This window comes from Thalia democratica, chromosome 2 (assembly GCF_965202585.1).
Source record: "Thalia democratica chromosome 2, ktThaDemo2.hap1.1, whole genome shotgun sequence".
Taxonomy (NCBI): Eukaryota; Metazoa; Chordata; class Thaliacea; order Salpida; family Salpidae; genus Thalia; species Thalia democratica.
The window spans coordinates 47,151,226-47,212,173 of NC_139166.1; the positions used below are offsets into that span (position 1 = coordinate 47,151,226).

General features: G+C 26.1%; 3 protein-coding genes across 3 annotated transcripts; 1 reads left to right on the forward strand and 2 right to left on the reverse strand.

Moving 5' to 3' along the window:
- Positions 1-4,916: 4,916 nt before the first annotated feature.
- LOC145830217 (pre-mRNA-processing factor 39-like) lies at positions 4,917-8,769 on the reverse strand. The gene is made up of 2 exons (XM_082938148.1): positions 5,728-8,769; positions 4,917-5,662 (listed from the first exon to the last, which is right to left on the reverse strand). The coding sequence occupies exon 1, from the start codon at positions 8,749-8,751 to the stop codon at positions 6,262-6,264; it is 2,490 nt and encodes an 829-aa protein (XP_082794274.1). The 5' UTR covers positions 8,752-8,769; the 3' UTR covers positions 4,917-5,662; positions 5,728-6,261.
- A 16,752-nt stretch (positions 8,770-25,521) lies between these two features.
- LOC145829932 (uncharacterized) lies at positions 25,522-33,573 on the reverse strand. The gene is made up of 5 exons (XM_082937819.1): positions 33,419-33,573; positions 27,721-27,925; positions 27,085-27,229; positions 26,330-26,495; positions 25,522-25,918 (listed from the first exon to the last, which is right to left on the reverse strand). Exons 1-5 carry the CDS (start codon positions 33,560-33,562, stop codon positions 25,763-25,765), a joined length of 816 nt encoding a protein of 271 aa, XP_082793945.1. The 5' UTR covers positions 33,563-33,573; the 3' UTR covers positions 25,522-25,762.
- An 8,382-nt stretch (positions 33,574-41,955) lies between these two features.
- Positions 41,956-60,696, forward strand: LOC145829516 (nucleolar protein 6-like). Its single transcript, XM_082937339.1, has 24 exons — positions 41,956-42,095; positions 42,205-42,321; positions 42,601-42,783; positions 43,119-43,290; positions 43,757-43,897; positions 46,370-46,554; positions 46,714-46,852; positions 47,099-47,259; positions 48,295-48,407; positions 49,147-49,348; positions 49,709-49,834; positions 49,988-50,148; positions 50,306-50,421; positions 52,543-52,667; positions 53,584-53,707; positions 53,788-53,972; positions 54,272-54,435; positions 55,115-55,267; positions 57,596-57,693; positions 58,308-58,485; positions 58,615-58,693; positions 58,942-59,139; positions 59,353-59,454; positions 60,280-60,696. Exons 1-24 carry the CDS (start codon positions 41,982-41,984, stop codon positions 60,409-60,411), a joined length of 3,468 nt encoding a protein of 1,155 aa, XP_082793465.1. The 5' UTR covers positions 41,956-41,981; the 3' UTR covers positions 60,412-60,696.
- Positions 60,697-60,948: the final 252 nt, after the last annotated feature.

The following is a 60,948-nucleotide window of genomic DNA, read 5'->3' on the forward strand; positions in this document are numbered from 1 at the left end:
AAGGTCTAGTTTATAAAGGACTTTGGTAGAAATGCTACTAAAAACAAAACATGGTTATATAACTTTATAACTTAATTATCTAGTTAACGCAGATATAAATTTGATCATTTAGCAATAAAAAGTTTAAACGTACAAATTTGGCTGGCAATTTACATACGAACACGTAAAAACCAAATATATAATTTATAACCTAATTTAATTCTTTTGGTTTTATTATTTTTTCTCTTGCTAAAACACCTTTAATAAAATATTTACAACAACAAGAGTGCAAAAGTGGATTTTTAATGTTTCAATTTAAGTTTTACCAAAAAATGTTTGTAAATAAAATTGTTAAATTAAACAATCCGGGAAAAAAATGTTTAGAATGGCTTAGAGATTATATTTAGGGCATACGGGTAAAAAAACAACATTTACTAAAGTTTAAATCAGCTTTTACATAAAAGATAAAACTTGAATTAACTTTTTATAGAATATAACATTTAAACTGATGGTAAAGATGTAGCCATTTTCGTTAACAGATTCCTATATAAACGGGACTCGTTCAAAATCCACCCAGTCAATTTCGAGAACCGCTTACCGATCGAGGGTAATAGTGAAAGTGAAAAATAGAAATAATGCAAAAAATATAAAGAATAAACTAAAAAAAAAAGTTGGGTGGATTTTGAACGCGGCTGGATTTTGATAGTATACCGATATAAACGTATGTAGTGCAATTTTTTCATAGTGAAAACAAAAGACTTCAATTTTTATGCAAACACTCCTTCTATATTTTTATTAGTGATCTAATAGATCTAGAATCGCCTTTTTTCGATAAAATATTAGTTTAAAAAGAGAGCCAGATTACTTCAAAAAAAAGATTAAAATTCTAGCTAAGATCTGATTGGATCCAATTAATCGAAAAAAGCAATACTCATATTTCAATTGAAGAAACGTCTTAATTTTCAAATAAATCACACTAAATTTAAAACATAAAGCTATTTGAAACGACATAAGTTAACCATCAAGCATAAAAAATTCACAGTACAAGTATTATTACAAACTTTAATTGATGTTTAATGAAGATTTACAAGTTTTTTTTTTTAAACTCTCGTTGCCATGAAAAATAGAAAAATGTTTAATTAAAAACGTAAGTATAGATTCACTACTTGCATTCTGTAGCCATAAACACTTATTCAGGGTTGCTACTGGTTTTCGACAAATTTCTTACAGGTTTTTTGAATTTCTTCCAGGTTTTTTAAATTACACATTTTTGGTTCATTTTTAGTTTAAATTTAGTTCAAGTTTAAAAACTGTGTTGAGTAGTTTAACAGTATTGAAAAGAAACTGTAAAGCTACTTTAAATGTGTTTTTCAATATAAAAAAGTTGATGATGACAGTTTTTTTATAAATATGATAGATTTTCGTATCAAATAAAAGTTTTTCTACTTGACATGTGAAAATTGTTTAAAATTTATAGTTTTTTCAGGTTTTCTAATGATTTTCATTCAAAAGTCAGGTTTTTTCAAGTTTTTTAGCCCAAATTGTCAAATTCCAAATTTTCCAGGACCCAGGGTTTTGTTGCAACTCTGACTTATGGATCACTAAAATCATAAGGATTAACCTAATCATGATTACTTTGCTTCATTTTTTCAATGATACATTTTCTATTTTGTTTTAAACAGAAAATGTCTTTAATCCTAATTTTTTTAATCTCCTTCAACTTTTAATAATAAAATTGAACAACTTCTATATTCGGTAGGCTGTATGTGATAGCATTTTTTGTAAGTAAGGACAGGATTTGTTCGACATAGACTTAAAGTTTTACGTCTGTAAACCTAAAAAAAATATAATGCTTTCTTTTTTTTAGAGATATTTGTTTTCTTGTAGTGTTTTATGGTCTAACTTAAAAATATTTGACTCTAAGTTAAGCATACACACGTAAGTATTATTTTACGTTTAGCAAATATAATTTTTTTAAAGGGGCGATTTAGGAAAAAGTTTGTTTACTAGTTTTTAGAATTGTTTGCCAATTTTTGTTTTCTAAAAAGGAACTAAACCTGCGATAAAAATATACAACTACTTTTTCATTTTATTTTTTTTATTACTACTATACTTAATTTGTTTGTATTCAAATGTAGTGTTTGGATTGCTTTTAATTTTTCCTGCTCGTTTGGCTCTATTGTTGTTTTTAAATTTTACTCAAAGAAAAAAAGCTTATATTCTTTTTCTCAGCTTTTTATTCATTTTGTCTAAACACATTTTAATAATTAAAAATCGTTCTTCTCAGTATGGGCCAAAGTTTTATTTGAGCAGGTAACCTTAATCACATAAATAAATACCAGATTAACATGTTATTTAGAGTTTTACATAATGAAAAGTATTTTCAATTTTCGAAATAATGATTTTTTACAAAGTTTAGGCATATATTTTTGATGGAAAAAAGTTAAAATTCTTAAATTTTAAACAACTAAAGACCAATATTAGTCAAGAATTCTTACTAGTAGTATATTTCTCTAAAAGTAGTTTCTTTTGAAAATTTTAAATAAAAAACCATCAAAATTGGTTACACAAGTGTGCCAATTTTGATTTTCAAATTTCCGAGTTTAAACCATAAAACAAAACAGAAGGAAAGCAAACTTGGTAACTGTGGAAAAAAGAACGATCTGCCAATAAAAAGTGCTTTAATATAAATAATCTTGTTTTTTAAGTTTTGTAAAGTTTACTATATGAGAACACTGTATGCATAACACTTCACGGTATACATAAAACTAATTTTGGGATGTAAAGTTAAAAACGTTTTTAAACACTAACATTAATTCAAAGTTTGTATTTAGCTCCACTAAATTACAAAAACATAATTACTAATTAGCTTTATAGTTTATTCTCAATTTAATTCGCATCATACTTGTATCTTTAAATTTATCATACAACTGTTTTCTAAATAAAAACTTAAATCAATTTAACAACTTAAATATTTAGTCACAGAATAGATTCTACCTGCAAACCGTATGTTGGCCAAACGTTTTTATAACATACTTAATTGCAGTGAAATTCAAAACCTGTAAGTTTTAAAAGCTAGAAGATACTCATAGGTTAGGAATTTTCAATGTACAGCACGTCCGCGTGTTACCAATCAGAATCTTCTTGTGTGGAACATATTTTATGGGTTGAAAAGTCTACTGAAAACAAATGACAGGAGTATTTTTATAAAAACTATGCAGTCAATTTGGTTTATGAGTAAACAGTAGTACTAAAAAAATTATTACACTTTACTAAAGTACAATTCTGCGTTTTAAAACTTGAAAAGAAACTTTTATTATCTTTAATTATGCGGTTTACGGAGACTTATTTTAAAATTTGTCCGACAAGGGCGCATACTATTCAAGTTCTTTATAAAATGCTTATAGAACTACTACTCAAGTAATGTACAGTTGTAAAAAAACGTATGTAAATCTTTTTAATTCCTACAAGCCATTTACTATTGCAAAACTTTTAACATTTTCTAAGATATGGATGACATAAGTTTTAAAATAGAAAAATAAGTAGTTTTTAGTAAGTTTTAAATATCTAAAATTTGCAAATAAGAAAAGGTGAATTACAGATTTTAATAAGAATTTCATACGTGTTTTTTTTTTCAAATACACGCCACTTTTTGAGGTAGACTCTCTTAAATATTTTTCAAGAACTTGAATTGTCAGATTTTGAACTGTCATGTAATCGTTCGACAGGGCTTTTCTAATGATTCTGGTCCGTAAACTTGAAAGTTTTACACTCATCTTGTTGATAATTAACAGATAACATCGAACTGTTAGTTATGATTAAAAAACTTAAGTTTACTGGATCCAACCAGTTTAAAGACTTATCCAGATCTGGTAGATTTTTAAACTTTAAAATGTGATAATTTCAAAAACATTGAAAATTAAAAAAAGTAGTTTTCAAAGTTGAAAAATCTTGATTAGAAGTATGTATTACTAACGTAATTACTGTAAAAACTTATTCTAAATGAAAAGATAGATTTTCGGTAAAATGGTCTTTTTTCATCTTCCATAAAACCTATTAAACTCATCAACTTTGATAGCATACATTTTAAAATTACTTTAAATTTTGTTGAGCAATAATAAAAGTGTGATAGCTAAGATAAAACTCATCAAAAAAGATCAACCTGTAAAAAAGTTTGACCCCTATATCCTTAATGAGCAAATATGTACTTAAAATGCAAGCTATAGACAGGATTGTTATATTATGCTAATACAACGAAAAAACTTACTCATAATTAGGATATTACACAAACAAATACTTGATTAACATGTTATATAAAGCTTTATAGCAAATTTTCAAAATGGAAACCTTTAAAATCCAGGTTTTAACATATAAATTATTTGATTTACCTTGAAAATTAATACAAGATATTCTAAAGATATATAAACTGGATATAGGTTGTCTCGAATACTGTTGTTGATGGTCTTGAGGTAATGTTAATTTTGGTTTATTGATGGCGCGAAGAATCTCAACTTTGTTGATGGTGACCGTAATAAATACTGCTTAAAAAAGATAGATAGACCAAAAGTTTAGAGTTATGGCATTTTTAAAACCAAGATTAAAAGTTTTCGGAACTTTTACCTAAGCTACCACTTGTTTGTAGAACACAAATTATAGTTACCATAACTTTATGGAACATTTGGAATTATTTTCTAAGTAATAACAGCCAAAAATTAATATTAATTACTAAGATAATATAAATATAAATAAACTAGACTTTTTGGTTTGTAAAACTTAGTTTAAACCGGTTATTAAATAAATAAGGAAGGTTTAGATTTAGGACTCTTAAAATATAAGATTTCTGAATATAAATATTGTACTTGAATACCATCACAATGACATAAATTGATAAAGCATAATTATAAGATTAAAACAATATTATAAAATCAAACTTCAATCAACTTTTTATTAAGCATTAGGCACAATATCTATTAAAACACTAATACCGTTAGCTTTATGCTTTAATAACTAAGAACATCATAAGAATACAAACTGCAACAATATATTCTAAAACATTAACTAATAAGTAAATTATCAACCAAAGTAAAACGAAAGCAAGGAATAACATTTAAACAAAAACTTCAAAAGTCATCAAATTTGGTAAAAACGTAAAACTTTGAATTTACTTGCAATTACTAACTAAGCAGTATTTGCCAAATATTTCAGTCTTCTACTATATATAATATCTTTACTTTGTACTCACTCAAACTTTTTAAAATAACAACTTTAAATGTATATAAAATTAAATATAATTTACAAAAGAGTAGTGCAGATAAATATAAATACATTTTTTACACCAATAAAACTTTGTAAAAATAGGAATCAAATTGTACTAATTACTACTTTTATTTACACATATATAACATTGGTAATTTTAAAATCTTGCTAGTAGAAAAAAGTGTAAAAATGACTTTAATTAAAAGTTAAAAAACACTTATAGTACTGAATTTACAAAGCAAATTTAAACTATTTAACAAAACAATTTCAATTTTAACATGTCAAATGGAAAAAAAAAACTTAAGTATAGGTGAAGAAGTTACCACGTACCAATTCTATTTCCAAAGATAGAAATTCTTTGAAGTAGGTGCACAAAATTCTTAGACGAGATTGGGAGGAAACTTCGACACCAACTTTTGAATTCACACTTAAAGAAAATCAAGTAATTTAAGAAAAAGTTAAGATTTAATTTACTCTTATTGCTATACTTACCATGGAGCAGAAAATTAAAAAGGTTTAAACTATATTTTAATTCCATTTACTTTGCATGAGTTCTCCAATAACCTGTAATAAAAATGTTAAAGCCCTAGGTGGTGTACCCAGAGAAAAAAAAAGGTGTTAAACTTTTAATTTTTCAAATAAAGAACAATATTTAAGAAGTAACGCAAGTTGTTAAAGTAAATAAAACCAAAAAAACCTGGGTACACCGAAAATAAATATATATTACACTTTGTTATAATACCAATTGCTATATATACCAATATCAATTTACACATGCTCAAAAGTCTAAGTTCTAAAAGAGTTTATAATGACAACATCTATTTTCAGATCTTGAAATAAGCAGTTTAAACAAATCCTTTAAAATGTTCTTCATAGTTTCAAAATTACAATTTGTTTAAGTAATTAAAGTTTATCAGACTTCACTTTAAATTCTCAATTATAACAAAATAGCAGTTCGAACAAAGTTAACAAAAAGTTCCACCAATCAGTCTACAATTAAGTGAACCTACTATATCCAAAAGCTATCTATCTAGATCCATAGTATTGCTGTTGCCCGGGCCATTGAGAATAGTAATTGGACCCAGCAGTTCTACCCTGTTGCTGCTGATAGTTATTCCATTGCTGGTAGTACTGGGCTGCAGCTGGATCACCAGAAGCATATTGTTGTTGGTATTGACCTTGTGCATATGACATAACTGGAGTAGTGCTAAGTCTTGCTCCGTTGGCAAGCGTTGTTGGAGCACCACTTTGGTAAGAAGCTGATTTTGATTTTTTAGACGGTGGCTGATCTGTTACAGCACTTGCCTCAGCTTGTCTTTTCTTCTGCTGTTTAACTAGCTTCTGGTGCTCGTCGTACGTCTTTCTTATGACTTTAACGTCTGATCCAAAGTCTTCCAAAAACTCAAGCTTTTTTTGGGAAAAACTAAACTTTTGATCTTCTGTTAGATCTTTATCAAGAATAAAATTAAAAGTCTTTAATGCTTTTTCTTCTTCTATTTTAGTCATACCCTTGCTTCCAGAATGCAATTGCATTTCAACAAGATCATTACATAACTTTACCTCAGTCGTATGCTTTGCAATCAAATCTTCTTGAATTTTACATGCTTCTTCTTTTTTTCCAACCATTTTATACAGAAACCAGACTAATTTTCGAGTATAAAATTTTTCTTCATGTGGTTTAATAGAAGATGAAACATACTCCCTTAACATCTTTTCAGCTACATCAAGATTTCCAGCTCTTCTAGCACAATTTACTCTTTTCATTTTGATGTATGCCATATTAGGAACAGCTTCATTTAGTTTTTCTAAAATCTCTGTGGCCTTTTCAGAATTTCCAGATATTTCTTCAAATGTTGCCCATTGGACATGTATCTGAGATCTATTTGGAAGATGTATACAGCAAGCTCTTTGGTAAATTCTTCTAGCTTTTTCAATATTGTGTTCTTCCATATATCTTGCATACTTCAACCAAAAATCTTCATACAAAGCACATGCAATAAGACATCGCTCAAATAACAAAACTATGTTTTGGTGATCACTATTTGCAATTTCATAGTCTAAATATTCACGCCAGTTTTTCAACTGTGCTCTTTCAAGCTGTTTCACATGAAAATAAGGTCTTTTGATACCCTCTTCAAACTTCCATATTTTTGTAACCTCCTGCTCAGTCTTAGCACTAATATCTTTACGTTTTTGAACAATTTCTTTTAGAATGAAATTGAGTTCTTCTTCATTTGGAGGTTTTTCATGATCTTCAACTCCTGGAGGAGCCTCATCTAAATCTTCTTCAGACTTTTCTTGAGAATCTGTTTTTTCTACACTTTTAGACAAAATTTCTCTTGCTTTGTTCAAAGCAGTAGTAAATTCATTTTCTTTAAGCAAAGTTTCAGGGTTTTGAGCCATTACAAACTCCTCAAACTCAACTGTAAAATTCTTATAATGGTGTGTTCTTTTAGCTAAGACTTGGTCATATATGTCTAATGCAGCGGCATACTGTTTGTTTTCTATTTCGTAATTTATATACTTTTTCCATAGTTTTTCAGACTTGAACTCATCTCCAGCTGCTTTAATAGCACGGTTAAAAACAGATCTCACTTTATCTTCACCAGCATCTGGTCCTTTATAATGCTTTATGTAAAAATCAGTAACATGTATCCAAAGATCAATGCTGAGTGGAATTGCACGAACACCTCTTTCTAAAATTTTTTGAGATCTATGTAGGTTTTCTTCTTTCCTTTCAAGCTCAGAAAACCTTTTCCAGTAGCCATAACACAACGGGTATCTTTTGAAAAAACTGTTATAGGACCTTCTTTTAAGTGACATGGGTTCAGAATCTACCAACTGTAATAGATAGGTCCAGGAAGAAAAGTCTTGTGGTGCATCAACAACTGTAGACCAATATCTTTTAAAGTTGTCTGATTCTTTTACATCCTCGTCTTCAGTATCAAATTCTGGATCCTCCTTAATTTCAATAGACATATCTTGATAATCATATTTAGTTTCCTCCATTTCCAATAACAGCTGTTTTCTTTGTGCCTTTTCTTCTAACTTTCTTGCTTTCTCTTGTAACTCTTCTTCTGAAGGTTCATTTTCCTTTACAGCAAGAGTGTCCTCTTCGTCACTTAAATCAAGAGTTATTTCACAAGTGTTATCAGATGACTCTTTGACTTTTTCTTCATCTTTTTTTTCATTACTTGTTTCAGTCTCATCGGTAGACATAGCTTCAGAATCGTTCTCCACAGACTTTAATGGTTGTTTAGAAGAATTATCAATTTCATTTGAGGCTTCATCATTGCAAATATTTTCATTAACTAAACTATCTTTAGTAACTGTTACAGAAACAGTTTGGTTGTCAAGTTTTTCAGATTCTTTATCAAAATCAAGGCCTTCCGTGTCAATTTCTTCACCAGTATCATCAGAAGAAGAATTTTCAGAGACCTGAGTTGCTTCAATATTTTTTTGTGACTGTTCAATGTCTTGTTTAGGGTCAGATTTTTCTTTTATTATTCCAGTCATAACTTAAATAGTTTTATTTAACCTAAATAGTTACAAATAACATATATTTTTAAAACAGTAATAGTTTAAGTATTTCTTGAAGTTTTTAAACATCAGTAGTGTTTAAAGATAATATTTCACTAAGCATAAGAAATTTTTTGAACACTATAGTTCTTACTATTTTACAATCTTTTTAATATTTAATATTATTATTAACAAATTTGTAACGTCTTCGCATAAAAAAAATCTATTTTCAAACAAAAATATGTTAAATCATCTAATTAGCACAGATTTTAGTTTTCAAACAACTTCAATGATACAAACATATTTACTAATACTGTGTTATATTTATTTAACTGTAATAACTCTGATTAAGTAAAATATTTCAAGTAAGAATATACAATAAAGTTATAGTATGCAACTAGACTATTTTAATGCAGGGTTGCTAAATATTTTATGTAAATTTATTCTATATTTTCTGAACTCCTTTCAGGTTTTTGAAAACAAGTTTTTTGGTATATTTTTAGTAGAAAACTTGGTATAGTTTTAGTAGAAAATTAAGGGCATAGGGGGTGAACACTTTTTTCACATTTTGATCTTATTTTATATAATTTTTACTAAGCTACAAGATGCTTTATACAGATTTTAAAAATTCAAAATAATTTTTGAGATATAGCCTGTCTAAGTCGGAGGCAACATTAGGTTCCTTATGGGAAGCGCAAACTAAAATGAAGAAAATAGGCTATTTCAACAAAAAATTATCTTCTCCTCTGTTTTTTAAGATAACTACCTCATAATTTCAGGAAGTTTTCCTTGATATATTTAGAAAATTCTGTTGGAATGAATTTTTTTTAATTTAAAATAAAAATTTTACAAAAAAATTATACAAAAAAATATTTATTTTTTATTTTTTGTGATATATATTTTTTTAATTTTGTTCCGACAAAATTTTCTAAAAATTGCAAGAAACATTTCCTAAAAAATAATTTAAAAAAAAAGGCTCCAGAAGTCATTTTTTAATTATTTAAAGATGGTCTTTGTTTTTATTTCTTTTAATTAAAAAATAAACGTTGGTTGGGTAACTGAAACTACATATGATTTAACACACTCTTATTTGATCTTATTTTAAATAGTTTTTACAAAGCTACAAGATGCTTTTTACAGAATTAAAAAATTCAAATTAATTTTTGAGATATAGCCGGTCAAAGTCAGAGGTAACAATAGGTTCCTTATGGGAGGCGCAAACTAAAAAAGCAAATAACTAGAAATCACTAAAAATCTATCTCCTCCTACGTTTTTTGAGATAACTACCTCAAATTTTCAGGAAATGTTCCTTGCAATATTTAAAAATTCTGTCGGAACAGAATTTAAATAAATTAAACTGTTTTTTTTGTTTATTTTTTATATAAAACTTTTATTTCTTAATTTTTTAAAAATTCATTCCGACAGAATTTTCTAAATATATCAAGGAACATGTCCTGAAAATTTGAGGTAGTTATCTCAAAAAACGTAGGAGAAGATAGATTTTTAGTGAAATAGTCTATTTTTGCTGTTTTAGTTTGCGCTTCCCATAAGGAACCTATTGTTGCCTCTGACTTTGACCGGCTATAAATAAAAAAATGTTTTGAATTTTTTAATCTGTAAAAAGCATCTTGTAGCTTAGTGAAAACTATATAAACTAAGATCAAAAACCAAAAAAGGGTGTTTACCCCCCCCCCCCCCTATGCCCTTAATATAGTCAAATTAACATCAAAAAATTTACATCTTTCAACTTTCTTCCAGAACTTTTTAAGTGTGCAAATACAATCTTTTTAGGGTCTTACAACTATTTTGTATATTGAATAATTTATGCCATTTTAAATATAAATAACTGTCAAATAAACAAAGAACTAAATAATAAATGCTCTATAACAGGGGCCCGCTGGCCACTTTGAATTTTTTTATATAGTTTTATATATTAATATTCTCAAAAAACAAAAAATAAAAATTAGTGTCATCTTTAAATAATCTATCGCCTAATTTTTTTTGTTTGAAAAAAAAATCTTTAAATATGTTTTTCAAAGCACATAAAAAATGTTCCTTTTTGACCTTCCGACCCTTGCTCTATGACTTAGGTGTCAATAATATTAAAAACAAGCCAGACTGGAAAAAATATTAGTAGAGCTTTGATAAATAAAACTTAAACTAAGCATATCATTTTTTTAAACATTAGTTTTAGATGGGCTAAAACTTAATTAATTTTTATTTAATTCTTAATTTAAGTTGAAGTTGATCACTAAAAGTAATTTTTTAAAGGAAGCTTTACAAGAACTTGAATGCAAGAAAAAAAAATTAAACTTTTTTGCTACCCTTTTTGAGATAAAAACACCGGTAATTAGCTAGCATGATGTTGCACCAATACCAAGATAAAATTATATTATAATTGATATCTTTTTTAAACCATAATTTTAGACTAAAAATCAATGCTTTTAGCCTAATATGTTTAGTCTAAAAAGATACTGTTTCATACAAGCTATATAAATAAAAAAAAAGAATAAATTCTATTTACTATAAATATATAAACTTAAATTAATTGCTTTAATTTTAAAATATCAAAATCAAAATTTAAAAATATATATGTTTAATAACAATTAATACAATTGAATGTTAGTTAATTATAACTATGTTTATTTATTAATAAATCATAGATATTAACCTAAAAATGTGGTTAAAAAAGTCATTAAATATAATGTAATTTCAGCTTGATATTGGTGCAACATTATACTAGGTAATTACCAAAAAGCCATCCTGTGTGATCAGATACTAGCCTGAGTTGATGAAATAAAATAATAATATTTAATTTGAGTTAAAAACTAAAAAGTTTATAATTTTTTGAAAAATTTAAAATTGACTAAATATTTTCATTAAATTTTTAGAATTATAGGAAATAATTAGCCTATTGTTAAGGAAAATTAGCTAGGTTTAAAATAAAATAAAGTAAAATATGTAGGTAAACAAAATTAAACAGCCTACGCTTGTCAAATATTTACAACTAGCCATAGTATGTGCAGGGTCGCTAAAATTTCTGTAACACTAGACCACAACTTACAGGGTTGCCACTTGTTTTTTCAAAAAATTTTCATGTTTTCTTCCAGGTTTTTAAAAGCACACACTTTTGAGTCTATTTTTAGTTTAAACTTAATTTTAAGGTAAGAAGCTGTGTTAATTGCATAAAAACATTGAAAATATACTGTAAAGCTACTTTTAATTTATTTTTTTAATTTTTGATGATGACAACCTTTTTTATCTAAATGATAGATTTTTTGAGTCAAATCAAAATTTTACTACTGAACATTAGGGTGCATCTTTTGCCCCAACCTTAGGATTTTGCTTAGTAAAATTTTTGACGTTAAGAAATTACAAAATAAACAGCACAAAAAAAATAGTTTTCTAGATATAAAAATTTTGTATAAACAAAGTTGAAAAAATTTTTTTTTCAATATTTAAAAATCTAAAAATAAATCTGAATGTTTTTTGTTATACTTGCATAATTTTTTTATTTTTTATTTAAATTTTGTTTATACAGAATTTTCTAAAAATGGCAAGGAACATTTCTCAATCGTTTTTGGTGAATATCTCAAAAAATGTAGGAGAAAAAAAAATTAGTGAAATAGTCTTTTTTCCACTTTTTTAAATATACCAATATACAGCAAAATTTTCAAAATTAATTTGCTCCAGCAGGCTTAAAGCTAGGAAGCTAATTTTTTGTGCTGTCTATTTATGTGATTTCCCAACATCAAAAAAAAAATTCAGCAAAATTCCAAAATTTCCATTTTTGAGGGACAACAGATGCACCCTACTGAACATATTAAAATTTATTGTTTTTCAAGGTTTTTTGTTCAAAATTCCAGGTTTTTACAGGCTTTTTTCAAAATTTACCAAATTTGGTTTTTTTTTTGTCTAAATTGTCACATTCCAGGTTTTTTCCAGGATTCCAGGTAAAGTGGCAACCCTGAACTTATGACCCAATACTTTAAGGAGTTTAGGCCATGCCTTGTTCTAGGTCTTTTGACTTTAAATTATTATTTTTTAAATGTCTTGTATTATGTAAACGAACCATACTTACTGGAGTAAAACAGCTTTGGTCAACCTCAAATCCTCTAAAAGCATTCAGCATTAACTTACAAACTTGCAAATTAAACACCTCATTAAATTTCATAATACCAGTTTTCACAAACAATGAATTTGTTGGAGTCAGTGCAGGCTTGCAACAAACATATCTTTAGGGGTAGGGAGTACAGCACATTTTTTTGGTCATATTATAAATAAAGTTCATATGAGTCCATATGATTTGGATGTGTTTTAGCTTCATTAAGAAGAAACTAAATAACATTAAAAAAATTTGCCCAAAAATCTTATTTCAACCCCAAAAATCACATATTTTTTGATTTATACAGTAATAAAATAGCTTATACATGTCTTAGACTAAAAGTCTATATCTTATATGAAAGCCTATACTTGTTGACATAAATTTAAAGACATATTAACTGCTTTTGATGTATTATGACGTCATAACCACCCTATATATGCAAATTTTGTCTATAAATTTGTGCTTTTTGGAAAATTAAAAAGATGGACCACCTCATGAGAGTTGGAGATGGAAATAATTTGAAATGGAAACACCCACCTAAGTGTGATTTGCTGAACTTTCATATAGATTCTATTTTTGACTGTAAAGTTGAAGGGAAATAGAATGTTACTAATGAAAGATCTTTTGCACTGAGAAACCATATCCAAATAGATCTTTTAGTAGAATACATGTCTTTTAGAAAAATTATATGATGGTTTTTTTAAATCTTTAAGAGTATTATGCTTAATTAATTATTTCAAACAGATAGTCCATTTGATTTTATCAATCATGTGAAAGCTTTTTTTATATCAAAATTTTTAAAAGTATCAGTCATTTTGCAGTAATGTTAAGTGTTAATACTAAATGATACAGTACAATGTTCTTTTTATTTTGCAATGTTCTTAATTTCTTTGTAAGTCTTTATTTTGCAATCATTAAGGGCATAGGGGGGGTAAACACCCCTTTTTTGGTTTTTTATCTTATTTTATGTAGTTTTTACTAAGCTACAAGATGCTTTTTACAGATTAAAAAAATTCAAAAAAATTTTTGAGATATAGCTGGTCAAAGTCGGAGGCAACAATAGGAACCTTATGGGAGGCGCAAACTAAAACGGCAAAAATAGACTATTTCACTAAAAATCTATCTCCTCCTACGTATTTTGAGATAACTACCTCAAATTTTCAGGAAATGTTCCTTGATAACGAAAAAACTAAAAAAAAATTGTTTTTTTTGTTTATTTTTTATATAAAACTTTTATTTTTTAATTTTTTCAAATTCTGTTCCAACAGAATTTTCTAAATATTGCAAGGAACATTTCCTGAAAATTTGAGGTAGTTACCTCAAAAAACGTAGGAGGAGATAGATTTTTGGTGATTCTAGTTATTTGCCGTTTTAGTTTGCGCTTCCCATAAGGTTCCTATTGTTGCCTCCAACTTTGACCGGCTATATCTCAAAAATTATTTTGAATTTTTTAAATCTGTAAAAAGCATCTTGTAGCTTAGTAAAAACTATATAAAATAAGATAAAAAACCAAAAAAGGGTGTTTACCCCCCCTATGCCCTTAACTTAATGTTTATTGCCATACAACATTATCTTGGCTATATCAAATCATAACTTTTTAATTTTTTGTTAATTTTTTGTAATGCTAATTGAATAATTATTTAAGGGTTTTTTAAACACTTAAAGCTATATACACTATGACATCAAACATCCTGCTAATGTACATACCACATCACTTAAATTTCTAATAGTTATAAGTAAGTATACTTTCAAAGTTTTGTTTACAATGTTTTTTTATTAAAATCACTAGCAAGCTATGCTTTTTAAATTTCCCAAAAGCATCGTTTTAAAGACAAAATTTGCATATATAGGGTGGTTATGACATCTTAATATAATCAAAAGCAGTTAATATGTCTTTAAATCTATGTCAATAAGTATAGGCTCTCATGTAAGATATAAATTATTAGTATAGGACATGTATAAGTGTTTTATTACTTTTCAAGTCAAAATATTAAAAAATATGTGATTTTTGGGGTTGAAATTAGTTTTTTGGGCAGGATACTTTTTTGTGGTAAATTATTTTATTGTTTTATTAAGATTCTTCTTAATAAAGCAAAAACACATCCAAATCATATGGACTCATAAGTCCAGCAAACATCACCCAAGTACTCCCTTCCCCTAATATATTCCCTTTTTTTAATTAAAAATAAAAAAAATAAAAAATTTAATTAAAAATTGTTGTGTAATACCACACCTAGGTATTAAATATTTTCATTCAGCTCGATCACTAAAGCATTTACCTTAACACTGAATACACTCTTCTATTAAACAGCAAAAACTTTGTCTTTGAATATTTTTTTTTTGATAATACTTGGTTTATAAATTAAAAGTTTATCAAGTTTTATAATAAATAGACAATCCATTTTTACATGGCAGTTTATCAATTTTCCTCAACTCTATATTTCTAACAGCATTAACATGGTCAATATCACAATGGTGATAACTCAGACAAGCATTGTCTGCAAACAATCCCAATTTAGTATTTGTGGCTGAGATATGTCATTTATATATACAAGAAAGAACAATGGACCAAAACAAGAACTCTGAGGTATCCCAACATTCATTGGCTCAACAAATTTCAAGCTCAGAAACAACATTATTTATAACAGTAGACTGACTTCTATCTTTTAAATAACTTTCTCTAAAATTTAACATTAAGCATTATGTATTATAAGATTTAAGTTTTGATACTAAAATGTAATGTATTAAAAGCTTAAGCAAGATCCAAACACACAGAACAATTTACTTTTTTTCACCATTCACCATATGATAGATTGTTTGTGTCAAATCAAAATTTTACTACATAATATATAAAAGTTGTTCAAAATTCTAAGATTTTTTAGTTATTTTGGTTCAAAATTCCAGGTTTTTTTTAATTCAATTTCTAGGTTTTTTTAGCCTATATTGTCAAATTCTAGGTGTTTTGGCAACCCCGGTATGTGGCAACTCTGTTTGAAGACTTCATTTAATTTTTGTTAACAATTTCACAACTGAACTTTTTCATTTCAATATCTATATTTATTTTATTGTAACTTACACATAATGTTTTTGAACATTTAGGCAAAGACAAAGCGCTAGGCCACATAAAAAGAAAGCCGTTTTGTTAGCCTACTGTAAAAGCAAACAAAACTATAACAAGTGGTAAGCTATGAGCGTTACTTTGGCTCGAATGCCATTTTTCGAATGTTTTTTGTTTAGTCAATATTTAAAACTTTTTGCTCTCGATTTATTTATTCTTAACTAAGAACTTATTTTTATTTTATAGAACGTTCTTAGCATTAAATTAGTATTAAACAAATTGAAAATAGTAGGTTTTAAATATTGGTTAAAAAAATGTACGAAAAATTCAATTCGAGCCAAAGTAACCGTTGCTTTTTCTTCTTCTATTTTAGTCATACCCTTGCTTCCAGAATGCAATTGCATTTCAACAAGATCATTACATAACTTTACCTCAGTCGTATGCTTTGCAATCAAATCTTCTTGAATTTTACATGCTTCTTCTTTTTTTCCAACCATTTTATACAGAAACCAGACTAATTTTCGAGTATAAAATTTTTCTTCATGTGGTTTAATAGAAGATGAAACATACTCCCTTAACATCTTTTCAGCTACATCAAGATTTCCAGCTCTTCTAGCACAATTTACTCTTTTCATTTTGATGTATGCCATATTAGGAACAGCTTCATTTAGTTTTTCTAAAATCTCTGTGGCCTTTTCAGAATTTCCAGATATTTCTTCAAATGTTGCCCATTGGACATGTATCTGAGATCTATTTGGAAGATGTATACAGCAAGCTCTTTGGTAAATTCTTCTAGCTTTTTCAATATTGTGTTCTTCCATATATCTTGCATACTTCAACCAAAAATCTTCATACAAAGCACATGCAATAAGACATCGCTCAAATAACAAAACTATGTTTTGGTGATCACTATTTGCAATTTCATAGTCTAAATATTCACGCCAGTTTTTCAACTGTGCTCTTTCAAGCTGTTTCACATGAAAATAAGGTCTTTTGATACCCTCTTCAAACTTCCATATTTTTGTAACCTCCTGCTCAGTCTTAGCACTAATATCTTTACGTTTTTGAACAATTTCTTTTAGAATGAAATTGAGTTCTTCTTCATTTGGAGGTTTTTCATGATCTTCAACTCCTGGAGGAGCCTCATCTAAATCTTCTTCAGACTTTTCTTGAGAATCTGTTTTTTCTACACTTTTAGACAAAATTTCTAAAATTTTTAAAAAATTGTCTACAAAAAATACAAATTTAATAAAAGTAAGCACTAACCTTAAAACGCTCTAAGAATAGGCAAGTTTTTAAAATTAAAATTAAATTAAGTTGTGCAGAAATGTTACGTCATAATAAATTTTACAAATTGGTCAATAATTTATGCAGCTTAAAAACATGAAGTATTAAATTTGCAAAAGTTTGTGATTGTGAATGTGAGTGTTGTGAAATAAATTAGTACATAAGTAGACAGAGTTATTTAAAGTAGAATCGTCGGTTGTGGGGACAAATATTTGATAAATCTTGCCGCTTATTCAGAAGTAGGTCTTTATCTTCTGCTGCAATTACTGCTCTTTCTGTATTGCAAGTTGGCCAAATTCTACTTACTCCGTTGGATGCATGTTTGATCTTCGAAACAATACTCCACTCCATGTTTGGCCTTTTACAGTACCTGTGAAAAAAGCTCCAGACATAATCCGATAAACGCGAGCTTTGTTTTTTATTTATATTTTCAAAAGTATGTTTATGGTTAGCATATCTATCTTTGAAACTACCTGCTGTACTTCCGATATAAATTTTATCTGGGCCCTTACTTTCAACTTTAACTTTATAAATTACGTTTTTAATTAAACAATTACCTTTTAATGGGCAGTTATCTTTGTTTAATTTACGGCAATTACATGTTTAAGGCATATTACTTAACTTATTACTATTAGGGTTAGTTGGTTTTAAATATTTATTTATAGTTTTATTGTTATGCATTTTGCTTATACTTTTAGCGCTATTATCACTTACTTGTTCTAAGTTATCTTTAATCATTTTAGAAATACTTCTAGTTATACGTTGATTATTATAATCTACACTATTATTAGTACTATTGATATAAATATTTTCATTATCATTAATATTAAAGTTATCATTACAGCTTATATCTTTAATGTTTAAAGTTCTAATATGTTTTACATTATTGTTACCATAACTAAAACTATTACTATTAGGATTATTATCATTACTACTTTTATTATCACTACTATTAGAATTATTATTTCTATTATTACTGTTATTATTAATATGATTAGTATAATTAGAAATATTATACATATCTACGTTATTACTAACTTTATTACTAGAATTATTATTTTTATTAACTTTGATATGTCTATTTTCAAAGTTTGAAATTACTGTTTTGTTGTGCGATTGTATTAAAGTTTTAACATTACTCATGCAACTACAAGAAATTTTAACTGTCTTTCTATTAAAAATTTTATTATAAAAGTGGCTATCGGGGAAGTGTTTATCGACTAGCTTTAAAAATTCTTTACCAAAATTTATATTAACTGAAGAGCAATATGAAGGATTATACCACATTATATGATAGGTTACGCGGTTTTTTGCGTTTTTTATCTACATCTAGTTTTTCATACTTTAATTTACATTTAAAACCTCGATTTTTTAATTCAGTTTCGTACGGTGCTTTTATTTCGTTAAATATCTTTTCATTCGAAGAGAGGGTATATAAACGTTTTTGTGTTATTACCGGGAGGCATTTTTTTACATGATAAGGGTGGTCAGAATTAATATTAATAAAGTTTAATAAAGAATTCAGTTTACGGTACGGACGGTAAGTACTATTAGATAAATTTAAAGTAACATCTAAAAAATTCGTTATTTGCGCTCCTATTTCTAAAGTTATTTTAAAACCGATATCAGACATCAATCTAAACGTTGACTTTTTAATTTTTTCGTAAACAAGAGGTTTTGAAAGATCAATGACACCGAGTCCATCATCTCTTTACAATCCACAATTATCAAAAATACTTTTGAGTTTACCTAGAATGTATAACCCTACAAGATCGCATACTTCCGCTCCATGAAAACTACCCATTTGTATATCAAAAAAACTATCGGTATAATTTTTCTTCCATACATCATCATCCGAAAAAAAGTAAAGAGTCACACGAATGGAATATAATGTCTGTATCTGATTTATTAAAATTAGAAAATTGGGATGCATAATCTAGTGCATTAATTAAGTACGCTTTTGTAATAGACGGATAAAATTCGACGATATCAAAGCTAATAAAACGCTTACTACTTTTATTGTTAATATTGTTAAACCATTGTAATAGTTTACCAGTATTTTTCCATTGGATTAGACTAGTGGCTGTTCTTACGTCTTTAATTATACTAGTTAACATTTGTTTAGATATTTTACCAATATGCGTTTTACTTTTACTTATTAGTCTGCACTTGACTGTTGCAGGAAAATTATCTTTATGATCCTTTACTGTTATATACGCTTGCGATCTTTCTAACTTAGGTATACGTTTACCAGTAATATTATTTTCATTTAAAAGTTCTTGTGCACGGGAGTCTATCGTATCAGCCGGATTATTGGTACATTTTTTATAGTTTTTTGTGATATTGTCTAAAAGTAACTTATCATAATTTTTTGGACTGATTTTATATAAATTATTAGTTTTGTCTGCAAAAATAACAAGTTAATTAGACTTTTTTATAGAATTAATCTTTTTACGTAAATTATATTGAAAGTTTTTAGTTTTACCGGGTTTAAGTTCAATTTTATTGATTAAATCAATTAATTCAGATTCAAATGGTATTAATTTTACACAGATTGGTGCCGACTTTTTAGTCGGGAAAGGCAAATATTTACTTATTGTACTTGATTTACTTGTATTCAAATGAGCATCAGAATTATCGGTAACATAATTTGTTAGTTTTGTTTGAAAAATAAAGTTTTGATAACTAATATTAATAAATAATAAATAAGTTTTTTTTGTTGACTCAGTAATTTTTTTAGCTCAGCTCAAGCTGACTTTAAGTATTGAAGCCCATTGCAATTAAGTCTATGCTTTTACTTTTACATAATATGTTTTTTTGTTACTTGCAAATCATAATTAAAACTTAAAATAGTTTTATTTTTATAAATTACTGGACTGACCAAGTAAGTTAAACAGAATTCCAGAAATAAAAAATTCGGAATACAGAAAAAACGATTTTGTATAAATTTAGAATGTCATGCTCAAGTAAATGTGTTGCAATTCGCTAAATAAATCTTGCAACTACAGAAAACAGACTACAGCCTATAGAGTCAACTATTTTTTTAGTTTTAATAAATTTTTACTTATTGAATAAGGTGCAGCTTAGTGCTGAAGATATTATTTTAAGTATTAAATATATACGACCTAATGTTTAATAAATATTAATCTATTAAATATTAGTTTTTGATTTTTTAATAAGCTGTTTAAGATGACAAACTTGACATTTTTTTTTTTTTACATTTTTTTGGACAAAAATGATGTAGCAATAAAATGGCAACAGACTAGTTAAAATATTTTCTTGGTAGATAATACTCCAAAAACTTAATTTATTCCTAAAGTTTACTATGAGTAGAATACAACAATTTTTGACTTGTCTACTTTGAGTCTTTAAAACATGAGTATCAAAATTTTGCAAATATTAAAGTTAAAAACGTACAACAAAAAACATACTATTTTAAATTTTGTTTAATCTTTTCAGTAAAAAAATATGCGCTTAAAGTTAAATACTTTTCAAAAGAAATAACAAAAGTACTATTCAATTTTTTCTAAGATCATTAGTAAAAATTTTACTTGTACTTTTTGCATTCAATTTAGTTAACTTCTACTAGTAAAACATGTTATGTCTTTTTTTTACATTATTTCAGTACTTCAACTAAACACCAGGGTTGATTTTCATTAATTTACTTAATTAAAGTCATCCATAAAGTCTATCAGTGGCGTCGCGTGGTATTTTTCTTAGGTGGTGCAAAAAAAAACCCAGTTGAAGGTTATCGATTTGCCCCTACTTGAGTTGTCCCTGCTCGAGTTGCTTCTGCTAGAGTTGCCTCTGCTCGAGTTGCCTCTGCTCGAGTTGCTTCTTCTCGAGTTGTCTCTTCTCGAGTTGCTTCTGCTCGAGTTGCTTCTTCTCTAGTTGCCTATTCTCGAGTTGCTTCTTCTCGAGTTGCTTCTTCTCAAGTTGCTTCTTCTCGAGTTGACTCTTCTCGAGTTGCCTCTTCTCGAGTTGCCTCTTCTCGAGTTGCTTCTTCTCGAGCTGCCTCTTCTCAAGTTGCTTCTTCTCGAGTTGCTTCTTCTCGAGTTGCCTCTTCTCGAGTTGCTTCTTCTCGAGTTGCTTCTTCTCGAGTTGCCTCTTCTCTAGTTGCTTTTTCTCGAGTTGCTTCTACTTGAGTTGCCTCTGCTTTAAATGCTTTTGTTCGAGTTGCCTCTGCTTGAATCGCCTGTGCTCTGCTTTGCTTTGTTTTCATTTTTTGTTTAAAATAACTTGCGGAATGATACTTAAACCTGTACTGTTACAGGGAATTTTCAACTTAGCTTACTTACCGCAAGATATTGATTTTGCGGTAATTCTTGAAGAAATCTTGCTGTTTTGAGTTCATTTGCGGCAGTCAGTTAAAAGTTTGCGGCAGTGAAGTGAGCAAAATGGTCGTTTTCTAAATTGGAGTTTTATAAGCGATTTTGTTCTAAAAAATAAAAAAAAAATTTATAGATACTTAAATTTTTCTTAGAAAATTTTAAGGTGGTGCAATTGCGGCAGTGCAACACCCCACGCGACGCCCCTGAAGTCTATCACGTCTATTTTATACGATCAGAAAAAAAACTTGCACATAATTTTTAATAAATTTCTATTTTGTATGTCAGAAATTTTTTATTTAAAATTTAATTTAATAAAGTATAGAAGTTTTGAATAATTGTTTCAGTTGCTAAAAAATGTTTTATTACATTTTTTAGAATTTAGGATAATTTGAGTTTAAATTTTTTTACAGGTCAATTAGTGTATTCAGTTTTTATTCGTAATAATTTTAAATTTTCTTAAACTTTTTATTGTATCTAAGTATAAGTATTTCTTACCCAACATACTTTAAGGCTTAAACTATAAACAATAAACTTAACACGGAGTCTATAAAATATATTGTAAGTTGTGCTTATAACCTCATGTACATGACATTTCATTCAAGTGTTGGAAAGAAGGTATGGTGCCACAAGACATGCTTGATGCTAAGATCATAATTTTATATACGAACAAAGGTTCAAGATCATGCTGAAATAATTACAGGGGAAATTTTCTTCTTGCGATTGCTGTTAAAGCTTTTGGGATATTAATTCTTCCTCGACTTCAGAAGCTGAATGAAAGAGTATATCCTGAGTCTTTATGTGGATTTAGGTCCAAACAATCTACCACTGACATAATATTCTCTGTACGACAGTTACAAGAGAAATGTAATGAACAGAACATGTCTTTATACATCGCTTTTACTGACCTCACTAAAGACTCAGACTTAGTAAGTATAGAAGGACTATTTGCTATACTGCTGAATATTGAATGTCCTCCTAATTTATTCAATGTTGTGAAGTCTTTTCACATAAATACAAGGGCAATCACACAAGTTGATTGTATTGTTTCTGATTCATCAAAAAATCAAAAGTGGGGTAAAGCAAGGTTGCGTACTTGCTATAAATCTATTTGGAATCTTCTTTTTAATGCTATTAAAGCATGCTTTTGGTTCCTCAACAACTGGGATTAAGCTCCATACAAGAACTGATGGGCGACTTCTCAACCTTGCAAGTCTAACAGCAAAATAAAATCTGAAAATTCTCACAATACGTGATCTTCTCTGTGGATACTGCACTCGTGGCTTTTTCTGCCCAAGACCTGAAGACACTACGGAGTCAGTTTTCATCGGCATGCTCAGATTTTGGCCTTAAAATAAGTCTTAAGAAGATTAAATTTTTAAGTCAGGAAACAGATTTTTTACCATCAATCAAGATAAATGACAAAAATATCAAAAATGTAGAAAACTTTTATACCTTGGCTCAAGTGTTGCGTTAAACCCATCATTAACCACAGAAATAAATAGTCGCACTGGTAAAGCTTCAGGCACTTTCGCTAATTTGACTCAAGAGTTTGGATTAACAAAAAATTAAGCATTTCCACAAAGGTGAACGTTTATTGTTCCTGATTATACAGTACTCTGCTGTACTGTAGCGAAACATGGACGTTGCAGGAGAATAAAATTAATATTTTCCACCTACGATGCCTTCGTCGCACCGTTAGAATTGCATGATAACAAAAGATCACCAACGAAGAAGTGCTGAGACGTACCAGTCTTACCACCAATCTACTTTACCCTCAGTCAGCGCAGGCTTCGCTGACTCGGTCATGTTCTGAGGATGGGTGCTGAGCGAATCCTAAAGTCTCTGTTGTATGGCAAGTTGGTAAACGCAACCGAGGTCGTCTCAAGTTACGTTTCAAGGACGTATGAAAGCGCGACCTAAAAAGTTTGAATATAAGAACTGAGGAGTGGGAGTTGCTTGTTAATTACCGCACCAAATGAAGATCTAATGTACACAAAAGACTAAAATAAAAGAGAAAAATAATACTTTAAGAAACCGAAGAAGATGAAGAAAGGAGGAGAAGAATAACTTCATTTATTTATGTTATTTGTAGTTTTATTTATTATCAGCTTGTTTTATTTATTGCATCACTGTGCGTTATATTTATTATGATCTTTTTTTTCTCTATGCACAATTAAACATAGCCGATATTGGCTAATAGCGGGCCTTTTATTATGTTTATTATAAATTATCATATCAGCTAAACTTTAAACTAAATAAGTATAAGTACTATAAAAAACAAACATTATAAAAGTTAAAAATTTCGACAAAAAAAAACTTAAGACATTTTAAACAAAGATGGTTAGTTATTCTTTATCTTAGTTTTTACTATCACTGTTACCCCTAACCCTCGATCAATAAATTTTTTTTCTGTTTATTTTTCTCTACTCTCGTGCAAAAATGACCCTTGGTGCAAATCGTCTTTGTGCAATTTTCGGCCCTCGTGCAACTTAGAACCGTACCCACTTATTTTATATTAACAATTTATTTTCCAATTATTTAAGTAGAAAATTTTGAATCTTATATCTTTAAATTTAAACGTATAAAAACGGTAATTTATGTTGGATTACAGTAAATCATAAGAAAAAATTTGAAATTTAAAGATTTTTACAAAATTTTAAATATTTTTTTTTATTAGAACGGATCTGTAATTTGTACCTTAAATTTTTATGTGAGGGCTTACGCTTTGTAAAATAAATATCTTGACATGCCTATAGCATTAACCAATCAAGTAAGCTAAAACAATAATAGTCGAAAATCCGGTATTCTAGCTCAGTGATCATCAAAGTGTACACTGGTGCACACTAGCTTATACAAGAAAATGATTTGGCAATTCTTAATAAATAACAATTGCTTAATTGGATTAAAATGGTAATTTTACAGCAATGTCGTGTAAAATAGGTCAGTTTTAAACGGACCGTCTATTTGTAGATGTACCAGAAAACATTCAAAAAACTTATTTTTTATGAATGATCATTGTGGCATTTGTTAAAAAACTTTTCCTTTGGTACAAACTTTGTTTTACCCAAATAACTGAAAGATTTAACTGCAACTGTGTAAGTGTTAAACTATTTAAAAAAATTGTTGATAAAAGCTTTAACAACCGAAAGATCTCAAAACAAACCTAATAACTCTTTTTGTTGAAGCCTCCAAAACATTAAATGTTTTAAACGTTTTCATTAATTACGATGATTTTAAACCTGTAAGCGATAAAAATATATCACTGAAACGAGCCAGGTAATCTTTACAAATTGTTTGAAAATGTTCGACCAGATAGCTTCGGAGCTTAATAATTATTTATGTACAAGTAATCGAAAAACATAATATGTAAGTATCAGGACACGCTCAGTTCCAACCCGCTCATAATTCCCACCCGCATAATTCAAAGTTAAAACTAAATGAATTAATTAATTAAAAAAAAAAACGACTAAGGGTTATGAGGTTTCAGTGACAGTTAAAAAAAAGAAAAACTTAAAAAGTTTCTGATGTGATTGTACTGATGTGATTGTAACTGATGTGATTGTATCAATAGCAAACATGAAAACTCTAGATAACTTAAGATTTTTCCTTTTTCAAGTAAATATAACATATACTTTTCAAATCTCAATAATAAGAGGCAATAGCTCACAAATACTTAAGTTAAATCGTACTATAAATACATATTAGCTGTTATGATGCTTAAATTAACCTTTTTTATTTTATTGTTGAAAAATTTTATGTGAAATGTTAAGTAGTCTATAAGACATAATTTTTTGCTATTGAAAAATGAGTTAAGAAAAAAACTATGCTTTACGAAGACTAATTTTATATTACAAAGCAAGTTTTAAAAATTACGCAAATATGTTTTGTAAGGTTTCCTGAATCGCTTGTAAAACGTGCAAACTGAAACTTGTAAAATATGTTACACTAGAAAATGAATATGTATTGTACAGAACAGCTGATTTTTCAATTATTTTCTATTTAATTTGTCTAAAACACTACAAGTTTTCAATATAAATACACTAAACGTAACAATAAGTATTAAAAGGCAATACAATACCTAAAATAAAATTTGATTAAGTAAATTAAACTGCACAACTACTTGAACTTTCAAGAAAGTGTTTTAATTTCTGAGTAAAGCAAAAAAATATTGCACTGTTTGAAAATACAAAGTAGAACAAAATAAAAAATTAATTCAATTAAATAAAACTAGTCGTTAAGCATTGGAATATTTAGATTTTCATCATTTTTGTCTTCATGCTTAGAGGTTGAACTAACACTAAAAATGACAATAAGCAACAACATAGCAATAAGTGTTGTAATAGCACATTTCATTAGTCTCTTATATGTCCTTATTCTTTCATTCTGAAACAAATAAACTTAATTAGTCTAATCAGTGGTTAAAGTAGTTATCAAAAAATTTGTTAAATAAAAAATAAACTTACTGCAAAACATCTTATTTATAATTTATAGGTAACAACAAAAAAATATTTTAAAGTTTTGTTAAATGTTAAACAAAATAAATATATGTTTTGTGCTACCTTATAACTTGAATCAACAATTTTCTACTGTAAAAATATATTTGCTTCGTAATTAAAAAAAAAAATCAATAAAGTTAGTTTGTATTATACGAATCTTAGTGTCAATAATTTTGATGATTTGTAATTTAAAAAAAAAAAATTAACTTTAAAGATTTTATAAAAGATCATTTTAAAGCTTTACTAGTTATATATAAATATGTACTGTTTAAATGCTAGTTCAAATTTAAAGAAGTACCAAGGGTAAGATAGGTATTAAACGTTCTTCGTCTTTGTGAGAAAATGTGAGCATAACAGCTGAGTGTACTTCTTGTTTATCTAACGAAGTATTTACTGATGAAAGTATTAGCAATTCGTTAAACTTGAAATTATCAACAGCTTTTTCAATACATCCTAATGTTGATCTGCAAATTACATACCATATAAACTTAGTTAATAGATTTATTTTTTTGCTAGTGAAATGAAAGTCACTTTGTAACAGGGTTGAAAAAGGTTTTTGAGAAATTTCTTCCAGGTTTTCGAAAGTACAAGTTTTTGAATTAATTTTTAGTATAAAATAAAGTTTAAGGTAAAAAACTGTCTTAAGTAGTACAACAACATTAAATAGATACTGAAAAGCTACTTAAATGAGTTTCTCAATAAAAAAAACTTTAGTAATAATAAAAAAAAATAAATATGACAGATTTTTTGTGTTATATCAAAAATTCATTACTTCACAAGTAAACACTATTTAAAACTCGAAGTTGTTTCTTTAAATTTCTTAAATTTAAGTTTCTTCCGTTTTTTTCAGCCCAAATTGTCAAATTCCAGGTTTTTCTAGGATTCTAGATCTTCTTTTAACCATGTTGTAAATAAATAAAATTGTTGAATCAATTAATCCAGTTAGTATTGCATCATATAAATCGGAAAAACAAATGCCATAAAAATTACTAGTACTTATTTGAAACATAAACGTAAAACTTCAACAAAGTATCAATTAAAGGTTAAACTTACACTTGAGGCAAACTGAAATTATTATTTGAAGGTAGATAAATTGTTAAACACATCGATGATATTTTAATATATCTGGTTTGGTTGTTTTCATGAAAATCAATTAATTCTTCTAATGGGCTTAAAAAGATATTTACTGTTTGATTTCCTGTACGATTATATTTTATTTAAGATTTGTATAAAACGAAAATGATTGCAGTAAAAAAAATCTATATAAAGTATTATTAAATCAACAAAACAGTAGCTCAATGTCAATTGTTTTATACGCATATAACTTTTTTTTTAATTACAAAAACTTCAGGTTTTTTATTTATAATATATATTAACAGCAACAAACAACAATAAAAATCATTTTAAAATGCTACATTAAGATTTTTTCAAATATAATTAAATAAATATTATAATTTTATAAATATTATGTAATTAAAGCATTTGATTTTTTTTTTTTTTACATAGTTTTTTTCAAACAATTTATAAACCGTTTATTGTGCTGAAAAATTTAAAACTTAAAAGTAACAATTCTAATTAATCTATACAAACCTTAACTACTTGCTTACATAAAAATTGAACAAACTAAAGTGAAATGGTTTCATAGTTAAGGTAAACAAAAGAGTTGAGTTTAAATAAAAAAGTTAAAACCTTTAATATTTAAATGAGAAGCAAAGGCAAAGTTTTTTGGCAAAGATGAAGCCATTGACTTTGTAATATTCAAAGTTGATGATACTTTAAAACATGATTTTGTAGTATTTGTAGAGTTGAAAAAATCATTTGATGAGGACAAACTTTCATTATTGCTAAAGAATGTAATGTTTTTATTCCAGTCTTGAAGTACAGAATTCCAAGTCTGCGAAGAATTTGTTATTTTATAAGAAAACACGTGATAAGGTATTAAATCCTAAAAGTCAAAACAAGAAAAGCAAGCCAGAAATCGAAACAGCTATTTTTATACCCAAATATTTGTTATGCTGCATTAAATATGAATACCTAACAGAGTCTGTAAAGATTAACACAAAATAGAAAAAAAATGCAAAAACTCTGTAAACTATTTCCTTTTTATAGATGTTATACATATATATATATATATTTATTTATTATCTATTTATCTAATTATATAAAAACTATAATTTAAACAGCTGTTTCACACATTGAAATGTAAAATTTCATGTGATCGTCAGTAAGTTACAGTTTATTATAATAGTGAACAGAAATTTCGATTTTAAATTTTTTTATAATAATTGTGACGTAGTAATGGTACAGTTTATTGTACGATTAGCTGAATTTGAAATACGCTGTGAATGTTATTTTATGCTTTTTAGGAAAGTTTAAAAAGGTTATTTTGGAAAAATGTTATAAGCTATTAGAAAAAATTCTTTTAGACTGTTGGGAAAAATGTTTTAAAATACTCATGTTTGCCGCTTCGATTTTATTTTGTTTTAATATTTAGTAATATATTACGATAATATATTTGAAATACCTTTAAATAAAGATACAGAAACCACAAATCATCATTCAACAATATTAACAAAAGACACACAACAGATATAGCGAATTACATATGGAACTTAAAAGATAACAATACAGACTACAAAATTAAATGGGAAATATTAAACAGGACAAAATTAAAATTCAATACTAAATTCGGCTGCAAACTTTGTAACTTAGAAAAAATAGAAATCGAAAAATCAGATAAGAATGTAACACTAAACAAGAAAAGCGAAAGACAAAACATATGCATCCATTATCAAAAATACGTTTTTTAACAAAATGAAAACCAACTAAATATTAAAACAAAATAAAATCGAAGCGGCAAACATGAGTATTTTATAACATTTTTCCCAACAGTCTAAATTTTTTTTTTCCAATAGCTTAAAACATTTTTCCAAAATAACCTTTTTAAACTTTCCTAAAAAGCATAAAATAACATTCACAGCGTATTTCAAATTCAGCTAATCGTACAATAAACTGTACCATTACTACGTCACAATTATTATAAAAAAATTTAAAATCGAAATTTCTGTTCACTATTATAATAAACTGTAATTTACTGACGATCACATGAAATTTTACATTTCAATGTGTGAAACAGCTGTTTAAATTATAGTTTTTATATAATTAGATAAATATTTAGCTCCAATTTAATTTGTCGCGCACTCTCGATCAGAACTTGTTAAAAAACCTTTAATAAATTTATTATCTATATACACTTATTGTATAAAAAACAACTACTTTTCAATAATAATGCTGACATCTGTTTAGATTAGATGCTTAAAGGCGTCAGTTATCAATGCGAAATTTTGCTTTAATAATAATGCCTTTAAGAGTTGAAAATTTGTATGGAGAGTTGTGACAATTTTAAATAAAAAAAATCTTAAAATACACAATTACAAGCGTGAAAACAGTTGACAAAAACAAGTTTTACAAAGTTAATTAATAATTTTAAAAATAATCTGAACATTGTTAACTAAAGGTAAAGTTTAGAAAGAACAATAGAAGTATAACTAAGGTATAAACCATTTTCAATGAAGGCATTAAAAATAATGTCACAAACCTAGAAGTATTATTACTTACCAAATAGTACTTGAAGCGTTGTGATTTAATTTTTAATACATACATAGATAAAGACTTAAGCCATTAGTGAACTCATATCATGAGTTTTCCTAAATCACATAAATACACTTAGTGTACATTTTTTGCATGCTCTTTCTAATGTTTGTAAAATTTTACAGACTATGTAAAGCTGTTCATTTTTTATGGAAAGCAAATTACTGTAAATAATTAATAGTAACTGCGTAAAAGAACAGTTATTTTGAATATATTATACTGAATAAAAGCTTAAGAAATGTTTAAAAATATTAATTAATAGGTAAACATTCTATAAATTAAAGTACTATCAGTTTAACTGTAATTCTATAAGTTTAGTTTTAACATTTTGTCTAAATTTACGTTAATTTTTACAGACTCAGAAGAGCTGTTCATATTTTAAGGAGAGGAAAACACTGTAAACAGAATTAATTTTTTCATAAAAATCCTACAGCATAAACTTTTACATGTTTTTATATTTTATTGTAAACTTTAGTTTTATTTACTATTTGTACTGAATTTAAGTTTAGTTTAATTATCTTTAAATCTCAAGTTAGTTTTCGTTTAGTTTTACAAAATCACCATGCCTGCAACAGGATTGCCACTGTTTGAGTCAAAAAACTATATAAGTGAATAAAAACTGCTTGAAGTCATTCTAAGTTTAAAAAACATTTTAAAGAAAGTTAAATGTTACAACTTTTTTAAATTAAATGAAGTTTTTAAAATTAATAAAAATCAAGTTTTGGAACATAAATATAAAAATACAGAAACTGGAACAATTAAATCTCATTGAAGATCTAGAAAAAAAAATTTGACTGATAATTTCAAAAAATCTTAAAACTATCTTAAGTGTGTGGAAACCCTGATGGTAAAATGATGCTATATGCATATTATGCACCTACTCATTTAAAAACAATTTTTATCTACCAACAAAATAAGTTTAAGCACTTGTGCTTAAGGACTTTAATTAAAACAACTAATAATTTTATTTTAAAACTGATAAAGAAAGAAAAACAATTATATCAAAATGAAGTTGCAAAATACAAACAGCCAAAAGCAGTTGTAACATGCTTACCAATTACAAGATCTTAGACAGGGGTGGGAAAATTTTAGTTGGCTGGCCTGATTAACTTGAAGCATTATTTTTTAGGCTGGACTTGTTAAGTTGGAAAACATCTTTAGAAGCAAAATTGTAGAAAAAAGAAAATTTATTCAATCCCTATCTAATACTGAAAAATCTACAAGCCTATCTTAAAATAGAATTCATATGCCAGATATTTCAGCTTTTTGACTTAGATCCACCCCACAGGTCTTACATTGCCCACCTTTAGTCTAGCACATAAAGTTAATGTTAAAAAGAGTGTTACACATCCTTTTCGAAAATATATGCTATGCAAACTCCTAAGCAAAGAAAGTCTAATAATTTAAAAACAGGTAATGTAGAACAAAAAAGAACTTTAAAATCTATACAGCAAACTATAATTAAAATGATAAATATTATCTTGGACAGTTGATTATATCCTTTTCACGAAATTGGTCCTATCATAGGCAGCTGAAACAGTGTGATTACCAGTGAAGCAAATGATAGGGCTGTCCTAAGTTACACTATACAAAAAAAAACAGCAGTGAACAAAAATTTCTAAGAATGTGTACTTAACTACTTATATTGATTCAACAAAAAACTACATTGACATGGACAATTTAGTATGAAAATAGATAAATTTTTTACAAGGAACCGTTAGTATAGACAAAACCTTTTATTTATAATACTGTTACTTAATCACTTTAATAACAATTTTTATAACAACTTTTTTTTTAAATGTTTTTTAAGTTATTTCTAACGATGCGCAGAAAAATTTATACAAACTAGAAAGATTAGTATTGTTATTTAATTTGTGTGACCACACTAAACTATTAATCTAAATAAATTTTTTTGGCAAACTTTTCATGGTTAGATTTTCAATAAAACTATTATTTTAGGTTGTTGTTTTTAATAAACAGTACCATTATAGATTATACATTACAGAAGCATTAAAAATAAAAGTCTTGGTATTCTGCCAATCTAACCAGATTTGTAGAATTAGCCTGATATTACTGACGTGCATCATTCATGTAAAATAGAACTTTACAAAATAGGATCAATTTTTAATTATTAAAAGATTTTTCATAATAAATACTGTAATGATCAAGAAAAGTTAGAACAACCAAAACAACTTGTGATTGATAAAATAATTTTATGTTGCTACTTGAAACATTAAGTCATGGATAAGCAACTTTTTATAAGTAAGGGATTAATTATCCTAAAAAATGTTTGTATGGGTTGCACCAAGTAGAAAAAAGATTCAGCCAAAGTTATAATATTTAATTGTTTTAATCATTAGAAAAATACAATTTTAAATCTTATATGTAAAAAAATACAAAATAAAGCACAGCAAATTACTAATAAATAAACTAATAGCACAGTTGTAAGTTTTGTAAACACTTTTTGTTAAATATTTTTGAGAGCATGCTTTTAGCTGAAAAGTATATTTTTAACAGCTTAATTTTGCTTTGCTAAACCCTGCATCTAGTTTTAACTAATTAAAAAAAGAAGCTAAGTCTAAATATAAATTTTACTCTTGCTACTATCTACTAAAGATCAGTACTCTTTGAAACAAACATATTCCAGAGTAAAACTGAAAAAATAGTACTTACCAGCTAAGTAGTAGCTAAAAAGCAGAATAATAATATATTTAATTGAGCTTTAATATTTAAAAATGTACTTAAACACTACTATTTAGGAAGTAAAGCAGAAACTTTGGCCTGCAGCGTGTTTTTAGGCAAACAACTTCTTTTACAAAAAAAAATGTTTTTTTTTTTTATTAATTGTACTCATTTTAATATATATATATATATATGTTCATATTATACATGTGTGTTTATATTTATACTTATTTTCGTTTCAGATTTTTCATTGTTAATAAAATTTTTAAACACAAGGAGTTTTTTTTAACATTTATATATATCAAGCAACAACTAAATTACTTAAAAATCGTAACTTAAACATGTTTAAACAATAAATTTTATGATGTTATCATAATTTTTTTTATTGTACTCATATAATATAGTATTAAAACAGAGGTAGTTGCACACCACAATTTTTACCTAAAAATTGAAAATTACATAATCAAATTTACAATAAACAAATAATAATGCACAACTTATGTAAAAAAATATAAAACTTAAAAACTGAATTAAGTTAATTTCATCTAAGTTTTAACATAAAACTAGTATGAGTTCTTGAAAACAAGACCAAACAAGCCTGAATTTTAAATTAACCTCAAAACTTTTAAACATCATGAATAAAAATCCTGCCAAATTAAAAAAATAGGTAAATTTTGAGAGTAAATGACTTAAACTGTTGAATTTAAATGGTATATATTGATGGCAAAAATTAAAAAACTAAAAAAAGGCTAAAAGTTACCAAAAAATTAAATACTTAAAAACAAAAGTTTATCAAATTGGTCTGAATGGATGGCATTGGATGTAATCCAATTTATGTTTTATTTAATCAAAAATAAAAACATTAAAAACTTTTTATTTAGTCAAATAACAGAGTCATTACGAATCAGTTTTAGTGGATAATACTACATAAAAATAAAAATCTTAAATATTATTCTTATTATTACTGGGAAATATAAATGAAAAAATTTAATTTTTTTGATAAAACTCAATTTCAACTACATAAAAAAAAAGCAAATATATAAAATTTTGTTACTTCTGAAATATTAGGATCATGTATTTTGTTGTTTCTTACATAGGTTCCAACACCATAAAATCCTAACATTGAAACAAAAAGGCTTATTATACCCATTACAAGTGGTGGTTTATGAATCAAAAATGTGTAAAATCCATTTGTCATTTTAAAGAATAATAAACCTGTAAAAAATATCAATACAATACCTTTTAACATTAAAGTTAAACTTCTTTGATAAAACAAATAAAACTCTTACAAGGTTTAACTTTTAAACTAGACTTTACAATATTATATTGTGGTTGCACGACTATTCAAATTCAGACTTTTCAAATTCTTAAAAAAAAATTGAAACGGCCACAACTAAAAAAGTAATGGATATTTGTCAATTATAAAAAATACATAAGTAGGACCTATAAATATCAACAAGATTTTTTTTCTTTTTGCAAAATATCAAATATTTTTCTAGATATGGCTTAAATAAAGTTAAAAACTTAGTTATTTTTAGTAACTTTAAAATATCTTAAAAAGTATTTAAAATTTAGCAAAAAACAAAAAGTGGCTTGATTTTAAAAAGATCTACATATGTTTTTATAATTTATTCAAAATTATATTACTTTTTTAGATATAGTATTTAAATATTTTTTTTTGAATTTGAATTGTCGGAATTGGAGTTGTCCAAATTTGAATTGTCATGTAACCTTATATTGTACATGGTATAAAAATTCTGATAAAAGTTGTTGACTATCAAAAATAAAAATTGCCACACTTAAAAGCATAAATATAGTTCTGTGTGACTAAAAAATAACCAGAGTTGCTGGTTAAATTTAAAATATGAAGTGGTTAAAGCAAAAAACAAAAAAAAACTATGAATCAAGCCTTAATACTTAGCTAATCATAAAAATAACAAATTGACATAATATAAAAATAGAAAATATGACTTATGAGAAAATATTTTATAAAAACTAGTCTGAGGTTTAGTAACATTCAAAGTATTCAATTTTGCAAAAACAGCTTCGAACAAGCCTTTGAGATAACCTTAAAAAATACTTTTCCTGAGTTTACAATACCCAAGCTTATGAGCTAAAAATATATATTAAAACAGTAGGAAAACTTGCAAACATATTTAATACTAGAAATGTAAAAAAATTCCACACTTTTGGAAAAAAACTGTCTGAGTCACGCTGAGTTTTTTTAATCCTTAAAATATTGCTCTGGGGCATACTACTTATACCTTATATTAATTTTTTTTATCAATAATTAAAAGGAAGGTTGTATGTGTAGGCTTCTGCATTAGATGTTCACTAAACTTAGGAAAAACACTATATTTAAGATTCAAAAGTATAAATCATTTGACATAAAAAAAAAGTAGATAATTCTATTTAACCATATGCTTTATTTTGTACATAAAAGAAAGTACTTGATTTTTTTTTTAATTTAATTGACTAACTTTAATCTTGCCACATAAAGTACAGTCACCTATTGCAAATCTAGGCACATTATGTTTACAGCAAAAGTGCGTAAATAAACAAGAGGTAGCAAATATACCAAGTATATTGGCTATTTTCTTTTAATGAATTTAAGTATATACAGTATAGTGACTTTCCCACTTTTTTTGTTAACAAAAAATGTTTTCATTCAAGTTGTACGTATCTCTGAAAAAATTTTGTATAAATTTTTTTATACTATACAAAGTTTTTTTTTCTCCTTTATTCCTTGCCTATCTAAGAAAGATTAAACTTGTCTTGCATGGTATTGGAAAAAGATATTTCTTTAATATAATGCAAAACAAGATTAATCTTAGGTGGGCAAGGAAAAAATTTACCTAAACATTAAGGTTTATTGAGTTGAAATTAAATTTTATGCCATAAATATTGTGAAAATTAGAAAATTGTTTCTTCTTCGAATTAAAAGTATAAATGGGGCTAAGACACCTAAAATACAAAGAGCAAAGCCATAGAGTTCAATAGGTTTCTTATGGAAGGCACAAACTAAAAATGCAAAAATCTCAATTCTACAAAAAATCTGTTTTTAAGTAAATAAAAATGATTATGAAAACATTTTAAAAATCTCAAAGTTTTAAAACAAACTTAGTTAAATAAATTTTTAATTACATTAAGAAGCATTTTGTACTTACAAAACTGTCATATTGACAATGAAAGATGATATTCAGTCAAGTAATTTTGTCTAACTTAACTTTATTTTTAGTGTTTCAAATATAGAAAAATATAAAATAAAAGGTTTAAAATAGTTTGAATTACTAATTAGTAGATTTCTTTTAAAAAGTTATAAAATCTAATCATTATATTTAAGCTTTAACTTTTTCAACTAAGATCGAGGTAATATTAATTAAATTAGCACTTGGTTTTATAATAATAACTTATCTAATTTTTTTGCTAATAATAAAGTCTTGTAAAGATAAAAAATAAATGAACATCTTATATTATTAGTATAATTAATTTTAATAAATACTCAAATATATATTAAATGTGGTGAGATGTATTATTACAAATTTAAAGCTTTTAAAGATCAAGACCATTTTAAATTATTATTTTTCAATATTTTTAGAAAAAAAAAAGTAAACGCTTTTACATTAAAAAATAAGGTAATTACATAAAAAATAAGGTAATTGCATAGCACGATGTCACACCAATATGGATATGAAATTATATTATATTTAAAGTCTATAAAAACTTCAATTTTAGGCTAAAAATCAATGTTTTGTAAATACTTAAATACAATTAAACTAATTTTTTATCATAAACAAATAAAGCTTAAACACTTAATCACTTTTATTTTACAATAAAAGGCAAACCAAACAATAAAATACTTAATACTGATTACAATATTGAAGATAAAAGTGATAATTTATTTAAGTTTTATTAGTTTATGATAAATATATTGATTTTGTTTATGAATTTATATAGCTTGTTAAAAACAAAGTATCTTTTTAAATTAGACATATTAGACTTAAAAGATTGATTTTTAGCTAAACGTTATGATTAAAAAAGACATAGAACTTAGTATAATTTCAACTGATATTGGTGCAATACCATCCTAGGTAATAACCAATATGGAAAATACTAAATAAAATTATTAATAATAAAAAATAATAACAATAACTTAAAAAATTTATTAATATAAAAACAAAAAAAAGTTACCAACTGAGGGTAAGGGTTTGGGGTAACAATGAAAGTATAAATAAAAATAGTAAAAATAAAATTAAAAATATATAAATTTTCAGCCCATGCAAAAGTGACCCTTCGTGCAAAATTTATTTGTTCAAAAGTGACCCCTCGTGTAAAATTTTCCTTCGGCATATTTGACACCTACCCTGAATACTCAGTTACTACTTTATAAACAACAAACTGAAGGTCTACATTGAAAAACATGAAAAACAGCATGAGTAAATTTGGAATCTCCCTATGCTAGAATGCTTTTTTGGTAACTATATGAGTATGATATAAATCTTGTGAGACTATTAAGGAATAATATTTAAAAATATAACAATTTAAAAATATAGTGTCAAATTAAATGCTTTAGAAAAAAATAAATTAAAAAAAAAATTAATGTAATTTTATGAGATAAGAAAACACTTTAAAATCTTTAAGTCATAAACTAAAAGCCTTATTTTATCCTTATCTCTAAAAATAAATTTAAAATTCATTTTTAGTTTTACGATAATGGTATGAAAAGAAATGCTTTGACATAACAACTCGAAGTGTTTAAAAAACTCAATGCATTTATTTTGAGCTTCTTTTATTTTTATTTTTAATTGTAACCAGTTGAATTTCTTGGTTTTATATAGTTTTCTTTAGAACAGTAACTTATTTTAGGGTATTCAATTACTTGAAGAGTATTTTGAATATTTTACAAAAGCGATTTAAACAAAAAAACTGATTTAACTGGCTTTTTAGAAAACGGAAAATCTTATGTATATGCTGCAGCTGCATATTTCTTAAATTAAACTTTTATAAACAAAAGTGTGTGTTTTTTTACTTCACAGTTAAGAAAAACCATTTAAACCAGTAAATAAGGTAGTCTAAAAAAAGCCAATTTATTTTCTGAACTCATTTATATTATATAGAAACAAAAGTTTAAGTACCTAGCTTTTAAACTAATTAGCTAGTCGGTTCCGATAAAATTTATAGTCAATGATCGTAAATGAAAATAATGACAAAAATTTATTCAAACTTTTAGCAAAATACCAGCCGTTGTTTCAAATCTAATACCTAAAACCTTACCAGTAATTAGATCCAGAATTCGCAAAAGACATAAAGCGATATTTACTTCACGTTTAAAATTCACGACCAAAAAACTGTTTAGCGTGAAAACCTCTGGTGACAACTAATTGTTGTGCAACTACGGTTTACAGGATAATGGAGACGGCTAGCATTTTCAATTTTAAAGTTAACAAACTTTACACTAAAATTTTCATTTTTTACATTTCATACAACTTCAGGATTGTTTGTAAATTTATACATACAAAGCTTCATAATAACAAATAAAACTATTTTTTTATGGTTTAAGCGCTATGTAAATTTAATTAAAATATGAATGGTTTAATTAATACCATAAAACCTCAAAAACAGATTTGTTAAGAACTTAAGATGCTTTACACAAAGATTAATTAGTTTTTTATTTTTAAAGTTCGTTTTTTTTTTGTAACTTAACTTTAACTTAATTAAGTTCTAAAATATAAGTGATTACTTTATTTACTTCGTGCATTTTAGGAATGATGTGGAAGTTTAAATTCAACAAGTTTTTTTATATTTTACAGATAAAAAATTACTGTAAATTTATATAAATTATGGTTATATGGTTTATCGATTTGCTGTTAAGAAAACTCGAAAACTTGAGTGGTAATTAAAATAAACGTTAATATTCTTTAAAATAGTGCCCAATAAAAAGAAGCTAAACAAAAGTTTTTAGGCTAAAAATCAGATTATGTATATTTTTGTTTGTATTTTTTCTTCTTTATGTTCAATAACCTGAAAAAAACAAAAGAAACATATTTTTTTAATGGTTTTTGAGTTACATGACCCTCAGAAGCAAAGTTGCCAGAAAATATTTTATTTTGAAATTGTCTTCAAAATTTTTTATGAGATTACTGAGCTACAACCTTTTATTAGGAAAATAAAACAAAATATAACAAAATATAACACGCTTTAGTAAAAAGCTACAATTAGTAAAATTATATTTTTGACAAGTATGTTCAGAAGGCTCGCGTTCGACATTTCCCAATCTAACTGTTTTACAATTATTTACAAAAATTAGTCCAGATTATAATTTTAGTTAGAAAAAGCAAAAAAAAAAAAAAGTGTTCAGAAATAAGTTATTATAGCAACATTAAAATTGTAGCAACCCTGCCTCCCAGCTTTTACATAAAACTATCCTGAAAACACCGCTAAAATTATAAAAAAAAAGCATTTCGAAAAGTTAAAAAAATTTAAACATTTTAAGTTTTAAAAAGGCTTGTATTTTTCAAAAGATACTATACTTGATTAGATAAGAATAAGAAAAAAAGTGTTTCAGGTTTTTTTTTACTTTATTGGAAGCTTCAATTTAATTAAAAATTAAAAAATATTTTAGTTTAGTTTCAAACATGAAATCAATAAAAATTTGCCATCTTTAATTTTACATAAATTCTGAAATATTTGAAGAAATAACAAAAGTAGTTTTTGAAAAGAAAAAAGAAATCTAGTTTTATTCGACAAACTATAAGATTAAAACTAGTTTTCAGCTGCTAAAAAGGTCAATTACGCTTTCTAGCCAATTGTGTATTGAATTGAAACTTATTATAAAAACATTAAGTTGTTAAGTGTTAAATTTCACAATAAAGTAAACTTTTACTTTAGTTGATCTGGCTAAATTTTGAGTGTTGAATATTAAAAAAGGTAAAACAAATGTGCAGCATTTCTAAACCAAATATGAAAAGAACCAATGTGGAATTACTAATGCTCTTACAAGCTAAAGTTTGAACTAGTATTAGTTCAAAAAACATACTTGAATGTAGTTTAAATGGTTTGAATATATTAAAACAGCTAAACATTTGAAATAAGTAGCCTGCTTCTAGGCTACCTTTTTTAAAGTTGAACTATAATGATCTTTATGTGTTAGCCAATCACAGTAGCCCATAAAAAGGTAGTCTAGAAAAGGTAGCCCAAAGAGATACCAATGTTTGAATATAGCTTATTTATAAAAGATTTATATACATATATAATAGTAATTTTTAATCATCATATTTTTAATTCAAAGTCTTAACTGTTTGTTTTGATTCTAAATGCAGGAAAACCCAATAAATTTAAATCTAAGTGAATGTTTTTAAAAAAACTTTATATATGCTTTCAAAGTGTATTAGGATAGAGAGTAAAATTTTAACTTAACTTACCAGTTTCATGTATTTTCCTTGATAATTGCAGTTTAGCTAAATAACACTAGATTTACCTGGATCAAATTGTAAAAAATCTTAAAACTACTGATTTTTGTTGATTTTACTTTATCCTTAGTGTTGGACCAATTTTTATTACAATAAATATTTAATCTGTTAAAATAAAGTTGTGTGAAATTCTTGATTATGTGAAAAAAGAAAAAGGATTTAAGTGTTTTAAAGGCTAATTTTGAAACTTACACTAGACATTCTTGATGAATAGTTGGCTTGCACAGATTTTTTAATTTGCATTTTGGGGGGCACAGGTTTTGATTAGCTTAATAATCACTGCTTTAACACATATATCAGTCAATTTTTTTGATAATTTCCCCAGAATTTTTATCTGAAATTTGAATGGGAACCCTGCAGTTGGTTCAATTCCTTATTACTGGGCTAGATGCTATTAGGATATGTACTTATTAGTTATAAATTATGTTTTGTTAAAATATAAGTAGTTTTTTAAACATATATTTTAGTTCAAAGTTTTATCAGGTGATGCATAATCATCAGAGTATTGTATTTTTTAAAGTCTTATTTCTAAAGTTGAATACTTTAAATACTTTTCAGATTTCAGTGTACTTCAAGGTTTCCACACACTCAGGATAATTCAGGATATTATGAATATTTTTTATATCGCAGGCTGACTCAGAATACTTAAGTTTTTTATATAAAATTCAGGATAGTTTTAAGATATTTTGAATCTAAATATAGAATTTTTTTTTAGATCCTGACTGAGATTCAGTTTATCTAGTTTCAATATTTTGTTACTTTATATAACCAATTTTAATCTTATTGGTTTTAAAATGCTTATTATTTTAGCCTTTTGGCTAGCTCTTCACTAGTTTAATAAAATTGAAAACTGCTATCATTGTATATGATTTTAATTATTATGGTTACATTAAATTACCCACAATCTTAAAAAGATCTCAATTGATACTTTAATTGTTGAATCTTCATATAAGTATATTTTAAGGATGTATAAAAATTCAAGACAGTTTTGATTACTCAGGATAGTTGTTTTTTGACTCAAATAGTGGAAACCCTGGTAAATATATATGCTATATATATGCTATATTTATCTTCAGAAAAAAAAATTAAAATTTTTTTTTTATAATTTGCTTAAAAATAAATTATCCTTTCAAAAACTTCAAAAAGCCTCTTATATCTTAACTATTCTAATGATTTACCCGATAACTATTCATATTTTCTATAGCAAATAGTTTTAATTATAAGCTATAAATTATATAAGATAGACATAAAGACTAACTAATCAAACTCTAATCTATTAAAGTAAAGTTAAAAACTCTGATAACAAAAGTACAGCAGTTTTTATGTATGAATTAATGTTAAAATAAAGTAAAATATGGGTATGAATAGTTTGCTTAGTATAGTTGTTTTTTAACACCATCTAACAGATTATATTTTTTGATAATTTTCCCTAGAGTTTTGCTTTTTTTCCATGGATTTCTCTAGAGTTTAAAAGGGAAGCCTGTATCTTTTGTATATTTTACCTTAAAAAAAAGATTGGTGAGCTTAGTTTTTGATACTAAAAAAAAAAAAACTCACCAAGTTGAAATCTTGCCCTCTTGTGCCCATTTACTCCATATGGCCCACTGACCTATTAGAATGAAATACTTTTTTAAACCCTGATTCAAATTGTTTCTTAGTGGCATAATTTATGCAAATCAATAATTATTTCTGAATATGGTATTTAACAATGGTAAACACTACCTTTTAACATATAATGTATCTTTTGACATGTTTTCTGTAAGTTTCAGAATCATAAAGGTTTTCTTCTTAATGTTTGTATGTTATATGTTTTTAGAATTCACACTTATAGTGTTTTAGAATTTAAAATAAAATATAAGTATATAAAATCCAGGAAATGCTGTTAGAATTTTTATAATATGAAAAAGTTTATTTCTATTTAAAACAATCTTTTGTAAAGCTAGTGTAAGTAAAATATATAACTGTTTTAAAAATTCTTACAGTGGTCTAAGCACTTAAGATATTCTAAAAATTTTATTAATAAATTTTTCAGTTATAGTTTTGCAAGTCAATACTATTTTTCTACAATTTTTTTTTAAATCATGTTTTTTAGAGAAGTTGGTTTTTATTATAATTTTGCTTAGTAATATAGAAGTTTTATAAAGCAACATGGTTACTAATCAACCTCCTACAAAAAAAGCAAAAGTGGAATTTAAAGTTCCTACTAATGAAGAAATGTTATTGCTGCAAGATGTTCAACGCTTTGGAAATCATCAGCTAGCAGTTAGTCATATTTTAAATTCCATAAATGATTTTAATTTCATCTTTTCAATCTAGCTACTAATGAAGTTATTTATGTAGTTAAATTAATATGTTTCACTATTATTCGCAGATTGACAAACTTGTAGAAGATTTATCACTAAGCAATAAGCGTAAAAATGAGATAAAAGTTCATCTTCAAAGTCTGCACACTCTTATTTTGAAAATACCAAAGAGCAAAACAAGACAAGTTCGTTTTGAAAGTTTATTATTAAACTAATCTTTACATCAATTATTGCTTTCTCAGTATAAAAAAGATGAATAAATTTTAGTAAAATTTTAAATATCTCTTTTGTACAAATTTATATTTAGACACATTAGGCTATAAATATACATTTATCTTAATTTATAATATGAGTAACTTATAATCTTGTTTAATAATTGATTTAAGCTAAAGTTATTGGGTTTTTCTTAAAGTTAAAGCTTAAATAAATTGTGTGTATAAGTATTTTAGTTAACTATTTTTCAGTTAAATGATTCTTCCATGGTTGAGGGGCAAGCTAAAATTCCATTTGATCTTGAGCCACTTGAAGTTAAAGGAAACTTCAGCTTTTTTCCACCCAAAAATATAAATATTGGTGGTAGTTTTCAATTAGATAGCTGTCTAAAAAGTCCAATTTGTAAAGTTGACTTTATGGTAGTAATGCCTCAAGTTAGTTAGCTTTTTATGATTAAGTTAATTAATTTTTTTGTTATAACTTAACTATTCTATTAAATAGTATTGAATGAAGTTATCACTTCTAAACCAGAGGTTGGCAGGCATTTGGTGGTTGCATCCCAAATTTTGAAATTTAATATTTGAGGACTGCATTTGACATTTTGCAAGCTGCAGTTTACTTTTCATTGGCCTAATCCTATTTAATCTAAAAACATACTTGTGGGCTATAATTTTACACTTTGCTGGCCGCAGTTTGCCAACCTTTGAACAAAACTGTTTAAAATTAGATTGATGCTATAGTTTTTTGACATATCAAAATAATTTTAAAGGAGTGCATGCAAGATAAAGACTACTTAAATCAAAGATACTTAAGAAAAAGAGCATTGTACTTAGCTTTTATAGCTAAGTGGATTCAATGTGAATGCAAAGGAAAGTACCAAATACAATTTGGTTATTTTCAGTACGATCTTTTTAAGCCAGTCATATATGTTCGTCCAACAGGTAAATAAGATACATTCTATAGAAGTAACTAGTTAATTAACATTAAATGTACTAAATTTGTTATAAAAAGTGTAATAAAACCAAATGTTTAGAAATTCAACTTTTATGTATAGTAATAACTTAAGGTTTATATATAAAATATAACTTCAAAACAAATTTGAAATATATAACCCTACAATTTAAAATTGCATTAAATTACTTTAATTGGAATTTATTGTCAACTAATTAAATTTCATGCAAATTAAATTATCAATGGTTTGAAAAAAATAAAATTGCTTTTAATAATTTTTTTTAAATTAAAGTTTTTATAAACTAAATATGTATTTTTGTTTAAAATTTGTTATTAAAAACTGCAAAATATTTCCTAAAGCTTTGGAGTTTTTCTATAATATAGAAATGATGGTGTAAAAAAGCGTTTATTAAATATTAAAACTATTTTTTGTAACTGAATTCTTTATAATTTCAGACAAACTCAAGAACAAGTTTGAAGTTCTCATCCATTGTATTCCAGAAGAATCAAAAACGTTCAAAGCTACATCTAAAAGATTTATTCCTTCTGCTAGTAACTTAAGAGAAGTATGGTTTACTCCAAACAAAGAAAATCCAGGTAAAAAAGAAGATTTTACAAGTTTTACTGGACTTGTAGTTTAAACCGTCTTTATTTTATTTTTTAATAGTATATGTTTTTATAAATAAAAGTTGCACAAGATAAAGTTAGAGTAAATAGCTTTATGGCCATAGGGGGGGTAAACCATGTTTTTTACAAGTTGATCTTATTTTATAGAGTTTTTTCTAAGCTTAAAGATGCTTTTTATCGTTTTAAAAAATTTGAATTATTTTTTGAGATATGACCAGTCAAAGTCGGACAGCATAATAGGTTCCCTATGGGAAGGTAAAAATTAAAACAGCGAAAAAAGATTATTTCATTTAAAATCTATCTTCTCCTACATTTTTCAAGCAAACTTCTTAAAACTTTCATAGTCTAATCTTTATACAATAAAAAAAAAACGTTACTTTGGAATTTAAAAAAAAAGTGTAAAAATATATTTTTGTTGATAAAAAAACACTTTTTTTTTAATTTGTGTGATAACATTTTTTTTTAATTACTAAAATTCTAAAATATTTTTTTTTTCTTTTATTATAAGGAACGTTTCCTGAAAATTTGAAGAAGATTAATTGAAAAATGAAGGAGGAGATAGATTTTTAGTGAGTTTTAAAATTTCCAAGAAAATTGACCCTGAAAAGTTTGCGGTCCATACGTTTATATCGGAAAATTATTACAAATAATTAAATATCTCAAAAGTTAATTGATTTTTTGAATTCTATAAAAACTGGCTTGTAGTTGTACTTAAAGCTTTCATATAAAGCCAAAGTTAATTTTTGTAAAAAAAAAATGTTTGGCCCCCCTATGGCCTTAATGATTTTTTACTTTTACAATCGTAAAGTCTTGGTAATTTTTTAAACTACAAAAAGTTTAAAAAAACATTTGAATTTAACACAATATTAGCAAATTAGTTTTATTTAGCTTTGTAACTGTTTTGGATTACCAAATGTAGGTTTTATGTTTATAGATATAAACATTAATTAGGTTTTTTCTTTGTAATTGCAGTACAATCAATTAATAAAAAATAAGGACCATATGTGGTTATAAATGTTTTATAATATAAATGTTTTACGACAATATCTAAGCTACCAGTTGCTTTTTACACTTTTAAAACACTTTTAAGATATAAGCATCTTAGTTTTAACATTTTCATAGGTTTTAAGGCGCAAACTAAAATGGCATTAAAGAACTATTTTATTGAAATTCTATACCTTTCTACAACTTTTGTTCAAACAATTTTAAAGTTCTTCAGTCTAATTTTTATTACAAAGAAATATTAATATATTTAATGAATTTTAGATTTTTTCCTTAAAAACTAAAAAAAAATTAACTTTTTTCATTATTTGTTTATGAGATATTAATTTTTTAGTATTTATTTAGGTTATTATGTATTTAGACCAAATTTCGAAGTGTTGCCTTAAGCATTTACTAAAAATCTGAGGTCTTTAAATAAAACAATAGATTTTCAGTTAATCTTAAATTTTTACAGAAAATTAACAAAGAAAATTTGCTGTCCACGATTTTATCAAAAAGTTTTTATTTACGTAAATGACTATCTTTAAAAATTGAAGTTATATTGTTATATGAGTACTTAATTAAGCTTTCATTTGATAGTTAATATTACTTTAATAAAAAACTTGATCGCTTTTCTGACCTTTATAGTTTTTATACAAATAAAAATGTAAGCATAAAGTTTAAATTAATAAAATGAAATAAAAAACCAAGTTATTAACGTACTGCATATACAATTAAGGTGTTTATTTTTACAGCCACTTTTAAGTTTCTAGCTGGAATTTTTTTTATGTTTTACAAATATCATTAAAAAACCTTTTGAAAATTTTTAGATGGTTTGAACAAACTATCACCTTGGCTAAAATGGATATTCTAAAAACCACCCCAATGCGAAATGTATGGGATCCAAAATATGCAACCTTAGAGTTTTAAGTGATAAAAATCCAAGGTTTTAAGCCACATGTAATTTTTTTAAAATTTGGCCAACTAACACACGAACACATTGTGAAAAATTTAAAACAATTTAAAGAAAGTTTTATGGTAGTATTTTTTGTTTTTTGAAAAAAAAATTGAAAGTTAAAGAAATCTTACAAAAAGTGATAAAAATTACAATAAATTAGGAAATGCCACCATAAAAGTTTCTTAAATCGTTTTAAATTGTTCACAATGTGTTTTTGTGATAATTGGTAACATTACATGTAAAAAAAAAAATTCAGCTTAAAACTAGAAAGTTGTATTTTTTGGATCCCATACATTTTACACTAGGGTGTTTTCAAAAGAAATTGGTTTTAGCCAAGACAAAAGTTACTTAAAATTATCTAAAATTTAGCACAGGGTGTTTTAATTATGTTTCCAAAACATAAATTTTTTCCAGCCGGAAAATCAAAAGGAGCTGAAAAAATAAGCACCCTAATATATACAAGTTATGTTGAAATTCAATTTAATTTTTTTTACTTCTAACAGACTGCGAGCTGGTTTCTACGCCTCTTTATAACAGCTCAGTTATGAGCGATGTGTTGATGAAGAAGCACCTCATTCATCTTGAGACTTTTTTCACTGACAAGCAAGCTGTTTCCTACCATTTCAAACAACTCGGACAAGCGTTGAAAGTTTTGAAAGTGTGGCTCTACCAGCGTAGTGGCCGAGTGGTGGGCACAATTAATTAGTACATATAGTAAAAACCAAAGAATATTTTTTTTTATATAAAAAAAAAGTGTTGAGATAAATGATATTATTTTTATCTTTATAGTTAAGTTTATACTTAAATTTAAAATTTGTTATGGTATGACTTGCTATTTAAATATTAGGATTCTTCACAAGAATATTCATGTCATGGGTTTAATGGTTTTATGGTTGCCATGGTTTTGTCTTATTTGGTTCACGAGAGGAAAATCATAAATGGGATGAGCTGCATTAATATACTTTCTATTTTCTTCAATTTTCTCAGTGAGATGGTTTTATATTTGAAAATATTTTAGTAATTAAGACGAAGTTTTTAGTATCCTTTTTGTTTTAAACTAAGATTACAAACAAGTTTAGGTTGTCTGTATAAAATTTAATGCTCTATAGTTTTTTCTAAAATTTTATTAAAACATTGAAATGTTAAAGTTTTATTAACACCTCAATTGTTTTGTTTATTTTTTGTATGCTAAACAGCTTTAAGTATTTTTTTTACCAAAAAATTATTTAAAGACGATAGTGATTGGAGTAAAAAAGGAATTGCGTTTAAAACTGAAGATTCAGTTGATGAAAACCTTGTAGAAAATTTCCAAAACTATTTTCCTGTTGTGTTTATTGGACCTAGTGGAAATTTTAACTTATGTCATTCTGTTTCACTTGAAAGTTATTATAAGGTAAGTTTTTATGATTATGTTAATAATCATTAGTGTAGTCATTAAGAAGTTAAAACTTTTCAATTAGTAATAACATGTTAGTAAAAATTGATAACTTTATTTGTGTTATATAAGTATATATTACTGAAAATTATTTTAAGAATGTACACTAAATAATAAAATAGTAATACCTAGCATATAAAGTTCAAGTTTGCACTGTAATAGAGCAATAAAAGTTTAAATACCTCCTTTTGGTAATAATTGCCAATGAGTCTTCATAACATTTTAGTATTTAAACTGTTTTAATAAAGAATAATAGCTAAAAATGTAATATTATTTATATATGAAAGAACATAAAAAAAGTCCTTAGTATTTATATGAATGAACTTGATGCACCGATTCTAATAGTTTCAAATCAACTTAAATTTTTTTTTATAGTTAGTAGTTACTGCTAGATATGCCTATGATAAAATTAAGAAAACGTTTTTATATAAATAAATGTTTTTTTTTGTTAAGTGTTACTTTATATTTATAATTGTACTACGACATGATTATTTAAATTTCAATTGCTAAAAAAGTCTTAAAGTAAAAGTAGTAGTGGTAACTTTTTAAATAGAAGTTATACTGAATATTTTACAACTAATTTCCATCTATGATAAATTCTAGAAATTAAGTCCAATTCCAAATCGTTGCATAAAATATTTTTATCTATGAATTTCATAAGTTTTTCTTAAATAGTATTCAGTGTTTGTTTATTTTAAGTTTAACTTGTAACTATAAATTAATTTGTATAAATTTTATGATGTCACCTTTAGTCTGAAAAAAATTTAGTTAAGTAATCTAGTTTACTATAGTCGTATTTGAAAGTAGAATGCAATTTAAGTTAGAAAACTTGCAATATTAGTTTTAATTTTAAATGTTTTTTTTTCTTGCAAATGTTTTGCTTGTTTTCGTTATCAACTAAATTGCGAAACAACTTGATATCAAGTTTATGAAAACTGTTTAAATTTTTTTTATAGGTGAAACTTCTTTCACTATTTTTATAACTTTATATAGATAAAAGAAGAATCACGACTAGCTTTGGAAGCTCTACAAGACAAAGAAAATGGTTTCGATGCTCTATTTATGACCAAAGTTTTGTTTGAGCAAAAGTACGATCAAATTTTACAGTTAGTGATTGTTTCTGATTAAATAGTTAATCGATTACATTTGTATTTTGCAGTATGCACAGCATTGTTTTGCACACTTTATAAATAGCTTTACTTTGTGATAAACTTGTTTCAAATAGCTAAATGAAAGCATACTTAAAATAATACTAATGAATATTCCGTGAATATCTTCTCAAACATTTAAAGTGTTTAATTTAAAAGCAATTCATAAACTTTTCAATTATTTTAGACTTTTGGTAAAATATGCTTCTACTTAAAGAAGATTAAATTACAAATAATCATAGTAACATCACAGTATCTTTTCAATTTTTTTATAAAATTTAAGACAGTTTTTACCTTAAATGTAATTTTGTACTAAATTGAACAAAAAACTTATACTTTCAAAAAATGAAAAAATTAAGAAACTTTAGATTTTTTTGTTCAAAAAACCTATAGAAACCCTAAGTAAATAACCTAAAAGTATTTGATGGTAGTTGAGTTGTTTCTATCTATAACAAATCTGAATTTAATTTTTTTTAGTTTTCTTTTGTTGAAAGTTAGTTAAGATTCAAAATTTATAGTAAATTACAGATTCGCATGATTTGTATTTTAATTGTTTTCTATCAATAAAATGCTTTCATTATTGAAAAGTTGCATATTGTTTTAAAATGCTTAATTAAATTAAAACTACGTTATCAAATTAGGAAGTTAAATAGTTTTAAGTTTAACTTTCTAACAATGGTATTTTCGTACACAACAGTATTCCAAACACAAACAACTATCGCAAAGTTTGTAAAAAGTCCGAGTTGAGTGACGAGCTGAACTCCCCAGTAAAAGGAAAATTGATGGACCTCGGAGGAAATTGTCTAACATGTGGAACAAAAATCATGTTAGAAGTTCTTAAAAAAGGACTCACCGACCGCGTCCGTGAATATGGAGTCAAGTATCCTAAATACGCTAGAGTACGTCATTAGTTTTCAGCTTCTTTATCTCATTTATTTTAGTCTCTTAAAAGAATTAATAATTTGATTAATCGTTACTTTATGTTGTATAGTTTTTATTGAGAGTTCTCATGTCATAATTAATTGTAAATACAAATTTCATCAATTTGTTATAAATTTTATTGTCTTTTAAACTGCTTGCAATATAAAGTATTAATAGATAGTGTGTAAAGCGACTTTTAATGTTGTAAAGCACAATTTTTTTTTGTATTTAAAAGAAAATCTTAAATGAATATACTAAAAATGTGTTAAAAATTTAGCTGACAGTTAATTAAATTTAGCTGACAGTTAATTAAATTTAGTAAACTAATAACAAAACAGTGGAACATTGATGAGCCAGCTCCTAAATGGAACCAGGTAATAGAACCCATCTCATTTGGATTTAAATTCAACACAGAAGAGTATAACAGGACGTTGGATAAAGGTCCTATTGCTAACTTACCTCAAGTAAGCCTATACTTTATACTATTTATTAGTAAAAGTCTTCAACTAAATTTTTATTTTACAGATTAAATGTAGTTTCACGTAAATATATTTAATATATTCATACTAGTATTTGAAAATCTAAAATCGTTTAAAAAAATATGTTTTACTTTTCAGGCAAAGCAGTTTCGTAAGTTTTGGGGTGAAAAGTCTGAATGTAGACAAGATAATGAAAATATTGGAGATGTTGTTGAAATGGTAAGTTGGAGATCAAGATGCACAAATGAACAGCAGAAAAGACAAATTATTCCTGAAATTTGCAAGTATCTTCTGAAAAGGTGTTTTTAAACTATGATCTAATATCTTAAGTTAATGAAAAATACTTAGTTTGAAATTCTAACTAAGTTTCTATACTTTTTAAAACCATTAAATATTTTTTGGTAAAGCTTTTTAATTTCTTATTACTCAAATGAAAACGAAAATTTATATTTGCAGACATTGCAATTTAACAATATCGTCATTGAAATTCCCTTCTGATTTTCTTGAAGAACACTTGAAATTACCTCCAAGGATCTCTGCTGATGGAGCCAAGATTGGTTATGAAGGAACTGGTAAGTACAATTTTTTCAATTTACTTTTGGTGTATGATAGATACAGTTTTGTTTTGTTTGCAACAACATGTGTCTATATTGTGTTTAATGTTTGAAAACACGTACTTGTCATATATTGCTATGTTGTGAAGGTTAAATTAGACATAAAAGTGGCACTTTTTTAAACTGGATAACCTAAGTGTAGTATTATTTTTACTTAATTAAAACCAATTATTTAAAACTTTACGTTTTAGTTTGTTCGATAATAAGCATATTGAATAAGATACTTTATATATTTATTGCAAACAAGCTTTTATGCAGACTAATTTGCAGAACTTAAAAAAGGTTTATAGAAAATTTGATGTATACTATTTAGCAGTGGCGTAGCGTGGTATTTTGGTCAGGGGTGCGCAAATGTTTTTCTCAAATAAAAGAACCTAAATTAAAACTTTTTTAATTAGCTACAAAAGGTCTTTCTATAAGTAATATATTTGAAATAAGTTCATTAAGTAAAATAAGTTTGAAGTAACTGTTTTAAAAAATACTTATATACTACAAAACTAAACAACTAAAACAAAACATAAATTCTATTAGAATTACTTATACTTACTCAAATGAAAACTTACTAAATAAAAATAGTTTTTACTAATTACAGTAAACTTTATATCTTTAAAAATGAATATATTCAATAAAACGAAAGTATCTGTTTTATTTACGAAAAAAATATCAATCTCTTTAATATACAATACAACAGTAATAACAACACCTCAATGCACATAAGTTAAGTAAAGTTACACAGATGTTAAAATAGACCAGCTTTATAACTGTTATTACAATTTATTACAACTTTGTAAAATAGTTAAAAGTATACTTTTAAAATTTAATTCATCTGATTGTATTTGTTTAAAATAAAAAACACAAACAAAGTTTATTTCTCATTGGCCGACGCGCTTTTTCTTGTATTTTTACAAAAATAAAGATCAGAAAACTAGCAGAAGTTTTTAAATTTATTCTAGCATAAAAAAAACTTGTAAAATTGTTTAATATTCCTTTAAGCGTGACGTATTTTTGTGAACTTTTTGTAGAAAAATTTATCATAAGGTTATACTACTGCGGTGCACTAATTAGTTGCGTACTTTTTGAGTCTAAATTCTTATGAAGTTAATGAAGTTAAAAAATCTTTCCTTACGGAGTTTTTCATCAACATCGGTGCGCACTTTCGCTTGCGCACCGAATCAGTATATTGGGTAATTTCTCTAACTTTTCACTAGTTGAATTCAGAATTTCGTTTAACTTTTTCGAATACTTAAAAAACATAGTTGAAAAAAAGCAAACTAAGCAGAAAAAATAAACAACAAAGGATAAAGATATCACATTCTTTTTTTTTACTTCTTTTCTTTTTTGGGTGGCACGCATGCGCCAGTGTCCCTCCCCACGCTACGCCCCTGCTATTTAGTATATATTTCCCTTTTTTTTGCTCAAAGTGTTTAATTTAAATTGTTATAGTATGAATTGTGGTTGATTGCCTGCTTAATAATACTGCTCTAATTTTTATAACACAAAACTATTTTAGCAGCGACTTAGATTAAAATAAAGCACTTAGAATTGTTATCTTTTAGCAAAACAACATGTATTATTTAAATTAGTACTTAGTTTATATTATATCTAACAAATGTCATGAAAATAAATGTTTCTCATAAAAAAAAAGAAAGATTAACAATAAGAAAAAGTAAGTTGGGTATTAATCAAGAGGTTATGTTTTAGTACAATGCGATATTTAATTCAAGATTATGTAAATTAATTTTAACAAATTTGGAATATATTATATTTACTTGATAAACTTATTTAATTGAACGCCAGAGTTGCCAAGATAAAGTTTTATTTCTTTTGCACTTATAAATGCTATGGTTTTCTATACTTAAATCTTCACGAATCTTTGTATTGTGAACTAAAGACAGAAAAGTATAAAGTTTAATAATGCTATATTTAAAGAAACATTAATTACGGATCTGCTTAAAATCAAATTCTAGTAGATCGAGATATCAGGACTGAAATGACAAAAAAAGCTTAAATAGTTTTAAAGTTTTGACATTGTTTACAAGCGATGAGAATATAATTTGTGATTATGTTTTTTCTACAAAGGAGAGGAAGTAAACAGAAGGTTACAGAATGCCTTTCAAGAAGTAGAGAGAGCTATTCGCCAAGTTGATCTTAGCCTGAGCATTAATGGAGTGCACGGAGTTTCTTCTTCGTTGAGACACACTCAAGTTTGTTATGTTTAAATTATTTTTTGTTATCCTAATGCAGAGGTCGGCAGCCTTTTTATGGAAATAAGTGTGCAAATTTACCTAGGAAAAAATGGTCGCGGGCCTCAAATTATATTGAAAAATGTCTTCTGCGGGCTGCAGTAGTTTAAATTAACTGTAGTAATCAATAAAGAAATCATTTTTATGACTAAAAATGTAATAATATATATGCAATACTAAGGCACTAGTAATTACTAGTTGTTAAATTAAGAGCTTAAATTCTAGCTTTTACCTTAAAGAAGTTCTTTTTTATTAATTTAAAAGAATATTGTAAACTAAAAAATACATTGTAGGCTACAGTTTGCCGACCCTCGTTCTAATCTAATGTATAGCTGTTAATTAAACTTAAAGTAAGACTTTTTTCTTTAATTGTAGAGCTTTAATACCTTAAATACTAAAGCTGGCCTGAAAATAAATCAACTACAGTTATATTATAAACCAATTTTTACTTACATATATTAATTTGCTAGAAAAATAGGTAGTTTAAATAAGTATTTTAAAGTTTGTAGTTATACTATGTTCTATAATCATATGTGAGTTAAGTTTTATCCTTCATACAGTGAAAACTAGAGAACTTCTAAAGACAACCGTCTATACTTAATTTGCTGCAAGATTAATTAGTTTATTAAAGTACTGTACTACGATAATTGTTTTCATAACTTGAAACAAAAACAAAATTACAAGCTACTTATTCATTGTAACTTAATACTGATTCAATAGATGTGAATTTTTTTCTGTTATGTATTTCCATGCTAAATATTACATTAAACTTTTTATCCCGTTTTTTATGTAATGAAAAACTTCAAATTTTGTTAATATTTTCGTTAACTTCAATTTATTTTAAGACTATTTTTGCTTAAAAAATAATGAATTACAGGTATATCCACCAAGCATTATCAAATTTGCAACCCCCGAAAGTACTAAAGATTTTGGTTATGACGTAAACACTCAAGTTAAAAGTTCAAAAGAAAAATGCAGCACATATATTCATCCAATAGATGGTAAACTTTTTTTTTTTAAACCTAATTTATTTTTTGTTTTGTTTTCTTTCAACATCTAATAAAAAATATTTTACGAACAGTTATATGCGATATAGAAGGCTCAAGCAGGTGGCCTGACACTGTAGAAGCAATAAACAGCATTAAAACGTTGTTCTATCGTGACATAAGAAACCAATTAAACAACAAGTCTGGGTACAAGTGCTTTGTAAAAAATCACAACAACGAAAACAAGCGAGCTGACATAAACACGATGGAAATTATAAAAGTAAATCTTTCTTTAAAACTTCGAGATTTAATAAAATAGTCGGTTTTTTTAAATTTACTAATAAATTAAGTAAGCGAAATTCAAACAAAAAATTTATAAAGTAGTTTTATATAATTATTCAAGAGTTTATTTTAAATATACTAATTACTACAGTTTAAACTTGAATAAATTTAGTTAATTGAGCTTTGTTTTTTTATAAATATTTTTAAAGAACATAGTAATTGTTATGTTTTAAATTATTTAGATATTTTAACTAATTTTAAATGTAGCATGTTTGAACTCTATTAGTTATATTATAGGATGGGTTTGCTTTTCGAATAGAAATAGCTTGCCGACAAGAGCAAAAAGTTTTGAGAACTCACAAGGAACCAAACGGTAAGATAATTAATAAAGGAACACCACAATCTTATAAGCTTGAATACAGGGTCAATCATAATAGACACATTGCAAGTCAGCTCAAAGGGTTAGTTGAATATGCTTACAATTTATACTTATGCTTATTTTTTTTAAGACGGATATCTTTATGGTTTTGCACGCAAAGCTCTTTTAAATGTTCGAGTAGTTTATGATGTGCTAAGCTTTATCCAGCTGACAAGTTTAACTGTAATTTTTATGCAAGTTTTGTTAAATTTAAGCTATATGTGTTATTTTTAGACCTTTTAATAGTTTTTTAAAATTGTACCATACTGATCTTGTATAAAATAAGTTATATTGTTAAAAAAAAACTGTATAGGGTAGACTTTTTTAAAAGGAGGATATTTTTAAATGCATTTTGTAAAAATTGATTTAAAGAAAAAATGTAGTTTGAAGTTTCTTTTTAAGTCAGAAATTAAATGTTTTGTAAATATTTTTTTATTAATTTTCTTAGTATATATGTTTTCAAATCTAAAATATGTTTGTTAAAATCAAAGAAGGTTGAAAATTTAGCATTTGGTCGGGTAAAGTTTTTTTCTTGCTATTTACTCGAATGTTTTTCATTTTAGTGCTGAAGTAATTTTGTTCTCAAGACTATAAAACTTTAAAAAAAAAGAAACTATCTTCATAGTACAAGTATGACACTCAAAAAAAGTAAACATAAAGCTATTAAAAGCTAAAAAGTGTGGCACAGTGTAGATAAATGCATTTGATGAACTAAATTACAGATTGCAAGGAAAGTTCGAGTGCTTTGGAAGAAGCTGCAGGTTGGCTAAACTGTGGATGAACACTTTCAAGCTGTCCAACCACATAAGCGAGGAAGCGGTTGAACTTTTGGTCGCTCATGTGTTTTTGAACCCTCTGCCTTACGAAGCGCCAAGGTAATTTTTTGGTTATCATAGTTTATATTTGAGAAAAAAGAGATACATATTTAAAAACGATAGTTTTTTTGAACATACACATTAGTTTTGAAATTAAAGTTTATAAACTTTTTGTAAAATGTATAACAAAATTATTGTAAAAAATACAATATTTCTTCTACTGTCTTAAAAATACAAATAACACGCTTTCAATTCACTAGTACTTGCGTTTATTAAAACATTATCAAGCGATAAACGGCTGAAATTATAAAAACACAATTAATAGTAACTAATTTATAAAGAAAACAATAAAATTTAAAACTTAAACTTTTAGGCTATACAAATTTATAAATATTTTTATTACCAAACAAATAATTATCAAACGAAGTTTTTTAAACTAAGATTCTACTAAGTAACAACTCATAAATGCATACAAGTAAACAAGCCAAACACAGTGTACAAAAATGTTCTTTTCCTAAAAATCCTAAAATACCAAGTTCTAAAATATTAAATCTTCATAAATTGTTTTATTTAAGTTAATTTTTGCATTTAAACTTTTTATCCATAAACTTTCTTTGTAGTCTAAATTTTTAAATTCTGGTTGTTCTAAAAACATTATTTTGTAGGCATTGTCTAATCCTATATTCTCAATATCATTATGATGATTCTCAAAGTACTGTTTAAATAATGCAGATTCGTCTCCTTTACCAACCAAGTTAAAATTTCTTACGATTTTTTTCCAGTTGTTTCTATGTGCATTCCATCTTACGTTAAAACTGTTTTTAGTCTGACTACATAAATTTCCTTGCATTTTGTACACTGAGCAGAATATATTCCGTAACTTTTACAGTTTAATTTTGGTTTTATGTATATTATTCTGTTTTCAACTGTTTTATATATCCATTCTCATCTATCATGTCTTTATAAATACTGTATTTTCCGCATAATGCACGTTTTTGCATTTTTTGCTCTTATTGTTAGGTACGTTGCTTCCCTTTTTAGCTATACAACTAAATGTATTCAGCAATTGACCGATACTACTTGGTTTTGTGAAAGATGTTTTTGCAAGTGGGAATAGTTTCTTTTTTTCTTTCGTGAATCTTAACAAAGTTTTAAATTGAGATGACCAGTATATATTCTTAGACTTTTGCTTTTTTAGTTTATTTGAACTCTCACTGGAGTTAAGTTCACTAACTCTTTCAAACTGGCTTTTGACTAATTTGGGATTAAAATTGGATCTTATGCATTTCTTTTTTAGTTTCAGTAAACTTTCCTTAAATTTTTTTTCGTCTTCATTTAATCTTTTGAGGCGTTTGATTTCTCCGGTTATGATTCCTTTAAAAACATTTTGTGGATGGTATGATCCACCATTTAGAAATGTGGCGTTTTTTGCAGACTCCTTTATAAAGCTTTTTGTCTTAAAAGATTTGATTTCACTATCATTATTAAGTACATGTTCTACGTCTAAGAAAGGAATTGTTGTATTTTCTTCAGACATTATACTTGATGTTATTTTAAGATTATATTTTTCAAATGTGTCATTTAAATTTTTGATTATCTCTTTGGCGATTTCTTTGTTTTCTGATATACATACAATGTCATCAATGAATCTTTTAATTAGAAATACTTTATTTGTATTCTTTAATTTAACATGATGAAATGTAATGTGATATTAGCAATTGCAACTGAATTGTTGTCCCCGGTAATTACACCTTTCTTTTGTTTGAAGTAGCATTCTCTGAATTGTATTATGGATAAAAAGTTTAAATGCAAAAATTAACTTAAATAAAACAATTTATGAAGATTTAATATTTTAGAACTTGGTATTTTAGGATTTTTAGGAAAAGAACATTTTTGTACACTGTGTTTGGCTTGTTTACTTGTATGCATTTATAAGTTGTTACTTAGTAGAATCTTAGTTTAAAAAACTTTGTTTGATAATTATTTGTTTGGTAATAAAAATATTTATAAATTTGTATAGCCTAAAAGTTTAAGTTTTAAATTTTATTGTTTTCTTTATAAATTAGTTACTATTAATTGTGTTTCTATAATTTCAGCCGTTTATCGCTTGATAATGTTTTAATAAACGAAAGTACTAGTGAATTGAAAGCTTGTTATTTGTTCATTTTTAATACAGTAGAAGCAATATTGTATTTTTTACAATAATTTTGTTATACTTATAAAAGATTATTATTTACTGTCCGAACAAAGAAGTTCTCATTTTCTTGGACACTGGAAAAAATAAAAAACGGTTTAAAATTTATCTTTTTGTAAAAATTAATACCAAGTCAAGTTTTTATTTATTTATATAAAGTATTTTTTTCCAATATATTTTAAAATTGATTTTAGACATTCCGAGAAAGCTTTTGAACGGTTTTTGTTTTTGTTAAAGACATTTGATTTCGAAAATGAATCAATGATACTAGACTTCCAAGGAGATCTTAAAGGTTTGAAAATAAATTATTTTTATAAAGTATGTTTGTATGAAATTTCAGAAATGTGTTTTTTTTTAAGTTTTGTAGTTTGACTGCTGAAGAATAAAATTTATGCAAACACGAATATTTAATGAAAAGTTTTTACAAAAAAGTTAAAATGATTTTTATTATTAAAAAGTGTTGTATGAGTATAATAAAGTGGTATCAATAAGCATATTTTAAGGCTTTTGACATAAATAATTTGTTCGAAATTTTATTTATACTTATTGTTTTTGAAAAATAAGTCCTTTAATATATTAAAAAGTCATTAATTTTAATTAAATTATTATTTTTATAGATTGAACTAATACATTACTTAAAGCTTTAGCCTTAAGACTTTAAAAAGTTTATCTCTGTTTAATTGTATGTTTTTCTATTTATTTTATTTAGTGAAAAAGAATTTATCCATTACGTTTTAAGATTAACACTTATAATCATTTATTGAAACTATTTATCAATTAAGTCTCATGATCCCTACTTGATCAAATTATCATATATTACATATTACATTGTATAACTTTACAAGCAAATATATGAGTCAAACTTTATAAAAATTTCAATTTTAAACAAAAGTTTTCATCTTTCAGATACTCAAAAGAACAAAATAGCAGCGAAATTTCAAAAGGAGCGGAGCAATTATCCAGCAATGCGTTTGGTAACTCATCCGACTTCTCAGGAATCTGAACTGGTGCAGGAGGTGAAAACAAACAACTTCACTGACGATCAACCGCATTTGCACAAGGATGTTCTTTGTCTGATTAAAAAGTTTATATTAGTTATCCGTATTTTATGAAACATTAAAAGTTATTATTTCTTTTTTTACGGTTTAAACCCTACTTGATAATGAATGACTTTGTTTATATTTTCTAAATGTTTTTATCTTTTTTATGGTAGATTAGCTGGACGGTCACTCGGAAAACTAAGTGCAGTTGTTATGGACCCTTATGTTGAGTGCTACCCAACAGCTTACAAAGTTGGTTTGTTTAATTATTAATTGTTCCAGTTTTTACTTTTTTTTGTATAGTCTAACATTAAAGATTTAAATTTTCAAGATTTTATTGTAAAAATATTATCTATAAAATTTAATTTTTATACTTGAAAACCTTACTCGCTTAATAACTATATTTTTTTTTAATTATTAGAGGCTTAAAATTACTTCTTACATGTAATGGTAACTAAAAATTTTGAAACGACTGCCACATTAATTCACCAACAAAACAGCCGGTGTTCACACCCGATAGCTCGAATAAAATGTACAACGTCGTGATCAAGCTCAACAAGGACCGCATACCCAGGATTTATGAATCTTCCAATGCTGATGCCCAGCCTTGTGATTTGTCGTATCGTGGCTCTGGTGACTTAAAAGCTTTTCCTATCGTTGGAGATGACGAAGTAATGTCGTACGTGCAAAATCTACAGGTAACAGTTTTTACAACACGGTTGTTAATTTCAGTAAAAGTGTAAATACTTTCACTTTATGCATGTATTTTTTTTTTGAAACATATATGTTTTAAATTATGAATGTTATAAGTGTGAAATTCTTGGTAGCCTTCAAAATTTGTAATGCCATTTAAATATTTTTTATAATTTTAGTAGTTTTTATTAATTTCAATAAATAGTTTTTTATCATAGAACAAATTTGGAGAGTTTGCGTTCTTCTTCTATAACAAAATGGGAAGTGATGAAGTAGGAGTGATTTGGAAGCCGGAATGTAAAAATAAAGTTACTTTCAGAGTTTGTTTTGTTCCTTGTAGTTTATTATGATGTATTTGTTTAAATACAAAGCCGGAAATAAATTTAATTTAAAAACAGATTTCTATTTTATATGTTATAATTAACAAAGGTATGTATGATATTATCACTGTTGTTTTTTTGAAATTTGGATTATATGTTTAAACTATTAACAGTTAGGTAATAACTTGACTGTTTTATATGTATACCAATATGACATCAATAGTATAAACTATAAAAGTGAAAGCAAATAAACTGCTGTTATTTTTTTAAAAATTTTTTGAAAGTGTTTTGAATAGTTCGAAGTTTTAAAATAAAGTTTCATCGTGTTTACTATATACAGGGTTGCCACAAAAATTGGAGTCAAGGAAAAACTTGTTGTTTGACAATTTAGGCTAAAAAACCTTGAATTTGAGAAAATTCGAACTAAAAACTAGTAAAACCTGTAGTTTTGAATAAAAATCACTAACAAACTGGAATTTTAAACAATTCGACTTGTTATGAAGTAAAATTTTGATTTGACACGGAAAATGTGTCAAAAACATAAAAATTTTTGTCATCACCAATTTTTTTATTAAAAACACATATAAAGTAGCTTTACAGCATCTTTTCAATGTTTTTTGCTACTTATTTAAGCTAAAAATAGACCCAAAAACGTGTACTTTCAAAAATCTGGAAGAAATTTTTCAAAAACCAGTGGCAACCCTATATTTAATATTACAAAATATTAATGGCATACTTACTTTTATTCTTTAAACTTTGGTTAAGTTATACGAATTCTACAAAAATTGTATAATAAAAAATAATTTACAATCATATAATTTACAGAAAGGCTGTGAATCGTTCATGGAAAAGCCGGACTCAGAAGGAAAGAGTCGTTTGTGTGTTGATAAAATTATAAAAATGTTCGTATTGTTTGGTAATGCTCTTGTAACAAAAGTTATTTACAAGTCCACGTAATATTTTTGATGATTGTGTATGAAAACTACTACAATGGTTTTAAATGATTTAATATTTAGCTATGTCTATTTGTTTTTATCACAATTTTAAAGGTTTTTAAACATAATGCTACCATGTAATATTAGTTTATACCATTTTAGATTTTATGTTAGTTAATACATTAAAAAAAACAAGTTTTCAGTATAACGGCCACTTAAAAAAAGCGAAGAACATCCTGATGAGTGTTTATATTGTTAGATTTGCCGTGAACTTTCTAAGCCTTTTTATGAAATTTAGCCTTTTAAAGATACCTAATCTTGATTTCAGATATTTTTACTTATTTAAAGTAAAAACTATTGTTAGTGAATTATTAAATAGATTGAATTTAACATTTTAGGTCATATTATTAGATGTATTTGTTAAAAAATAAAAGTTTGTATACTCTAAATTTGTGGTTTTTTATATATATTTTATACGTTAAGAATTATAATATTTTTAATAAAAAAAAAAAAATATTATACTTGTTAATTATAGTTATTGATGTTTTTTAGTTTTGAA

Excerpts from the sequence above, each read along its gene's own strand:
- LOC145830217 (XM_082938148.1), bottom strand. The coding sequence starts at position 8,751 with ATGACTGGAATAATAAAAGAAAAATCTGACCCTAAACAAGACATTGAA.
- LOC145829932 (XM_082937819.1), bottom strand. The coding sequence starts at position 33,562 with ATGACAAATGGATTTTACACATTTTTGATTCATAAACCACCACTTGTA. Across the intron at positions 27,230-27,720 it reads TTCTCATTTAAATATTAAAG|GAAATCAAACAGTAAATATC; the intron begins GTTTTAACTTTT and ends ATAATCGTACAG. Across the intron at positions 25,919-26,329 it reads TAATACCTATCTTACCCTTG|AATGAAAGAATAAGGACATA; the intron begins GTACTTCTTTAA and ends TATTTGTTTCAG.
- LOC145829516 (XM_082937339.1), top strand. The coding sequence starts at position 41,982 with ATGGTTACTAATCAACCTCCTACAAAAAAAGCAAAAGTGGAATTTAAA. Across the intron at positions 53,973-54,271 it reads ACACGATGGAAATTATAAAA|GATGGGTTTGCTTTTCGAAT; the intron begins GTAAATCTTTCT and ends GTTATATTATAG. Across the intron at positions 58,694-58,941 it reads GCTACCCAACAGCTTACAAA|CCGGTGTTCACACCCGATAG; the intron begins GTTGGTTTGTTT and ends CCAACAAAACAG.